At 41.5% G+C, this 72,089-nt stretch overlaps 2 protein-coding genes and 1 long non-coding RNA gene across 14 annotated transcripts; 1 reads left to right on the top strand and 2 right to left on the bottom strand.

Annotated features, from left to right (window-relative positions):
- Window positions 1–16,930: 16,930 nt before the first annotated feature.
- On the top strand, window positions 16,931–21,731 carry LOC111956835 (dynein light chain Tctex-type 5). The gene is made up of 2 exons (XM_023977498.3): window positions 16,931–17,060; window positions 17,823–21,731. Exon 2 carries the CDS (start codon window positions 17,835–17,837, stop codon window positions 18,543–18,545), a length of 711 nt encoding a protein of 236 aa, XP_023833266.1. The 5' UTR covers window positions 16,931–17,060; window positions 17,823–17,834; the 3' UTR covers window positions 18,546–21,731.
- LOC111956832 (serine/threonine-protein kinase PLK3) lies at window positions 21,579–29,414 on the bottom strand. Its single transcript, XM_023977495.2, has 15 exons — window positions 29,127–29,414; window positions 28,110–28,217; window positions 27,889–28,005; window positions 27,661–27,790; window positions 27,373–27,460; window positions 27,177–27,272; window positions 26,688–26,886; window positions 26,216–26,342; window positions 26,003–26,112; window positions 25,359–25,482; window positions 24,993–25,076; window positions 24,710–24,872; window positions 24,432–24,561; window positions 24,096–24,206; window positions 21,579–23,959 (listed from the first exon to the last, which is right to left on the bottom strand). Exons 1-15 carry the CDS (start codon window positions 29,304–29,306, stop codon window positions 23,765–23,767), a joined length of 1,962 nt encoding a protein of 653 aa, XP_023833263.1. The 5' UTR covers window positions 29,307–29,414; the 3' UTR covers window positions 21,579–23,764.
- A 5,136-nt stretch (window positions 29,415–34,550) lies between these two features.
- LOC111956839 (uncharacterized) lies at window positions 34,551–59,411 on the bottom strand. Of its 12 annotated transcripts, none has more exons than XR_002876321.2 (7): window positions 59,320–59,411; window positions 40,438–40,799; window positions 40,168–40,248; window positions 39,604–39,995; window positions 39,347–39,533; window positions 38,751–38,877; window positions 34,551–38,229 (listed from the first exon to the last, which is right to left on the bottom strand). It is a non-coding gene; the product is annotated as an uncharacterized lncRNA (long non-coding RNA). The 12 variants fall into 12 exon arrangements; XR_002876320.2 differs by having other exon boundaries at window positions 39,347–39,683; window positions 39,798–39,995; XR_011474620.1 differs by having other exon boundaries at window positions 39,798–39,995.
- Between the last annotated feature and the right edge of the window lie 12,678 nt (window positions 59,412–72,089).

Below are 72,089 nucleotides of genomic sequence, written 5' to 3'. Positions count from 1 at the left end.
GATTCCATATGTGTTATTCATATTTTGTATGTCTTCACCTTAATTCTACAATGTATAAAATAGTAAAAATAAAGAAAAAACCCTTGAATGAGTAGGTGTGTCCAAACGTTTGACTGGTACTGTATATCTGAATGTAAATGAATCATTACCTAGTGGATGAAAGTATTACTTTTTTTTTGTACTTTTGCCTGTGATTACTATGCAGACCATGTCTGAAGGAGGTGACATCATTGTGCTTTGTCACATCACTCTGCTCGGTATGGTGCTGCTGCAGAGAGAGAGAGAGCTCCATAACTACCTCACTGTTAGGATGATAACCTGATATTTTAAATATGAGAGAGAGAGAGAGAGAGGGAGAGAGCGAGAGGGGAGAGAGAGAGGAGAGAGAGAGAGAGAGAGAAGAGAGAGAGAGAGAGAGAGAGAGAGAGAGAGAGGAGAGAGAGAGAGAGAGAGAGAGAGGGAGAGAGAGAGAGAGAGAGAGAGAGAGAGAGAGAGAGAGAGAGAAAGAGGAAGGGAGGAGGGAGAGAGAGAGAGGGGGGAGAGAGAGGGAGAGAGAGAGAAGGACAGAGAGAGTGAGAGGAAAGGAAGAAAGAGAAGGAAGAGAGAGAGAGGAAAATAGAGAGGCTGTTCTGTTCCCTGCAGTTACATACACCATAGGAACTCTCCCTAGGGAAACTGCCTGGCTGGCTGACTGGAGGAAAGAGAACCTGTCACATTGTTTCCTTAATTTCTCTCTCTCTCTCTCTCTCTCTCTCTCTCTCTCTCTCTCTCTCTCTCTCTCTCTCTCTCTCTCTCTCTCTCTCTCTCTCTCTCTCTCTCTCTCTCTCCTCTCTCTCTCTCCTCTCTCTCTCTCTCTTCTCTCTCCTCTCTCCTCTCTCTCCTCCTCTCTCCGCCTCCTCCTCTCTCCTCTCTCCTCTCTTCCTTCCCTCTCTCTCTCTCTCTCTCTCTGTTATTTATTCTCCTCCCTTTCTTATCTGTCTCCCTCTCTCTCTGTGTCTCTCTCCCCCATCTCCTTTGCTACTCAGAGACAAAGGCTTCCACCACCAATCAAATGGATCTGTTATTCACAATCCCTCCTGCTGTGCTGCTTCCCTTCCCCTGACACAGTTCAAGTAGCTTTTATACAGCTCTCTGCTATTGAAAAGTCTAGTGGCTATCATGTGAAGCCTTATTGGGGACAACACAGCCTCAGTGAGACAGAGACCGTTAGTAGTATAGTCTATGGAGGTCTCCTCTGTGTGCTGTCATTTACACGTAACCCCATTGTAAACTAAGCTGTTTTTCAAATATACAAAATAAAAAGAAGGGAAAAATAATTAACGGCCTCTGGGTAAATAAGCATTTGTTCTTAACTGACTTGCCTAGTTCAATAAAGGTTAAATACAATTTTTATAAATTAAGGCCTCTGGGTAAAGGCCTCTGGGTGAAGGGGGCTATAGGCTAAGTCTAATCCAATGACAATGTTAGTGATCAGTTAGAAAAGGGTCCAGAGAACAAACGGTCATTGAATGATGTGCAGTGTAACTTAATTCTAGTCTAGGCTGGTAGATCCATAGTGTAAACGGGGATATGACGTGCAGGTCCAGAGGAAGCATCGATCGCCTGTCAGGAGGATATTGATTGGATGGTTTGCTCTGAAGGGCTATTTTCCCCTCTCATCCAGGCTTGGGGTTTTCATTTACAGTACAGTAAGGTACACAGTGGGTCTCCCTCTCTCTCTCTCTCTCTCTCTCTCTCTCTTTCTCTCTATGGCTGGCAGCCCGGCAAATTCTTAACAAATAAGACAGAGGCTGTTTCATGGCTATCCAATTGTTGTGAACATTAGTAAGATTTCAGACACATGACAACAAGACTGTTATGGTCTTGGGTAAACATTCCTTAAATGCCACACCTATGACATTGAACACCCGTCAGGGGCTCAGTATTGAGGCGATGCATGCACACAAAGCAACTGTGAGTTGTCTTATTCTGAATTTGATTTGGATGATATTGCTTGCWTTTTCCTGTGTAAAATGTCTGCCTAAATCTTTGAAACATGTCAAGTGTTTTCATGAAAGACCCAGCTGAATTAATCCCCTTGATCATTCGACGTAAGAGGCACAGACATTTTCAGTGGCTTCAATTATTATCTACTAAAATGTAGATGAGTGTATTTTAGAATTCTGTAAGCATGCAAAACAAGCCGTCTATGAATGCAAAAATGCTGCTTTGTGACTTCATATGAAACTATTTCAGGAATTGAAGGTCAATTAACTAATCTGAGAGCATTCATACACATGAATTGAACACATGAAAAGGCAATTTATTCTGTGTGCTAAAAGCAGGGCTTTGAAGTAAGAGAAGGTTAGGAGAACACACACGAAAGCCTGCTTCTTCTCTTTGCTAGCGTTGGATACCATGTGTCCCACTTGATAGGGAAAATCTGTGTGCCACTTTGTTGCTATATGAGTATTCAAAAAGTTAGTGGTATCTGGGTTATGGACAAGTCCATTAGTTCTACAGACTATGACAATGTGTCACCATACTGCGTCATACTGCAGTACTTTGCTTATACTTACTGGCAATTGCTTATGTACAGTATGGACATGCGTCACTTGTGGACTCTGTTGGTTATAGATCTATGTTGCTGTGTGATTGGAGGAACATACAGCTGGTGACCAAGCTATTGATGTCAAGGCAAACACATCAGAATTTCTTCCCTGCAAGTTTTCATGATGAAATGAAGAAATGAAGATAAACGGGGCATTAGGCCCACGTGTGTTACCTTGTTGTCCCAAAAGCCATTGACTTAACAATACTCACATCTCTCATTGATTACTTGCAAAACACCTGTCATGGCATATTTCAGATTCCTCCAAAATCCACAAACAACAGTTTGAAAAAACTGAACAAAAGGAAAGAAGAGAAGTCAGACACCATAAAAAAGTAAATAACAGCCATTAGTCTGTGATAGCCTACATGTGTTTGATTAAACTACTGTGTGGGTGTTTGCACTTCCAGGAGTGGAGAGGCAGTTGTGAGTCATCATACCTCGGTCATTACAAAACATTCCAACCACCGCACTTAAACTTTCTTTACCAGTACACTCTGACAATAAGAAAAAAGCATCAAGAGCTACCGTCCACCAGCAAAGTTATTGGTAACACTTTATTTGGATAATCAGTAGATGCTCTACAAACTATCAACATACATTTGAACTAACTATCTACTAACCCTAACCCTACTGTAGCTTTAACCCTAACCTTAACCTGTATCCTAACCCTAAACGTAACCCTCACCCTAACCCTAGACCTAACCCTAGCCCTAGCGCTAACCGTAACCTTAGCAAGCAGTTGCTTATCAACAGATAGTGTGACCAAGCTATTTTCCCAACTACAGTATATCTTGTAAATCACAAAGGCAGCCTCTGTGCCGCTCAGAAGGCCAACCCCCACCTGCCCGTAACTGCCTGAGAATAGCTGTGAGATGTTCACACCACCACGAGAGAGGTCAGCAGCCATAGAGAGCCTCAGAGTGTGTTATTTCACTTGGGAAGTAACCCTGGATCTGAAGCGTCTCACACTTCCAGACTGTAAACTCAGTGGGGTGTGGTGGGGGCAGCTCAGGGGTGTCTCTGAGGAAAACATTCTCTCCCTCCCGTGGTAAACATGTCTCACCCAGGTGATTACATTCCCACACTTCTCCTTCTCTGGAACATCATGGGAAACAGGCTTGTTTGAATGTGTTTCTGTACATAACACAGACAAAAACTGTGTAGACATATGTGTAGTGCTAGACAGACCTATCATAACATCACACAAGAGAGGAGGGGATTTTAGGTGACTAGAACATTTATGGTATGTAACACTGTACAACATAAACTGTGTTTGTGCAGAGCAAATACATGTTGTGGTGTATAGAGAAAAACAAGGGAACTATAATATCTCAATACAGTGGACTACAACATAAAGTACAAATGCCTACAGGAGCAACCAGGAGCAGAGGAAGCAGTCATCCTTAGCCTAGCCTAACTCTACATGCGTCACAGCCCCCCTCCTCCCTTGATTGGTTATACAACAATGATTACAGATGTCGACATCATCCTTTTACCTCATGAAGGGGTGGGAACCTGATTGCTCAGGTTGCTCATCACATACCTCACTGTACACACATCACACAGAGCAAGGTCAGGCCATTGTCTGTGATGACTCAGAGAGATGGATTGAATTGAAATGGATAGAAATATGGATTGATGCTTGGTGATGTCACTCACAAGGACAAGACCTAATTATAGGCCTGGATGTGTTTCCCATAGCAACACATCCTGTTCTACGTACAGGCTCCTCCCATGTGTGTGGGAGACTGAATAGATTGTCACACTAGGCCTTAATTGCACAGTGTGTGCAGCCAGCACAGCTATGCATATGAGTAGGTTGTAGTTTATTGTGGATTATTTGGGAAGCCTATAACAATGGTTGTAACTTCAATTAGGCTAAAGTTTGTAAAGCAAATATCTGGTGAGACTATAATTCTCTAAGAGTTCTCATATGGTTTCCCTTCCCTACATGGGTATCCTTCCCAAAGACGTTCAAGTTACAGGCTCATCACTTCAGGCCACCAAGCATTTTTCTGTCAAATCTATTGATCTTCTGGTGAAAGGCTTATCTGCAAGCCCAGGCATTAATCGTCATCGTCCACAACAGACATGTGACTGTCTCTCTGCTTTACATAGTCAAATAAAATCAATCATATCAAAATGTATTGGTCACATACACATATTTAGCAGATGTTTTTGCGGGTGTAGCAAAATGTTTGTGTTCCTAGCTCCAACAGTGCAGTAATATCTAACAATTCACAACAATGCACACAAATCTAAAAAGTAAAATAATGGAATTATTAAATATAGAAATATTAGGATGAGCAATGTTGGAGTACCATAGTATATATATATGTATATGTGATGGGATGTATAGACAATATGGACAGTATATGGATAGAATATGTAGTATATCTGAAGAATAGTATATGCACAGCAATAGTTAAATTGGATATGCCTTGACTAGAATGCAGTACTGTATATACATACTGTAAAATGGGTAAAACAATATCTAAACATTATTAAAGTGACAAGTGTTCCATGATTATGTACATAGGGCAGCAGCCTCTAAAGACGTCCTTATGCTTCCCAGCCGAAACAGTTTGGAAGAGTTTGTGCATATATTATGAGGACATTTTGTGATTTTTTTTTCCCGTTTTGGACTTGGGTGAGGATTTTTTCAGCTGTTCAGGCAAACAATATTTTTTCCCACACGCAAGTTGAAGATTGGAAGCCGAAGTCTATGCCCCTTCGTCGGTGATTGGTCAACTGTAGGGATTCTTCAATAAAGTCTTTGCAGTCATTCAACGATATACTCGTTTTCATGCAAATGTTTTAATTGAGAAATACTGTACCTAACTTCTTAGTTAGAAGTAAAATTGCACGACTAAGATCTCTTCAGCAAAAACGTAAAAATTTATGACAGATTTCTTGAGTTATGTAAGATTAATTTGAACTATTTTGAGGAAGTATATACTGACTAAGTCATCTCAAAATGAACAAACAGTACTTTTGCCGCTTTTTTCTCATTGTTCAAGCGAAGGTCTTTTAAGTGAGTATGCAAGCACACTCTTTCGGTTCGACTAGCCAAGTTCGGCTAGGCGCCAGCCAAACTGAAGCATGCTGACTCGTTAAGATGACAGTGACTAAAGTTTAGGGCATGGTACTGGGCGGAGGCCGGCTAGTGGTGACTGTTTAACAGTCTGATGGCTAGAGATAGAAGCTGTTTTTCAGTCTCTCGGTCCCTGCTTTGATGCACCTGTACTGACCTCGCCTTCAGGATGGTAATGATCCACGCATTCTCACATAATATCTCAGCCCTGCTGCCCAAGTGATTGAACATGTAGTGGAATGATTCCAGCACACAGGTTAATATACAACAGCTTGGACTTAGTAGAGCTGGCTGAGGAGTCTGGGTGGCTCATGACTGAAATGCCAGCTGTATGTGTAGTGAGAGTGTCTTTAGTCTGTGTCCCTAATGGCACCCTCCTTCCTATATAGTGCACTACATCTATGGGCCCTGGTCAAAAGGATTGCACTACACAGGAAATCTTATTTGGGATACAGACATAGAGGGATCTATTTTCGTTCCCAGCCCTAACGCCTGGTTCTGCCATTTATCCGTCTAACATTAGCTCACTTGCGCTTTTTGGCAATATTTGAGGTGTGTCCTTAAAAACTAGAGCAAAAGGGACAATTTCATGAAGCGATAATGGGAAGTTTTAAGACCCACAAAAGCAGAAAGAGAAGCGATTTATGATATCATGCTTCTGACCCGATCCTATTTTGAAATATTGTTTTGTTTAACTTGATTATAAACCAAACTTATAAGAAAGATTCACCATCCATTGGTTTATGGTGATAACATACATGGCTCGAATGCAATCCAATTTTGTCTGCTATTTCTGGAGAAGTGCAAATATGATCTTTAAGATGGTTCTAACATTTGCGAGCACAGCTTAGCTGAGTGGACATTAGGTTAGGTTTGTTAAAATAAAGCCCAGAGCGTGTGACCGGAAACTCAATGAGGATCTCTCTCCACAGGGATGACTTCCAATAACCTTGGGTGAGAGGGAGCTTTCTGACTAATCACTAGCTTGTGCTGGCACTGTGCAGTACTAAGAGAAATACAGAGAAAAGCACTCCGTGCTAAAAACAATATGCATAAGGATTAGAGGATGATCATGACCTATAGCATCACATTGAGTTTGAGTTCAAGTTTATTTTATTTTTACAGGGACAGTGCACATTAATCAACGTTTCAGTAAAAGTGCCGGTTTTAGCCAGACGGCTAATTTTCAATCGCAGTCCCTGGGCAGGTTAATATATTGTAATGTAAATACTGAGTAAATGTCTGCCAAATTAGGTCTGTATAGATAGTTAATACATTCAGGTACTATCAGGTGTAATTCCTGGATAGTTAAACTGACTATGTAATCTTCCTATTCAAGTGACCAAATCCATCTCCCCGTCATAATACCTAGAACACACTTTTACCTGTAGATTGTTTTTTGCTAGTTGTCTTTATGCAAGCAGTTTAATGAGACGATAGGTAGTTGGGTCACTAACTTAGGATCTTGCCAAGCTTCTTGTTAAAAGTAAACACATTTATACATGGAGCGCTTGAGGCTCGGACGTCTTCTAAATATACCATCCAATCAAGGAAATAAAGAAATTGAATGCAATCTTACCAATAGAGTTGKTACATGTCACAGCTGTTTTAAAGCTAGATAGTCATATGCCACGTCAAGTATTCCTACACACTATCAACTTGTATCAATATATAGTGCCTTCAGAAAGTATTCAGACCCCTTAACTTTTTCCACATTTTGTAAAGTTTTTTTACCCTCATCAATCTACACACAATACCCCATAATGTTAAAGCTGGCCATGCAGCCAGCTCCAGGAAGAGTCTTGGTGGTTCCAAACGTCTTCCATTTAAGAATGATGGAGGCCACTGTGTCCTTAGGGACCTTCAATGCTGCAGAAATGTTTTGGTACCCTTCCCCAGATCTGTGCCTCGACACTATCCTGTCTCGGAGCTCTACAGACAATTCCTTCGAACTCATGGCTTGGTTTTTGCTCTGACATGCACTGTCAACTGTGGGACCTTATATAGACAGGTTTGTGCCTTTCCAAATCATGTCCAATCAATTGAATTCACCACAGGTGGACTCCAATCAAGTTGTAGAAACATCTCAAGGATGATCAATGGAAACAGGATGCACCTGAGCTAAGTTTTTTGTGTCTCATAGCAAAGGGTGTGAATACCTATGTAAATAAGGTATTTTTGTTTTTTACATTTGCAAAAAAATTCAAAAAACCTGTTTTCACTTTGTTATTATGCGGTATTGTGTGTAGATTGCTGAGGATTTTTTAAAAATGTTATCCATTTTAGAATAAGGCTGTAACATAACAAAATGTGGAAAAAGTCAAGGGGTCTGAATACTTTCCGAATGCACTGTACATATCAAAATTGAGACACACTAGATTGGTACAGTACACATGCCAGAGGTGCAATAAAACCCACGGTGCAAAATTACCAGACAATGAGACAGTAAATACCAAACTTATCTCCACTCCCATAAAACATTGTAAACAGCAGGTATCTGTGTTTATCTTACCATAGTAGTTGAAACAACCGACCAGATTATGCAGGGGGAACGTAATGACTAGAGTTTCTGTTGCCCTTCGAAAGTGCTCTCTCTATATCCTGGTTTGACGATAAGGTCTCCCTAATTGCCCATTGTCTTGTGTTTTCGGGGAAGACATAATAATTTTATCCATAACAAATTACAGTAAGTGCATAAACCCACAGGTAGATTATGTCTGAACTGCCAAGAAAAGATGCTGGGGAGTTCTGGCTAGGGGAGGGGAGGTAGACCTGGGACAGCCCCAGTTAGGTGGATTGAAACACCCCTGACACCCCTGACCGTCTCATCACTAGAGAGACTACAGAGGCCCAGTTTGTACATGAGGAGGAGGACATCGTGGGGAGATCTACAGGATGAGAAACTGTATGGGTTTTCTGCTGCGTTAATTATACCTTGTTGTCCCCTCCCACAAATTCACCTTCTCTCTGATGTGTCAGCTGCATTTGTTATGTCTGGGTTATTCATCAAGTTCCTTCTCAAATTTCCCCAGTTCATTAAGTGACTAAGAAAATGCCCGTCACTAGACCGAAACTCGCCCCTGTGGGTAATGTCCTGTTTTCTTATCTAACTACCCTGTCGAAATGTACCTTTGTTATCAACCATGTGTTTTAAAATGTATTGTTGTATCCTGCTCAGTGCCTGTGGGTCATCAAGTAGATCAATGCAATACGGTTGGCATATATTACTAGATTAGTTGGCACACAGGCTTGAAATAACAAGTCCAAATAGTACTGTTGGCATATGCACACAGCTTATTATATATATATATATATATATATATATGGCACAATAAATATAAACCTGCCCTACATACAGTATCTGATCAATAGTCTCCTTGATAAGATTGGTTTTGGAGATAATTTGACACACCTTATCTAACAGTGTCTTCGATGAATAGGCCTAGTATAAGTGATTTATTCGTATCCATTAAAGTGGTGAGCTCTCCCACTCTCCCAGATCTCTGCATTATAACACCTTCCATCAAAATGGTGTCCTTGGACTTCTTCTTCTTCGTCTGGATCTCTAGTCTTACTGGAATGCCACGCAGTAACACACTGTCACTCAAGTTTTATTTGTGTTTAGTCTATCCATCAGACATCAGTCGTTTATCTTGATGATTTTTGGAAACTTCTTCTAGATCCAAAAGGCAAAAACCCCAAGACTCACAAGACTTTGTCTGTTTCTATAAACCCTGATGTAAGGTTAAGGGGGAAATACACGGGAGGAACTTCCCGGCTGTACTTTAAATAAAATGACATTCCCTTTATCGCTTCCCAAAATATAAAAGTTAGAGACAAATAAATCTGCCTGTTTCTCCCGAGCACAAATTACAGCCAGACACATAGTTGTAACGTGAACTCTTCTGATCTGGGCTGAACTTTGTTCAGCTGGGAAAGAGGGAGGGATGGAGTCTGTTGGAATGATCAACAGTGCAGTGAGTGTGGGAATTCCCCATTATCTAGCCTTCTGGAATCTCTCTCTGGTACTCACCACATGGCTGTTTGGGTTTTAGAGGAAGAAAGACGGAGAAAGAAGAAGAAAGAAAACAGCCTACTTTCACATTTAGCATCATGGTATTATTCTGAATTATACCACATTAGCCCATTTTGATGTAGAACCTGCAATTGTTCGAGTTGAGACGTCTTTTTCAGCTATTAGGTTCTTAGACAGACATGACTTTGAATTAGAGCCTAGTAAACGTTACAGCCTCTTGGGGATTTCCAATAAACGTAACAAGCCAAACAAAAAACAAAGGGTGGCTTTCAGATGAGAGACCCTCTACTCAACAGCCTTTGTCATAGTCAGTAACAGTCAGTCTAAGTGCTTCACCTGAAATAGTGCATAGGGTGCATCCCAAATGGCACCCTTTGCACCCTATGGGCCCTGGTCAAAAGTAGTGCAATGTATAGGGAAAAGGGTGCCATTTGATACACAAACTAGGCCGCTGGAGACATAATATCTGATTGTGAATGCTGTTCACATTTTTACACGAATCACACTCACAGCGATACACGTACTATCCAGATGCCATAAGACAGTAGCTGCCAGAGATAAGTAAAGATTCCCATAAATAATGCAGGCTTTCTGAAAGAGACAAACCCACCTAGTGTCCTAGAATACCTACCTGATTAAGTCATCAGACTATCGTGGGTGTGCAGTTGCTTGGAGATCATCAGGTTACATCCTGTTTACCAGGTACAGAGGAAGTCATGTACTGAGAGAAGGCTTATGACCTGCACCCATGGAAAACAAAGCAACAGTCTGAGGGATGCATTTGGTGCTGTACTTTCTATCACATGTTGCAATACTTTCCACCAGCCCTGCAATGCTCAGCCTCACTTTCACTGGCCGATGACGGTGGACGTAATAGAAATTCATAAATGCATAGACAAATAAAAGCAATTTTAGAGTTAACAATTCAACCTGATGCATTGTTTTTCTGTAGTTTTGAAATTATCAAGCGTCAGACAGACAGATGACAAATATCATATAGCTAAGTCATCCTCCAATACAGTATGTACAGTACTACAGTATATACCTTTATCAGCATATGTACAACACCATACAGTGTATCTGACAGTCTAGACCAACACTTGTTAATCAGGAAAAGCACTACTTTGAATACTTTTCTCTCGGATGACATAGACGATAAGACTTTCTGGAACAGCATGTCCACACCCTTAAATAATGTGGAGACACCTAGTGTGAAATGCTAATCTAATCCCCTAATGTCTTTTGGCAAATAGTTGCTGTTGCTGACACATCAAAATGCACAGACAAAAGAATGGAGGGGTAGAGTTTAAACCGTGCCTTGAATGCTCTACACACTATGAAGCAACTGATAGTGAAGATATAGTCAGTCAATGAAGCGATTGTTAACATATGTTAATTTCCATGTAAAAGGAGCCATGAGCACCAACATGTGAAGTTCATAGGAGCATGTCAAATTGGGTGTCAAATGAAAGCTAAGAGTTTCTATTTAAAAAAATATATATAAGGCATATAGATTTTCAACCATTTTCCATCCTAGAAATTAGGAATAAGAAAAGGCTTTGATTTCTTGTCAAACATATGGAAAGCATCTAACAGAAAAATTCTTAAAAGGTATAAAAAAATACATCAAAACACAATAACACTGAGGTAACCCCTTCTGTAAGTTTAAGAAACATTGCCTTGTGCCATGAAATTCCGTTACCATACTGGATGATCACAGAAGTAACAAGTAGAGATAGATTGTGAGGACAGATGCTGGGAGACGAGAAGCAAGTACAGGGAGTGAAGATTTAATAAATAACCGACATGAAACAAAACAAGGACAGCGTCTGGACAGGGGAAACCTAACAACATTAATGCAGACACGGGGAAGAAACTGAGGAAGTAACAGATTTAGCAGRGGTAATCAATAAAGTAATAGAGTCCAGGTGAGTCCCATGAAGCGCTGATGCGCCCTCGAGCACCAGACAGGGGGAGCGGGAGCGGGKGTAACGTAAATTGTAGATATATCAATTAGTTGTAGTGTTCTTATGTCTGTAGTGACACCTCTAGCACTGAGATGCAGTGCCTTTGATATTGCACCACTCGTGTGCATCCTCACCCACTGAGCACCGGTCGACACAGGATATCCATGAGGTAGTTGAAATTTGGTCAGTCCGCCCTGCCTTGATTGAAAGTACACAGATGTCGTTTTTCAGTCTGGTCCAGACCAGCCTTGATTTCAACGTACACAGATGTCTGGACTGGCCTTCATTTGGCCCAAACATAGACGTCCATGATTGGTTCAGGTTCATATTTATGTAGAATAATACCCAAATATACAGGAGGATATTGCACATTTTTATCTTTGTGTACATATTTAGGATACATCACCATGAAGAGAATGACATTCATATCCATAATTATGCATTTCTGTGTAGTACAAATCGGACCCATGACAAAATTCCATTACCGCAACTCTCTTACCAGGTGTAAATCCACATCACTTACCATAGTTCAATAACCAAAATAGATTTTTTCAAAGTCAAGGTATCATGTCATGGTTTGTTAAACTTTGAAATCAATGGTTTTTGTTTGGCATACATTATAAGAAAAAAGTCTCAAATTCCGTTACTGTGGAATTGCCCATATGTAACAATAGCGTGAATGTGGTCAATTTCACTCCAACCATCTTAAATTAGGTATTTTGGAGAGGACAGCTCACTAGACAGAGTATGCATCCCAATTGGCACCCTATTCCCTACATAGTGAACTACATTTGGGACGCACACCTACTAGAGCTGCTCTACTTCTCTGCTGACTCTTCTATGACAAATGAATGAAGTCATTCATTCCCATTTCCCTCCCTCACATGATGAGCTCCATGCCTTCAGAAGAAATCCACCATGTCTAAAACAAACATGGCCTCCATTAGTCTTCCACGAGGGGAAAAAAAGCATTCCATATCTTCCACTCTGACCCTCCTCTCCTCACAATGGCTGCTTATCTGCCTGGCCTCTCCCTGCCCAGCAGCAGCACCTCTGTTCAGAGGAAGCTAGTGTCAGTCAGTCCTCCATCACCCACCCACTCAGTCCAGACCAATTCCCAGCCACCCACATAGACCCTGCTTTTGTAAGGAAAGCACCGAACACCATAATAGAAGGTTTCCCAGAGCTTTCCCAGAGCTGCCATGTGGCTGGGAAAACACAAGTTAATAATTAGGAACATTCTCCGACCCCCAGACTCAAATGTCTGAATGCCTTTTTCCAAATGTTTTACTTCCTGGCGGGGTAGTTTTCATAGCCTTCTGTGGATGCTGTCATACTAGGAAGCCATTAGCAATCAGTAGACAGGGATAAATGAGGACAGGGCCGGAAGTAGAATAGTCAAAACAGAGGACTGATAGAATACTCTAGAACAGGTCCAGGATCAATTCGGGGGAAAAGTATAATCAGAGAGAAGTGAAGTTATTGGTAACTCACTCCACTCATGTCACTTCTTATAAGTTGCTCGGAATAAGGCGTCTGCTAAATAAATAAAAAGTAGAAACATTTTAATAAGGAGGGGGAAGGGGAGCTAGGTTTTCCTCTGTTGTTCTGATGAGTAACCTAAGAATGAGTAATCTGAGAAAGAAAAGGCAGAGCACATCCTGCTGTGTTCTTCCAGAGTGACGTTACTCTCCCTGTGTGATTCAGTCCTCGTGGGCCGCTGGAGTAGTTAATAGCACATCTATGACATCAGCCAGTGAATCCCAGGCCGACTCAGAATAAATTGATTGCATTCACTTGAGCTAAGCAGGGGTCACATATCGTCGAAATAACATTCGGACCAAGGCGCAGCGTGATATGGGTTCCACATCTTTTTATTTGTGAAACGCACAAAACAATTTWAAAAAAGCAAACGATACGTGAAGCTATGGAGTGCTCACAGGCAACTACACATAAATAAGATCCCACAAAACACAGTGGGGAAATTGCTGCCTAAATATGATCCCCAATCAGAGACAACGATAAACAGCTGCCTCTGATTGGGAACCATACCAGGCCATCATAGAAAAAAACAACCTAGATTACCCACCCTAGTCACACCTCGACCTAACCAACATAGAGAATAAAAAAGKCTCTCTATCGTCAGGGTGTGACAACATAAGGGGTAATATGGGAGTAACTAGGATGTGGAAAAGTGAATAAAGTTCCACCACCAACAAAAAACACAATTGAATCCCTGCTCAAGAGCATTTAATAAAAACAACATTCAGTTAGCATTCAACCCAACGCAACATATAGAAATACAAGGGAGGGCACAAATTTTATGTAAAGAACAATGCATATTCACAAATAAATCAGTTGGCATATAGACCAAATTCTAAACAAAATCCCCACATATCAAGAAACCATGAGACCGTGTGGGTTACAAACATGTCCCACAAACAGCTATGAGGTTATTTGGTTGATTCTTCCTGTCTCTAATAAACATTTAAAGTCTATATTTTCTTCCCTTTTTAACCTTTATCTGACCAGGTCGGTCAGTTCTGAACTAGTTGTCAGTTGATTACATCTCTTCTGCAAAGTTATAAATACAGGGTCATATGCAAATACAATCCATTGAACTTACTTCTGCAATATTGCATTTGACATTCAAATGTTCCTCCCTGAATGTACAGCAGAGCATGCCATGATATACAAAAGCACATACTCGGACTTCTGTATTGGAATGAAAGAAATACATAACATCAAGCTTTGAAAGAGCTTTGAAACAGATGCTTTGTTCTCCTAAGGGGACTAAGCAAATACTTACCAGAAATAGAATCTCTCCAATAAAGGCTCTCCAAACGGGCTCCCAGGTACCTCACCAAGCAGATTGTAATGATAGGGTACTCCCATATGTACACATGTGAGAGGATGGCAACCTGGCCAAAAATAGCACAGATGAATAGCTGCTGACATCCTTCAGCTTACTGCAGAAGGTCAAAATACAGGATGCAAACATCCAATCACTGTGGGTTGTCAACACACTTTAATGATGCCTATTGTATACATCAGAGGTCATGTAGAAGCCATAATTAAAAGAGATGAAATATGCATMATCTTAACTCAAGATGAGTAATTCAAGGCAACATAATTCTTCAGTTTCATAATGGATAAAAACTGTTGGTAGGTTTGGCTGCTATTACAGTTGTGCTTCATAGCCAGTTAGTGATTTCCTTCACATTTACCTTATATCAAAAGGGTAAGTTGTGCAACATGGAAATACGTTTATTTGTGTCAAGATGCAACAAGGTATGTCAGTATATAGAAACCTCATGTTCATCTTCCACAGTATTTAAAGGTACAATTCTGTGAAAAGGACCTTGTTATTAAAATGCAGAATTCATATCAATTCAAGTTACCTAAGTCTCTGGCAACAGCAATGTGCAGCTATGTTGAGTAACAGACAAAAGGTTATTGATTTTGATTCCCAAATGACCAATGTATGAATGAAAAGGTGGAAAGAACTGATCCATCAGGATTAAATTAAGGTTTCAAMCTCATTTCTGAACAATCTAAGGGTCTATTGTTAGTGACACAGGGCTGGCTGGTGATTCTATGTCATTACAGGCTGCTTGTTTACAGTCCTTTGTCAAATGGGCCATTGCAACGTATCAATATGGCTGAAGTGGTCAGAGCCAATACCTCTTATCTTCTAGCCTGGTTAAACCAGACTAGTACTACACATATCAGTTTGGATTACAGGCTACTTACATCCCACTCCATCAAATAGATTGCTCTTAAACTGTAACAAACTTTTTTTTYWWTTTTTTTTAAATGTCCCTCTTTTCATTCTAGGCAAAAGCAAACAAAACCCCACCTTAGAAAGTCTTCAACATCTAACAGAAAAGTTTGCGTAACTATAAACATATTTCCCTTCAAAGGAGAAGTCATCAACCTCCCATTTGTTTGTTCAACTCCAGAGTTATTGATCTCTATCAGCTTCCACCAACAGACATGCCCAGGCTTGCCGAGGTTACAGTTATAGCTCCATAACCACCTCACTGTTAGGATGATAACCTGATATTTTTAAATACGAAAGAGAAAGAGAGAGAGAGAGAAAGAGAGAAAGAGAGAGAGAGCAGAAACCCTCAATTTCCATCTGAAGATGATACTGTAAGACATAGCAAATCCCTGAATCATCCCGTCATCCCTTCAGGAGTCCTCAGAACTATTCTGTAGTCCTGAAAATAGGAAGGAGGTATATGCCTGGTACAGCACAGTATAGTACCTGCGACTGTGAGAAGATAGCATTGTTAATTAGGAAAATGAATTAGACGGTGCTCTGCTCATTAGTGCCTCTGCCCTTCTACTCTTCCTCTGACGTCAGAATGTTAAACACCCTAGGCACAAACAGATGGATTGCACAATTACTCTCATGCTTTGGGGATATTTTTGGTTAGAGGAAAACATTTTCTCATTTGCACTGTCGCATAATTCTGAATGCCCTGAAATTAAAAGCTAAAGCCACTTTGCAATGAAGCATTTGGAATGGCACATTTAGCTTTCTCTCTCTTCATGGGTGCCAGATGCCTTTTGATGACCACCCGCTAGTGCCCCAGTTCAGATGCTTGGATGTCTTTTAAGACTTGCAATCAAGAGAGAGATACTCCGGAGTTAGCTGGATTCCCAGTCCACAGCATACAAACTATCTTCCATTTGTCTCTGTTAATCTGTGTGTATTGCATCGCCATTGTGGCCAACCCAAATTATYTTATATGCATACATGCTTACATCTACATTCTTACATGCACATTTTGTGTTGTGTTTTATGAGTCCAAAGCCATGGTATTATAGGGAAGGACACCTGTCAATCATGCATGGAACTCAGAATCAAATCAGAATCTGCAACACCAACGCCATTGATAATATAGCAATGAATTACCCACATGAAATGACTGATCCTTTTCACTATTGAATTTGTTGACACTGTCATATTCATCCATTCGTATTTCAATTGCTTAATCGAATGATTCCAAAGACAGCAAACACAGACAAGCCCATTGATTCAGAAGGTCACTGTTCAGGTTGAAGAAAACAATTTGCCATGACAACAGCAGAGGACGTGGCAGTAAGCCAGAGACTGCACATCTCTCCCAGGGAATGATTGCTTAGCTCTCAGCCTGTTGTAGTTGCTGACCTGCACTGGCCTTCTAGCCAATAATTTACCCACAGTGGCTTGCTGAGAACCCAAACTAGTAAAACTCCTGTTGGTGGGTTGGCCAGTGTTCGCCTGATAACTTTCCTTAGCATGCAGAGGAGCGAGTGTCTGAGTCACAAAGCTTTTACCGGAGAGTTTATCATCATACAGCACTCCAGTGATTTTAAAAGGTAAGGTTATACTTATATTACTGTTGTTATTGGTTGTGGTCACAGTATTTTGTTATTTTTCGGGGTGTGCTAAAGCTACTGTTTGCAACTGGCTGCATGATTGACTCATTTGAAAAAGGGGAAGTTTGTAGGCAACATAATGGGATTGTATATAGTGTGACACACATGCAAAAGAACTCGTTTTTTAAGTAAACATAACTTCCCCATGACATCATACTGTGTGTCAAAATGATTTCCCTTTGGTTTGTTTAAAGAGCACATTTTCTAACCTACTATTGTATGCTTCAGCGCTTGTCCTTTGAATAGTTGACCTTAATCTCACATACATAGTTTTAAAGATGTTATTTAAAGTTACTGATAAGCACAAGTGGAAATTGTAAATTACGGTATTTTAGCCATCATGCTGATAGGAACTCTCATGAGGGTATTAGGGGTGGATGGAATTAGCAAAGGGGTTAAATTTAGGACATACAGTGACGTGAACCAAAATGCTGTGGATTATGCTCATTCAGAAAGAACTGGTGATATGGTGTTCTTTGTGTCTTATTTACATTTAATGTAAAGGCTATTTTTATTCTCCACATGCAGAAACGGAGATGTTTACTAATATGATAGACAAGACTTAGGGCAGCACTCTGAAAATCCATAGTTCAGGACAGATTGATTCCTCTGGCAAATAACAGTGATGCAAATGAATGTGATTAATTGAATGTACCGGCAAGCAACTGCATCCTTGTACAGTACAGTGCCCTCGACTTTCAGGTTTGGCTCGAAATGACGACCCAGCAGCCCCCTCTCTCCCAGGAGATTCTGGCTCAGTGTAACCAGCAGGCCATGGAACCATGGGGCTCCCGGAAGCTTCGCCAGAGCCGCCAAGGCTCCATCTCCACCCTCCGCAGCTCCCTGTCTAGGGACCAACAGCAGCAGCAGCATCCCCGGTACCCTCTTCTACTCCCGAGGGGCTTCCTCCCTATCGAGTCCTCATCCAGGAGCCCCAATATCAGCAACCCAAACTCCCCTTTCATACGCCGGGACTTGGTCGCCCTGACCAAGCGTTTTTCTTTTGGCGGTTGGCTTCAGGGCAGTCGGGCCAGTTTCTCTGGGTTGCCCCTCCATCAGCCTGTCCAGCTAGAGAACACCTATAAGACTGAACCAGAGAAGGGATGTCTTTTTAAAGCCAGTAAGGTCCAGAAGCTTGTGCAAGCCATGCTGGATAGTTATCTGGATGGGGCCAGCTATAACGCAGCCTCAGGCAGCCATCTCAGCCAGATTCTGTCAGACATGGTGAAGAGCAAAGTGAAAGAGATCAGTCCTCCGCGGTACAAGCTGGTGTGTCAGGTGGTGGTGGGGCAGAACAGGAACCAGGGTCTACGAGTGGCCAGTCGCTGTCTTTGGGACTCGCAACATGATGACTTTGCAGTTGCCATGTTCCAAAACCATTCTCTTTTCACGTTGGTCATAGTCCATGGAGTTTATTGTGAGTGAGTCATACGCACTGGCAACAACTATACTGAACAAAAATATAAATGCAACATGTAAAGTGATGGTCCCATGTTTCATGAGCTGAAACAAAAGCTCCCAGAAATATTCCATAGGTACAAAAAGTTTATTTCTCTCAAATTTTGTGCGCAGATTTGTTGACATCCTTGTGAGCATTTGCCAAGTTAATCCATCCACCTGATAGGTGTGGTATATCAAGAAGCAGATTAAAAAGCATGATTGTTACACAGGTGAACCTTGTGCTGGGGACAATAAAAGGCCACCAAAGTTTTGTCACGTCTCAAGTTGAGGGAGAGCGCAATTGGCATGCTGACTACAGGAATGTCCACCAGAACTGTTGCCAGATAATTTTATGTTTATTTCATAAGCCTCCAGAAACATTTTAAAGAAACTGTCAGAAATTGTCTCAGGGAAACTCATCTACGTGTTCGGTGTAGTAACCGACTCCAGTGGGCAAATGCTTACCTTCGATGGCCACTGGCATGCTAGRGAAGGGTGCTCTTCACCGATGAATCCTGGTTTCAACTGTACCGGGCAAATGGCAGTGTGTATGGCTTTGTGTGAGCGAGCAGTTTGCAGATGTCAACATTGTGAACAGTGTACCATGGTGGCGGTGGGGTTATGTTATGGGCAGGCATAAGCTACGGACAACGAACAAAATTGCATTTTATCAATGGCAATTTAAATGCACAGAGATACCATGACAAGATCGAGGCCCATTGTCGTGCCATTCATCTGCCATCACTTCATGATTCAGAATGATAATGCACTGTTCCATGTCGCAAGGATCTATTCACAATTCCTGGAAGCWGAAAATGTCTATTCTTCCACAGCCTCCATAATCACCAAACATGTCACCCATTGAGCATATTTGGGATGCTCTGGATTGACGTGTACAACGTGTTCCAGATCCCGCCAATATCCAGCAACTTTGCACAGCCATTGAAAAGGAACAGGACACCATTCCACAGGCCACAAACGGCCTGATCCACTCTATGCGAAGTAGATGTTTTGCGCTGCATGAGGCAAATGGTCACACCAGAAACTGACTGGTTTTCTGATCTGCACCCCTACTTTTATATTATTTTATTTTAAAGGTACAATTGAAGTCAGAAGTTTACATACACCTTAGCCAAATACATTTAAACTCAGTTTTTCACAATTCCTGAAATGTATTCCTAGTAAAAATTCTCTGTCTTAGGTCAGTTAGGATCACCACTTTATTTTAAGAATGTGAAATGTCAGAATAATAAAGAGAATGATTTATTTCAGCTTTTATTTTTTTCATCACATTCCCAGTGGGTCAGAAGTTTACATACACTCAATTAGTATTTGGTAGCATTGCCTTTAAATTGTTTAACTTGGGTCAAACGTTTCGGGCAGCCTTCCACAAGCTTCCCACAATAAGTTGGGTGAATTTTGGCCCATTCCTCCTGACAGAGCTGGTGTAACTGAGTCAGGTTTGTAGGCCTCTTTGCTCGCACGCACTTTTTCAGTTCTGCCCACAAATTTTCTATAGGATTGAGGTCAGGGCTTTGTGCTGGCTACTCTAATACCTTGACTTTGTTGTCCTTAAGCCATTTTGGCACAACTTTGGAAGTATGCTTAGGGTCATTGTCCATTTGGAAGACCCATTTGCTAGCAAGCTTTAACTTCCTGACTGATGTCTTGAGATGTTGCGTCAATATATCCACAYAATTTTCCTGCCTCATGATGCCATCTATTTTGTGAAGTGCACCAGTCCCTCCTGTGGCAAAGCACCCCCACAACATGATGCTGCCACACCCGTGCTTCACGGTTGGGATGGTGTTCTCTGGCTTGTAAGCCTAATTTTTCCTCCAAACATACGATTATGGCTAAACAGTTCTATTTTTGTTTCATCAGACCAGAGGACATTTCTCCAAAAAGTACGATCTTTGTCCCGATGTGCAATTGCAAACCGTAGTCTGGCTTTTTTATGGCAGTTTTGGAGCAGTGGCTTCTTCCTTGCTGAGCGGCCTTTCAGGTCATGTCTTACTGTGGATATACTGTGGATATAGATACTTTTGTACCTGTTTCCTTCAGCATCTTCACAAGGTCCTTTGCTGTTGTTCTGGAATTGATTTCCACTTTTCGCACCAAAGTACATTCTCTAGGAGACAGAACGAGTCTCCTTCCTGAGCGATATGATGGCTGCGTGGTGCCATGGTGTTTATACTTACGTACTATTGTTTGTACAGATGAACGTGGTACCTTCAGGTGTTTGGAAATTTCTCCCAAGGATGAACCAGACTTGTGGAGGTCCACATTTTTTCCCCCCTGAGGTTTTGGCTGATTTGATTCTCCCATGTCAAAGCACTGAGTTTGAAGGTAGGCCTTTAAATACATTCACAGGTACACTGCCAATTGACTCGAAATATGTGAATTAGCCTATCAGAAGCTGAAGCCATGACATTCTGGAATTTTCCAAGCTGTTTAAAGGCACAGTCAAATTAGTGTATGTAAACTTCTGACCCACTGGAATTATGATAGTAAGTGAAATAATCGGTCTAAACAATTGTTGGAAAAATTACTTGTCACGCACAAAGTAAATGTCCTAACCGACTTGCCAAACCTATAGTTCGTTTTAATGACTCCGACCTAGGTGTATGTGAACTTCCGACTTCAACTGTGTGACCAGATGCCTATCTGTATTTCCAGTCTTGAGCAAGTCGTAGATTAGGGCCTAATAATTCACAAGACAGATTCTCATTACTCAGTAAAATCTTTGAAATTTGTTACATTTATATTTTTGTTCAGCGTAGATCCAAATTGTTGCAAGTAGCTAGTCCACCTGGATGAACAGTGATAAAGTCCTAGTTCCTAGGGCCAGAATATGTCAACTCGTGTAAGGCCAAGACTAGTTTGAGAATGAATTTGTATTTCACCAACACCATTGCCAAATGTGCTTTTTGTACAAATGTTAAGCTCATGGGACAAAAAAGCTTAAACTGTTGTATTTTCAGATGGAAATCAGGCAATTGTCAGACTTCAAAATGGTCAATGTGATTACCATAAACTTTATTTTCCTCCATTCGCCCAAATACAGTACATAGTGATCATATCACATGTCAAGACCATAGAATTACACATTAATAAATAAAATAAATAGACAACATTTGTCAAAAAAATAAAGGTTCTTCTGAAATAGCAGATGCTTTCACAATGTTGTATTTTTGAAAAGACAATACCCGGAAGTAGTATAATACTTGCACTCAGGGGTCACAGTTTAAGGATACAACTCTTGGCAGAGAGGGCCGGCAAGGTAAACCAAAGAGGGATGAGTACAGTATGACAAAACGCCATTTTACATATTGATACAGGTTTATCATACCATTTTACCAAAAGCTTATACCAGGTAGTGAGACTAGCGCTTCATTTTAAGTTACCCAATTCCAGGTAAAAAAGTATTTGCCTCCATAGCCCATTTCCATTTACACCACAACCTGACATTCAAAAGGGCTGTTATTGCACAATACAGAATTCTCAAAAAGGCACTTTATCCCCTTTGCCAAACAGCAATGCAATTTTGCAAAGCCAATTTCAACTGGAGTGCACACATTCACTCCTGAACACACAAACTATATATTAGGGCGATTCCATGGCATCATAAGACAAAAAATATTTTTTATCTCAGATTGTGGCACTTCTCAGAGACCTCATTGGGGAAAAGATGTTTCACATTTGCAACTTCAGAAAATCCTGATGAAAGTTGCCATTTGTAGACCTATACACATGCCTCCTGTAAGACTTTATGATCCGTACATGATAGACACCTTGGTGTCGTTAASCTCCTTAGTGTGCACTAGCATGTCTAGATTTTGAAACATTTTCACGTTAAAAATATGTGTGAATCTCTCAAAGCACCCTTTATGATTTTGCTACTTTTAATACCATGTTTGGAACAAAATACACCACATAGATGTACATCAAATTTCCAGAGTGTGGTCCAGTAATTCTGAAGTTATCAATTTTATGAGCACCACCAAAACAGTGAATGGTGATTTGTTGAATGTGCAATCCTAAAAAGGAGGGTTGTGGTTGGTATAATGACCTATGTAATTTCCTTAAAAGTACAAGAGCCCACTGGAAGTGTGATTTGTTTGAAGAGTATTTGGTTCCAAACAATGTCTAAAAATAAGCCAAATCAAAACAGGTACTTTGAGATAATGCTAAATGTCAAACAATAAGTTATATATATTTTTCCAGAATCTAGAGATATTACATATTTTAGAGCACACTATAAGGAGAATAATGAAACGAAGACATTGTCTGTATCATGTACAGTTCACAGATCATAGGGTCTTACAAGAGGCATGTATAGGTCTAAACAGGCAACTCATTTTGTGAAACTTTTCATACAAACTTAAAAACATGTCAAATATACTTCTGCCCAATAAAGTTGTGATGTGAGAATTACCAGATCATGGCAAAAATATTTTGGGGCAATGCTGGTATGAGTTGCACATTAACCAGTTAAGGTTAAAAGAATGACCTTTTGGTATCTATAGGTAAAAACAGAACAAAAACGTAGCAACTTGTGGTAGAATGACTGCCAATCCAAAGAAATAAGAGATTGTGCAAATAGTGTCACTCATTGCCCTCCTTATGCCATCGTGTACCAATTAGTGAAGTTCAATTATCATAAAAAAGGCAAGTGAAGTCAAAGCATGAAAAGCAGAAAAGCCCCTTTTCACAGCTTTTCAACCATAATAGGGCTGGTCACTAGGCAGCTTGTGATTCCAGCCTGCCATTTTCAGAATCAGGTCTGAGCATCTACTCAGAGAACAGGGTCAGGTTGTTTGTGCGCATGAAGTGAGTCAAGCCAGTAGTGTGTTACTGTTGTCAGGCTTCATTCTAAAAGAATAACTGAAAAAGATAGATGTGCACCATAGTCCAAAGAGGCCAGACACTAGCCGAAGATAGGAGACTCCCTGAATTAACAACAGAGCCTCCGAGTTATTTGCTCCCAGTGGAAGCAGAAAGCAGCGGGTTGATTGGCTGAGGCTTGTGGACAGAGCCAGGCGTTACGGCACTGGGTTGAAGTTTTCCCTAGGTACAGATCCAGGATCAGCTTCCCCTCCCCCAATTCTAACCTTCACCATCATGGGGAATTCAAAACTGMCCCTAGATCAGCATTTAGGGGGAAACTTCACCTTACTCTGGAGCTGTGAGGCAGGGGTCCATTATGAATCAGCGTGGTGTTCGAGCAGCTGGACCACGTAACGCATGCGGTGCCGTAGCTCGGCAGAACAGCCCATCTCTGACAGCATGCTCAGGAGGTAGGTGTAGGACACACGCTCTCGGCTGATGTAGGTCAGTAGGTAGGAGCCAGAGGATTTGCACAGGATGATCTTGGTGTGGTCAGTGTAGAAATTCACCTGTGAGAAAAGGATGGTAAATGCACAATAAGACAAAGGGAATTTTGTACAATATAATTACAGTGAGTGGTGAATAACAGAGTGCTGCAGTTAAATTGTGCTACGCAAAGCACAGAAGTGTAGCAGTAAGTCTTACCTGCAGGGTACCGTTGTTGAAGAGCATCACCAGAGCATGGTCGGTCTTCACCCACTGCAGAAGGAGCGGTGGCTGGGAGGGAGGCTGGTCTTCACAGTGGAGGTCTCCACCCTGGAAAAGAGAAAACATTACATTAAAATACCACTTAGATCAGCAAACTGCAAGCTGATACTTTAATAAGATACAATGACTGTCCGAGTTTCAAATGGCAACCAACTCACCATGAAATGCACTACTTTTGACCAGGGCTCATAGTTCTTTGGTCAAAAGTAGAGCACTAATGAAACCGGGTACCATTTGGGAGGCAACCTATAACTTCCTTGTCCAATGCCTTACCTCCATGAGGTTCTGTTCCATGTAGTTGGCCATAAGCTCCACAATCTGCTTCTGGCTGCAGAGCTGCTCTGGTAAAGCACTGGCCTGGAAGGTGAAGTGTTTGTTGTTGGTCATGCAGTAGTGCACAGTCCTATGGAGAAGACAATGGCGATACATTAGACAAGGGTTTGAAACAATCAAAAGGCTACAAAACAAGCACAATTCGGGATTGTTCAAAGCATTAAAATAAGGCTAATAACTGCTTGAATATTATTAAATTAATTGAAAAGGGCTCTTACTTGCGCTGATCACACAGACTCAAGTGTGTCCCCTCGTTGAAGAGCACACCAATGTCTTGATTTGAGAGCTGGTAGCCAAAGCCATATTTATTGGAATAATCAACCCATTTTGTGACCCAGATAAAGGATTTGGGTCTGGAGAGACAAGGTGGATTTCTTGTAGCTGGAGAGGAAAATATACTTTTTTAGAAAAGGCTCGTTAAGAGAATTTCAGCATAATCAAGCCATTTAAATTCCATTTAAACACACTGAATACTAGCTTGCAGAGGGGCTGAAAGCTCACCTGCAGGCATGGCAGACAAACAGCTGTTGAGGACATTCATGGCTGACTCAGCGATAGCAGCAGGGGTAACGCCGTCTTCACACGCTGGAGAGAGATGGGAGAGGGTGAGGTTTAATTATACACCACCAACAGTCTGACTCAACCACTTATCAGGTCCATGAGCTCAAAAATGAAACGATCATTGCATTCAAGCCACTTAAAAAGATCAATTTGGATACACCAAAAAGACAAGGCTGTTTCACAGTAATTGAATAGTATAGGTATGGAAAAGGCCTTGACCTTAAAATAATCTATATTTAAAGCATTGATCATGTTCATTAAAACTGCTCATTGATTGTAAATCAAACAGCCAGAGTAGCGACTTACGTTCTGTGCTGCTGGCCACCGTGCCTTTAAAGGAGCCTGATACTGCGGACTTCCTGGACTCTTCCTCAGCTGGAGTATCCAGCGGACCAGAGCTGACTTGCTGGCCTACTGTGGGAGTGGGAGGCTGAAAAAGGAAACAGCTTTCTTGAGCATAAGGAAACAGACTGGCTTTCCTCCCTTTCAAGAGTTTTAAATCTGACCCAAAAAGCAAAGAATGGCGCATGAATTAAATGCAGTTGTACTGAATCACAGCACCGCTAGGGAAACAGATGTCAGGGGGCTGTGAGAACAAGGATTAGCAGTGTGCATATACTGCTGCACATTAATTCTATTCCACAGGCTTGGTTATTTTTTTAAAGACGTGGTCAAGCCATCCCCCAGGCTTTCCATATGTTTTCTGGCTAAAATGTGATTCTGCTAACTACAGTAGAAAACTATTCTGAGAGATTTACTACTATTGCAACCCCATAACAGTCCCCGGCTGAGCTTGATCCTTAGCTAATGCATCTCAGCTAACAAGAGGAAGTGCAAAATGGCTGCATACTTAAAGTAATTAAACATGTCTAGCCTATGCTATAAACTATCTAGCCTACAGAAAAAAACTTTTGCTGTACCATGTGTTGTCATGTGAGAATAATACATACCTCATTGGCTCCAACTGTTTTATAGCTTATCTGGCGACTAATGGAGCATTTGACGATGCCAGACACAAGCTTGGAGATGCTCTCCCGCTCTTCACAATGGCTGTTATCCACTATAAAACAAACACATGTTCAATTAAACCCTGATTCTAGGGTTAATCCTGGGGTTAGGCTGCAGSCTTTTGAAGGTCAGTCATGACTTGCCACAATGCTTACCTTTGGATTTTCTCTTGCCAAAAAGACTCTTGGCCATCTTGGTGAAAAACTTCTTGGCAGGGCTGGGCAGGTTGAGCTCTGGCACTGTCACACAGCTGCTGGGAGGCAGCTTGTCTGGGGTGAAAGCCTATAAGAGGGAGAGAAGAGGTTTAGGACAGGGAAAATGCAAGGTCGGCACTTCAAAAATCAAACACTTAGCACAATGAATACTGACATCCTGTCGAGATCTCTTCAGTCAGTGTCCATGTGCTATTATTCAGTGTTGCTCTTTAGAAAGTACACTTTATAGCCAAGGCTGAGGCCTTCAATTGTACCCAAATGTCATCTCAAGATCAAGAAGCATAAACCAATTGGAAAGTCACTCAAAATACAAATCAAGGCAGATTAGACTAAAAATGTAATCCAATGAGTAAAAAGCTATAGGAATTGGTGCTGAAAATTCTAGCCTAATTCCAGGGCATGGGTGACATACTTTTGTGAAGAATTGGTGGTTGAGGATTTGGTCCAGTGTGAGGCGGTCGCTGGGGTTCTTCTGCAGAATGCCAGAGATGAGTTTCTGAGCAGCAGGAGACAGGGTTGAGGGCAGGTTGTATTTCACTTCCTTGATACACTTGTACGTCTCCTTTAGATCAAGGGTTTCAAAGGGAGGGTTCCCGCACATCAGCGTGTACCTGGTTAAAGACAAGACTAATCCGTAAGTCTCCCAAATGCCAATTGAGTTCAAGTGTTGACATAGCTTAATTTGAGTAACGTTTTACAAGCGTAAACTAGCTTAGCAACGGCCTACCTCATAACKCTAAAACAACTTTTTGCATATGTGAAATTCTGTACATCCTTTAAATGTTTAAGCACTAAGTATGAGCTGTAGCGCCACTGTAGATCAAAGCCAACATTAAGTATGCACCAAGTCAAATACAACGTAGCTCAGACACCACAAAAACACAATTTTAAGTATACTTACATTACACAACCTAGTGACCAGATGTCAGACTCTGTTCCATGGCCCTGCCTGTTCAACACCTCGGGTGCAAGGTAGTTAGGTGTTCCACATATAGTTCTGAGGAGAAACAGGTTTGCATTAGAGGTGTTCACCTCAGATTGGCTGGGAAGGAAAAAAGAATATTCCGGCATAGGACATATTCCATCAGTTGACTTACTTCTTCCTCTGCTCAACTGTTTCCAACTTTGCTGCCAGCCCGAAGTCCCCTAACCGCAACTCCATGTTCTCATTCACAAAGAAATTCCCTGCAAGAGCAACATTTGTCAAGTTCATTTTCCCCTTAGGCCTCCCATGAGGAATAGGCACACACCTGAAATGGTTTGTCATGAAACTACAACCAAATAGGAAATTCTAAATATACTATTGACATTTTCTAATTGGCTGAACTGAATAAGAGATGGTGGTAAAATAATAAAAATGACATTTGACAAATCACTCTAAATACCTAATTTGAGATCCCTGTGAAGGATGCCCCTATTGTGAAGGTACTTCATCCCAGATATGATCTGCCGGAGGTAATACCGCACTTCTGGGTCTGTCAGTGTGTGTCTTGCTTTCCAAATGTGTGCCAGGGACTGCGAAGACAAGGTGAGAATTCTGTCAGTACCCAGTGAGCACCCTTCAGAATTCCTGCACAAGCTGTACCATAACAGAAAGCAGCAGCACCACTCACCTTTCTACTGCAGAGTTCAAGGAAAATATAGATGTTGTCTTGGTCTTCAAAATGATGGGAGAACTTGACCACATGTTTGTGATGAAGGGTTTTGTGAAGCTCGATTTCATTTGTTATCTGACAGAAAAATTATGAAACTGTTAACCATTAAATAAGTAGGAATAGAGACCACTCTTTGGAAAAAAGTTAATCTGTAGATCTACATTCAAATGTTTCCTTACCTTATCTCTCTGATGAGGTTTTGACACCCTGCTCTGTGGTATCACCTTTACAGCATACATTTTCTTGTTAGAAAGGTCTGTCATTTCATAGCATCGTGCAAAGCCACCCTTAGAAGAAAAAYCATAGACACGACAAATCAGCATCAGCATTTAATTTCTAGCCATAAAATAACATTAATGGGGTTTTCACAATGATGTTGGTTTTGCTGCCTTTCAACACTAGGCTGCCTGTTTGTATTGCCTATCCAATGACGTATGTTCCAAACATATACCTCGTACAGAATTGTGACGCTTTCCTTTCATCAGATACATTCGATTTTTTATTAGTACCTGTGTTAAACACATGATTTAATTTATAATTAAATGAAATTATTATATTTAGGGTAATGCAACATCACACAAGCATTTACAATGATTTGTTTCTCACATGCAGCAGCACAGACTGAGGCAACGATGTTTAGACAGTGACACCGCGCTTGTGTTGATACATTAAGAATATATACACATTCTATCAACAAATGACTGAACAGTAACAAGTAGGGCGTTAGAATGTATTATTACACTGGCAAAATAATGTAGTCTATCCTCATGACGGGTGGTATTTGAACGGTGGCTGGTTTTACGATTAGCCAATGTGCCAATTTCCACCACCTCAGTCGCAAAAGATAATACATTAACATCGATATTTGGGCTAGTAGACTAGATTAATGCACATGAGGGGCGCATCTCGCTAGACTCGTCGTGAGAGAGAAAGACTAGGAGGCTAGGATAAAGTTTGTCATATCCAACGCCGCACGAGGTAATTATCCCGCAACATTCACATGTGACTAACGTGTAGCTTTGTAGAACATGCGACCTAACTGAACAAATCATGTCAATGAATGAAAACTGACAATGCCGCGTCTGTTACAATCTCTTTTTCTTTAGACTACTACCATCAGACCACATTGTCACCAGAATTGTGTAGAAATAATTGAATTCGGTGAGATACATAATCCATAGAGCAAATTGAATTACCTTTCCCAGAAGTTTTCCTTTACTGTAAGATTTTCCTGTCTTGGAATCTGTCACCACCTGGGCGAGTTCTGGTTTGATTTGTTCGGATTTAGTCCTGTTCGGTTTAGTAGGAGGAATAACTTCACGTTCTGGACAAGGTTTGAATAGATTCGGATTCATCGTGAGACATGGGGTATCCATTCTTCCAAAATAAATATTTTCCAACAAGCCTCGGATTCAACAATTGAGCCTTTCAGCGGAGTCGTGTCCTCAAATCCAACTCGTATCCATCTGACATGACCGCGCAGAAAATTCTTCAACTATATAAACTATCCCTGACGTCACGGAGGGCGGGTGAATAGGTGGTGCATTACTGAAATGAACCAATCCTATTTGCTCGAAATACTTTTCAATCAAAGATGATTTGAATGATTCATGTGCTTAAATGTGCTTTTCATATGTGCGTGAAATACTGAATGAATGAACATTGCATCCAGTCACGTGACTGTATTGATTCAACTGCTGTTGAATGAGGGGATTTTGTTTTAGGCATGGAGGTTTTGAACCACTCTTTAAATATTTTAAAATTGTATTATCAGAGAAACACATAACTCTATCAAAGCACATTACACTTATGCTCTATCAACATGATATTCTATATACCAAGATGAAATAAATATGTATTCATTTATTGTCTTATTAGTAGGATTTTGTCTTAGAAATTGTAATATGTAACCTGTATTTTGGAAATTAAATTACTGTAATAAATGTTTCTTTAAGACAACAACAATCAATAAACAGCATTTTATCATATTGACTTTAGTGCCATTATCACGAGGCTGAACATGAGGCTGCCAATTCATTTCACGTCTGACAGTGAAAGGAAGTGGTTCGAGATGCCACCTGGTGGAGTAAACATTGAATGGTTTCAGCATGAACTACAAGTGAAAACTGTATCCATCTGACATGCGCAGCTGCCGTTTCCTTCATATAAAGCCATTTTCTTTCAGTAGGGATAGGGATTAGGGAATCATCTCACCAGTGCCTGTTCAACAAATAGCCATTGGCAAATAATCAGTGGCTGGGCGACTACAGTATTTGGAAACACCTAGGATAATCCGTAGAAAGAGGAGGAAGGGAAGCGCTACTAAGGTACACAATAGTACATTTTGGTAGATAGAAGGTGCTCTTTGGCAAAGGGGGTAAATTGGTCATCAAAAAGAAAGGAGGACCAAGGCACTCTTCATATAATTAATTAAAATGCCTTTATTAGTATGGCATGTTCAATAGAAAGAAAGTTTTTACCGACTCGTTTCGGYTGCATGGCCTTCGTCAGGGAGTACAAAAAAAGAAGAATACAATGTCCTCTTTTGAACGGCTTTTAGCCCTAATTGGAAGAGGGAGTGGTTACAAAATTGATTAGACACACCTAGTAAGCAATACTATACACATTAAAAGGTGAAATACTGTAGCTATGTTATCATAAAAATACAACTCCAAGCTAGAAGTATCAGAACCCCTAGAAAGGTAGTTCTAACCTTAAATATTACTGGAAGAAGTGTCAAGAATAAGAAAGCAATATATTCCATAGTACACTAGAACACAGCAAACATGAACAACAACAGTCTAAACATAGCTGAGGGCAATTTAGCAAAATGTCCACTAGATGACAGCAAATGGACCTATCACGACCCTACAGGAAGGGTGAGAAATCCATATCTTCATTTAAACCAGGGTATTTAGTGGCCTGTAGTTTGTAAATCCAAAAGCTTTCCCTTTGGTTTAACTGTTTAAAACTGTCCCCTTTTCTTATAGAGGCCGGAATATGATCAATACCCATAGCTTGTAGGGAGGCAGGGTTGCCATGGTGTAAGGACTTGTAGTGCCTTGCCATGGGGTAGTCTTCATTGCCTACCCGTATGGCATGCTTGTGTTCTGCTAAGCGGTCTTGAAGGTGTCTCTTTGTCCGTCCAATGTAGAACACCTTGCACTGTGGACATTCCACTCTATAGATGACATGAGTGGTTTTGCAGTTAATGAAATGCTTGACGTAATACTCCATTTTGGAAGCTGTGTCAACAAAATACTGCTTCTGTACAATATTTCTGCAATGGTTGCAATGGTTACATTTAAAATAGCCCTTGGGTTTGTGGTCAAGCCAAGTTTTTTTGAGAGTCACCCGGAAGATAACTGTGGACTAATTTGTCATTTAGGGTAGGACATCTCTTAAAGCTTATGACTGGTGGTTCAGGAAAGACTTGGCGTAGTAGCGTATCACTTTGGATGATTCCCCAATTATTTTTAATGATTCTTTTAATGTTCTCTGCTTCAGTGCTGTATTTTGTAACAAAATACACTCTCTCTGATGTATCACGAGGCACTCCTCTTCGTAACAAGTTCTCTCTGTCAAGTAATCCAGCTCTTATACCTGCATCTTTCAGGACCTGAACGCTGTAGCCCCGATTCAAGAAGCGATTCTCCAATTCAGCAGATTTGACACTGTAGTCTGTTTCCTGATCGCAAATTCTRCGGACTCTTTGGAATTGTCCATATGGAATATTCTCTTTTAGCCTTTTGGGGTGAAAGCTGTCTGCCYTCAGAATGGTATTCCCATCTGTAGGCTTCCTAAAGATTGATGTGTGCAAACAACCTTTGTCATTTTTACTAATGTCGAGGTCCAAAAAATGAATGTTATCCTTGCTGTAYTCCATAGTTAGTTTGATGTTAGGGTTAATGCTGTTAAGGTATTGGTGGAAGGAAATAAGTTCATCTTCTGAGCCGGACCAAAACAGGCAAACATCATCAATATAGCGTCCCCACCATATAATCCGGTCAAAGAAATGGTTATTAGAAGGATCCAAAATGAAGTAATTTTCCCATTTACCCAAGTTCAAACCAGCATAGGAAGGGCTGTAGCAAGCTCCCATGGCACATCATTTGACCTGTTTAAAAATATGATCCTGAAAGATAAAGATGTTATGATTAAGAGTCCATTCAGTCAGTGAGACAATGAATTCTGTAGGAGGCATCTCAGTTTCAGGTCGGGGACTCAAGAAATGGTGCATAGCTGCCAAACCTTGTTCATGTTCAATGGTGGTGTATAGAGACTCCACATCCATGGTGACTAAAAAGGAAGCTGTACCTATATTGTTCAAWTCCTTAATTTTGTTCAACACATCTGTGGTATCTTGAAGATAGGCTGGGAGTGATGTCAGAAAAGGCTTAATAAAGTAGTCAATGTACTTAGAGATGGGTTCYGTCAGACTTTCATTACCACTAATGACTGGTCTGCCTGGGGGATTTACAAGATTTTTGTGGACTTTTGGAAGAAGGTAAAAAGAAGCCATACGCGGACTGCCATTGAAAATAAATTTGAACTCATTGTCTGAAATGTAGCCATTCTCCTTAGGTTCTGTGAGGATCCCTTTCAATTCAGTTTTTAGGTCCTCTGTAGGGTTGAAGGTAAGAGATTGGTAGAATTCATCATTGTCTAATTGACGTTAGGCTTCTGTCACATATTTGTCTTTACTCCACACTACTGTAGCACCACCTTTGTCTGCTTTTCTAACCACAATCTGTTCATTTTTGGACAATGATTCAACTGCATCCCTCTCTGTCTTAGAAAGATTACGTCGTGTTTGGTTGGAGTCAATTTTACCCTTAAACAGATTCTCCACATCAAAATTCACTTTCTTGGCAAATGTATTTAGTGTGGCATTCTGGACGATGGGACAAAAAGTGGACTTGAGCTTAAAAGTTGTTTTTGAGGGAACAGAAACTGCCTGACCTGAGACACTGGCGTCTGTAGTTGGAGAGATGTTTGTACCAGGCCTTCAGATGTAGATTCCTGTAGAAACGAAATAGGTCAATCTTTGTATTAAATTCATTAGTTGAATATGTGGGCACTAAGGACAGTCCTTTAGACAAGACCCTTATGCAATCATTAGAAAAGGGTTCTCCAGAAATGTTGATCACAGCCTTGTTCTGGTCCTGCTCCGTGTGGTTGGATAGTCTTGATTTCTTCCTCCCCCTCCGTGTTGGCCTCTTCCGCGTCCTCTCCCTCTCTTGTTGAGGAACCTGCGTGACTCCTCTTCCTGATCTAAAAAATCTTGAGAGGAGCTGGCCTCTGAGCGTCTGGGGTGATCCTCATCGTCACTGCTTGTAAAGTTGAAAGAAATAGATCTAGGCTTCCTTCTCTGCAGATGTGATTCTGAATTCTTGCGTGTTGGTTTTCTCCAGGCAAAGACCTTGCCATCTCTATAGTCTACTTCATCTCATCTAAATTTTCTTAGCTTGTCTTGCTTCAATGTCAGAGTGAATGTGTCTACTTTCTCTTTCAAGATCTCATCACATTGTGCTTTGTTAGAATTGTCACTGTGTTCTGTGATTTTCCTTTTTACTTCTTCAATTTCTGTTTGGACTACTTGTCTGTCCTTTTTAGATTCTTCTATTAGAAGTAGCATTAGGTCAAAAGAACTCTTGTTGAGAATAGCCTCCCATTTATCTCTAAATTCAGTTTTACCTTGTGCTCCATTAGCTGGAAACTTCATAATACGGAGGCCTCTGGGGATTAGGCCTTTCCTCCAATAGTCAGACAAGGTGATAGAATTGAGGTCAAGTTTGGTATCTTTCTCCATAAGGTGTTGCAAGTCTCTGTAAGCCTTGTTTAAGTCCATTCCAGTATTCTCTGTGGCTGTCATCTCATCTAGCAATGAGGTTGTGGTAATAATCCTTTGGCCCTCTTCATGTACTCCCTGACGAAGGCCATGCAGCCGAAACGCGTCGGTTTAAAAAAAACTTTGTTTCTATTGAACATGCCATACTATTAAAGGCATTTAAATTCATTATATGAAGAGTGCCTTGGTCCTCCTTTCTTTTTGATGACCTAGGATAATCCTTTCTCAGTTTGACATGTTGAGAAGCTGTGTTCAAAACAGAATGTTTGGCAACTGGAAAGCTGATCCCTTGTTTTAGGGATAAAATACATTTTGATTCATAAAATGTTGCTCTTTTTAATAAAGATCCAGCTAATAATTGGCCCCTCAGTAAACCCCCCTGTAATTTGAACAACAGCAATCCCCTTTTCATGTAAATGTCTCTGGGGTTTGCATCTTGATCACTTAGCTTGCATTACAGAACCAGACCATGGAAGGCTACTAAAAACAATTCTTAAATTATATATATATTTTAATTTAACCATTATTTAACTAGGCAAGTCAGTTATGAACAAATTCTTATTTACAATGATAACCCACTGTTCCCCGGTAGGCCAACTGCCTTGTTCAGAGGCAAAACGACAGATTTTTACCTTGTCAGCTCAGGGATTTGATCCAGCAACCTTTCGGTTACTAGTCCAATGCTCTAACCACTAGGCTACCTGCTACCCCAACCAGGGACCATTCGTGTCTAAGGCGAACGTGATAACCACTACACTACGGAAACACGTTAGAGTGGATAACTGACATTTTATTCTGAAATGTATATGTACATGAGTGCAACAATTTGACATTTTCACAAATATACTTTGATCTACCTAATAAAGTTAGACTTTTAACAGTTATTACTTTTTGGAATGATTTGAACAGGAAGGAACATCTCTGCAAACTTTCATTTTCAGTCAGTTCAAGGACTTTTAAGAGGGCAATGGAATGCAAAGTCATCAATGTACGAAAATAAAAAACTAAGGAAGGACTGGAAGGTTTTTAGGGTGTGGATCAGGTTCAAAACATGTCCATATTGCCCATGTCTCCATCTCCTTTGGCTTTCTTGTCTTGGGATTCAGACCAGGCCTTGTTGATGCTGTGCTTCATCTCATCAAAATTGTTGATAGTCATTTGATGGTTCTTCCCATCCAAATATTTTACAAGTAAAACGAAATACTTGTAATAGGAAACAATGAAGACACATTATACAAATTTAAACTTGGGCAGTGTTGATGAAGAGATGAAAGGGGATTGAAACATTTATCATTGTAACACGACAAAAGCATAGCCCTATCTCTCTAAAGTGACCTTCACATTTTCTGGTGCAATGTGTACTCGGTTGATGTACATTTAGATTTATATCTGCATTTACAAAACGCAGCAAGATGTTTCTTATGCTCTTTATATTTTTTCCTGCGTGGAAAAACTAAGAATTCTGCGTTAGGGCGACCCCTAAGTTCAACTTGCTAGTTATCTAAGTAAGTAGCTAAATTAATATTGTGTTCGAGAAGTCAAAGCCCTTTGGATGAGTTATCTGGACAGACGCCACTGCAGCTTGATTTCCTTCCGTTTTTTCTCCTCTCCATTCTGGTCCATCTGCTCCTCCTCCCTATCTTCTCTGAGCAGGCAGGCCCAGTTGCCCTAGCAACTCCAGACATGTAACAGTTTAGTGTGAATCCATTTTAACTGCACCCAACAAAGGATTTAATGTTCTCTAGCACACAACCCCAACACAGAAGACCAGGACAGGTAAGTATGCTCAAGGTAAGTTTTAGTTTCAATTCATGGGTTAAAATGGATTGGACCCCGTTTCCCCACCTCCCACAGCAGACTGTACGATTTCCAAGACTGTGTCCACAAAATAGACCCTCCCCCTTACTCCCTCAGGTAAATATCAAGCATGCAAAAGTGACACACTGCGAAATACTCTGATATGGCACTGCAAACAATATGGTGAAAGGCACTACAATCTCACTCTGGTGCGGCACACAATATGGGACCCACCCTTGGCCCTGCTCTACTCTGCCAACCCCTCAAATTACTTTCTACTGCTATGGGAYGAAATAGGGAGGGGGAAAGACAAGAGGGTGGCAGAACCAGATCCTCACAAAAATTGAAATATAAACATCTGTCTGGTGATACCCAGATCTGCACAACTCCCTGTCCTGGAGCGCGCATGGTCTGAGTCTCTGGCTTGGCTATATCACCGATGGCCCCATCTCCGATGCTGAGGGAGACAGACSGCAGGGAAACCTGCCGACAATAGTGGCTTCCAGTAGTGTGGCAAAATGGCCCAGAGAGAAAGAGTAGTGTAAGGTGTACACAGGAAGAATCACATCCCTTAGTTGGCTGAGCTAAAGCTCCTAGATGTGCGTTGTACCAATGCCTCTCTCGGTCCTCTGCTCCCCACAGCCCCAGTTCGTCGTCAGCACAGCTGCCCACTTCCTCACTTGAATTCACCACTAAGACTCTTCGTCCTGCAGACACTGGTCCAGTGTGCTCACAGCAAACACCTAAGACATGGACACTTGCATAAGGGCCCAATCCCCCCAGAGACATTCTCTACTCAACTCCAAGCATCGAACACCACAAAACACAGGGCTTTAAAGGAAATGACAGCCAATCCCCACACGTGCGTCTGATCACACAAGCTCCTACACCCCCCCGACCCCAACATACACACTTTCTCTGTAGTTTCTGTGTAGGTCTGCCTGTATAAGGTGCCTGTCCTTAGCTGCCATAAGGCACATTTTATTTATTTAACCAGATAGGCCAGTTGAGAACAAGTTCTCATTTACAACTGCGACCTGGTCAAGATAAAGCAAAGCAGTGCAACAAAAACACAGTTACACATTGTTTGTTTATCCTTAGTCAATAACACAATAGAAAAATGTATACAGTTTGTGCAAATGAAGTAAGGAGGTAAGGCAATAAATAAGCCAAATAGTGGCAAAGTAATTACAATTTAGCAATTTACACTGGAGTGATATGTGCAGATGAGGATGTGCAAGTAGAAATACTGGTGTGCAAGAGAGCAGAAAACAAAAACAAATATAGGGATGAGGTAGGTAGTTGGTTGGATGGGCTATTTACAGATGGGCTGTGTACAGATGGGCTGTGTAGATATGAGGGAGATATAAGTCTCCAACTTCAGTGATTTTTGCAATTCCTTCCAGTCATTGGCAGCAGAGAACTGGAAGGAAAGGCGGCCAAAGGAGGTGTTGGCTTTGGGGATGACCAGTGAAATATACCTGCTCGAGCGCGTGCTACGGGTGGGTGTTGCTATGGTGACCAGTGAGCTGAGATAAGGCGGAGCTTTACCTAGCATAGACTTATAGATGACCTGGAGCCAGTGGGTTTGGCAACGAATATGTAGCAAGGACTAGCCAACGAGAGCATACAGGTCGCAGTGGTGGGTAGTATATGGGGCTTTGGTGACAAAAACGGATGGCACTGTGATAGACTACATCCAGTTTGCTGAGTAGTGTTGGAGGCTATTTTGTAAATGACATCGCCGAAGTCGAGGATCGGTTGGAAGATCAGTTTTACGAGGGTATGTTTGGCCGCATGAGTGAAGGAGGCTTTGTTGCAAAATAGGAAGCCAGTTTTAGATTTCATTTTTGATTGGAGATGCTTAATAGGAGTCTGGAAGGAGCGTTTACAGTCTAGCCAGACACTCTGAATGTGGACAACTATAAATACCTAAGTCAGAACCGTCCAGAGTAGTGATGCTAGTCGGTCGGGTGGGTGTTCGTTTTACTAGCATTTAAGAGCAGTTGGAGGCCACGGAAGGAGTGTTGTATGGCATTGAAGCTTGTTTTGGAGGTTTGTTAACAGTGTCCAAAGAAGGGCCAGATGTATACAGAATGGTGTCGTCTGCGTAGAGGTGGATCAAAGAATCACCCGCAGCAAGAGCGACATCGTTGATATATACAGAGAAAAGAGTCGCCCTGAGAATTTAACCCTGTGGCACCCCCATAGACTGCCAGAGGTCCGGACAACAGTCCCTCAGAGTTCAGTGTGTCAAATCGATCTGTGAAGTAGCTAGTGAACCAGGCGAGGCAGTCATTAGTGAAACCAAGGCTGTTGACGATAAAAATACGGTGATTGACAGAGTCATAAGCCTTGGCCAGGTCGATGAAGTTGGCTGCACAGTACAGTCTTTTATCGATGGCGGTTATGATATCGTTTAGGACCTTGTGCAGCATCACTGCACGCTGAATGGCCCAGAGCAGACTATCCCCCAAACGTTTGGACACCTGGGACCAGACTGGATGGTCTTGCTGGAGAACAACCATGTACTCCAGTCTTAGGGGGAATTGAGGTGACTTGTTCCCTCCATTGTAGGAGTTGATCTGCTTTTTTACTCTCCGATGTCCACCTGACTTTTCTGGAGAGCTGCACAGCAATAGTTTGTGCATCTGAAAAACAATTGAAAGAAATGGTCATGAGAATCTTGAAGTTTGATAGAAATCTTTCATATAGTTCAAAACACCTGTGTGAATGACAATTAGATAACAACAGCAGTGATATGCCAGGGAGTGATGCAGTGTTCAACAAGACTGAATTGGCTGCAGTACCTGCATACTTTCAGACCAGGCCACAATAGAAAGAGCACTTCAGGACCAGCCTAGTCTGCAGACTTTCCAAAATTGCTGCAGTGTTGAGACCAGCATTCAATCCGGTCAGAAGACTTAATGTTGAATGGATTAAGCAGGTGAGGGGGGCATTCAGTCTTTGGGATATGTAGTGGAACGTGGCAGCAGGTGGTGATGATAAGAGTATAAAGTAACAGGGAGTAGCTATGCAGATCTAGTGGATTGTGGGACCAGGATACACAGTAGGGTATACGAACGTGTCAGTCATGACTGGTAGGGCTAAGCCAGACAAAGGGCTGTTTAGAGATGGGATAAAACCTTTGGTCAGAGATGTAACTACTTACGCGACTCGATGTTGCTCTGCCAGAGTTTCCACGTCTCTCTCCTGCCAGGTAAGGGACAACGTCCTCTTGTCTGTGAGGGTTTCCTTTATCTTACGGGTCCAAACTTCCACGTCCGACAGTGTGCTGCCTACGACATAATCACAGGCCTAATTAAATCTATTGCAGAACAAAATAAAACCACAGTGCCAGTTTTGCGCTGACTTCTACATGTGCAATGCCCACAAACTAGACAAACATGTCTTATGGAAAATGTTGGGAGTTTGACTAAAATATTGAATTGTCAGTGAAACCACAGCCCTTTTTACATCAGCAGTTGTGAAACAGCATCAAAGTGCTTTACAGAAATCCAGCCTAAAACCCCAAAGAGCAAGGAATGCAGAGGTAGAAGCACAATACAAGCGGTTCATGGTGTGCATGCTTGTCAGACTGATGAATAATCAGAACAGGAAACATTCATAGATGACCAGCAAGGCCAGGTAAAGACCATAATGGCTATAAAGGGTGTAAACACTTCAAGACTCTAGGATCAGATGGCTTTCATGTTTTAGGAAGTCAAGGTTTATGGGTGGGGTGGGTTGGGTTGTGAGGGCTAGTACCTTGCTGTTCACCTTCCCACAAATGGACCAGACTACACTCAATCATAGGACTGACAGAAGAGAAGTCTTCAGTCTATATTTGAAGGTTGAGAGTCTGATTCTCTCACACCGGCAAACCATTCCATAAAGAGGAGCTCTGTAGGAGAAAGCCTTGCCTCCAGCTACTGAAGCCCTGCTTCCAATTCATCTGATTGAATAAGCAGAAAAGGATCATTACATATAAACAAAAATGATGAGCAAAACGCATGGAATCTAACCTGGAATGCTGTCTAGTGCCACAACAACTCATCCTTTGCCTCAGTTTCCTCCTTCTGCTGACAGAGTTGTATTGCCGTTGCTATAACACATGAAGGTGAACATACATTTCATAGATTGTTTCAAATAGATCAGCATGTTCTTCGCAAAATTATATTAAAAGAATCCTGAACAATGTGTCATCGCAATACTTAACTGATTTCCTGTTATACATTGATACCTTGCTTCTCCCAGACCATGTAATAGAGGGCATCGGTGAGGGTGTCAACACGATGAGATGGTGTCATCTCTTTTGTGGTCTTTCAAATTTTCCAAGGTGGTAGAACAACAACCTCTCCATCTGTTCTCTGTCAGCAAGCGCACAACCAGTCACATACCTGGTACYATCAGTGACCTSACATTTAAAGTAAAATCAGAAGCCATAATTACAATGGGAGAAGATAATTAATTAAGGGACTAGGACAAATTACAACTAGCTGTTTCTTAACACTGTTTGGGCAACTGTCTGCAACTACAAAGAAGTGGTGTTTAACAGAATAAATTATAAAAAATGTTTTATTCATTACCTGACAGTTAGCATTATGAGCATAGGGTTGAAAAGCTGGCACTGCAAATGTGGTGTCCACAATCAGATCGGGACTGTTTTTCTAAATGGAAAAATAATTTAGTGTAGGAGCAGGTCTTTTGTGAATTTTTGTGTAAAACATTACTTATGATTACAAAGCAGGTATGAAGCAATCAGTTTCAAGCCATTCATAAAACCGTATCATGTAATTCATGAATCTCTTACTACAGGCTGGTGGTTAAATATTCAATACATTAATGTATTGTTATACCTGACATAGATTGACCTATCAATTCTTCCTGTAAATGAGGCTTCAGCTGGAAAGCAATGTCATAGTGAAGAAACGTTGTGATGTTTGGTCCCTGCATTGCTTTCAGGTCCCCAGTAGGAACACAGCATTTGCAAGCCTGAAATGACAGTTCAACATCAGTCATCATAGCCAATGTCATACATAAATAAAATACATCAGCTATACATCTGAAGCATCCAACCATCCACAAACTTCTCTCATCTCTTCAGGTTCAGGAACTTCAGCGGATGCTTGTGCCTGCACGCCATTCCAAACACACCAGTTACGTCCACTTTCTGGATTTTGGATCGCAGCACATCCTCGGCTTGAAATCCTGGGCACCCCTGTAAAATGAAGTGAACAAGCATGAGTAAACAACGTCCTCCATATTCACTAAGTAGTTCATTTGTATTTATTAGGGATCCCCATTAGCTGCTGCTCCTGGGGTCTAGTAAAATTAAGGTGTTTACACAATTTTAAAAACATCACAAATTTGACAACACATTGCGTGCCCTCAGGCCCCTACTCCACCACGACCACATATCTACAGTAGAAAATCTGTGTGTACGTTATCGTGTATGCATGTGTCTGTGCCTATGTGTTGCTTCACAGTCCCCGCTGTTCCATAAGGTGTATTTTTATGTGTTTTTAAAATCAAATTTTACTGTTTGCATCAGTAACTTGATGTTGAATAGAGTTCCATGTAGTCATGGCTCTATGTAGTACTGTGTCCCTCCCATAGTCTGTACTGGACTTGGGGACTGTGAATAGATTTCTTGTGGAATGTCTTGTGGTGTATGCATGGGTGTCAGAGCTGTGAGGCAGTAGTTCAAACAGACAGCTCGGTGCATTCAACATGTCAATACCTCTCATAAATACAAGTAGTGATGAAGTCACTCTCCTCCACTTTGAGCAAGGAGAGATTGACATGCATATGATTCATATTATCTTTCTGTGTACATCCAAGGGCAAGCCGTGCTGCCCTGTTCTGAGTCAATTGCAATTTTCCTAAACCCATTTTTGTGGCACTTGAACACTCGACCAGGTGCGACAAAACTAGGGCCTGTAGGATCTGCTTGGTTGATAAGTGCTGCTCTACCTTCTTAACAGCACTTTATTATGGACAGACTTCTCCCCATCTTAGCTACTCTTGTATCAATATGTTTTGACCATGACAATTTACAATCCAAAGATATTCCAAGCAGTTTAGTCACATCAACTTGCTTAATTTCCACATTATTACAAGATTTAGTTGGGGTTTAGAGTTTAGTGAATGATGTGTCCAAAATGCAATGCTTTTAGAAATATTTAGGACTAACTTATTCCTTGCTACCCACTCTGAAACTAACTGCAGCTCTTTGTTAAGTGTTGCAGTCATACTCAAAGCCAGTGGCATGTCATTAGTAAAGGTTGAAAAAAGTAATGGGCCTTGACAGCTGTCCTGGGGAATTCCTGATTCTACCTGGATTATGTTGAGGCTTCCATTAAAGAACACCCTCTGTAGCCATAATATAGCAGGGGGTGTAAAGCCATAACACATAMGTTTTTTTCAGCAGCAGACTATGATGGATAATGTCAAAAGCCGCACTGAAGTCAAACAGCCCCCACAACATTTGATCAATTTCTCTTAGCCAATCATTAGTCATTTGTGTAAGTGCTGTGCATGTTGAATGTACTTCCCTATAATCATGTTGAAAGTTTGTTTACTGTAAAATAGCATTGTATCTGGTCAAATTTTTTCTCTCAAGTTTACTAAGGGTTGGTAACAGGCTGGTCGGCTATTTGAGCCAGTAAAGGAGGCTTTACTATTCTTTGATAGCGGCATGACTTGCTTCCCTCCAAGCCTGGGGGCGCACAATTTCTAGTAGGTTTAAATTGAAAATATGTCAAATAGGAGTGGCAATATCGTCCTCTATTATCCATAGTAATTTCCCATCCAAGTTGTCAGACCCCGGTGGCTCGTCCTCTTCCACACTTTATGGAATTCAAAAGTACAATGCTTGTCTTTCATAATTTGGTCAGATATACTTGGATGTGTAGTGTCAGCGTTTGTTGCTTCCATGTCATGCCTAAGTTTACTAAATTTGCAACAGTTGGCCAATCGGTTGTGCAGCCAGACTTATTCACAATACCTTTTGCCTCATCCCTCAACCATAATTTTTTTTCAATTCCTCATCAATCCATGTGGATTTAACAGTTTGTACAGTCATTTTCTTAAATAGGTACATGCTTATTAGTAACTGGAATAAACAATTTCATAAATGTGTCAAGTGCAGTGTTTGTTTGCTCCTCATTACACACCACAGAACATCAACATTTCTTTACATCAACATTGGAATCACTACAAAATGCACTATATTAGGCCCAGAACTTTGGTTTTCCTAGATATGGCTACTTTGTGATCACCACATCCGATGGATCTGGATACTGCTTTCAAGCTAATTTCTGTAGCGTTAGTAAAGATATGATCAACACATGTTGTTGATTTCATTCCTGTGCTGTTTGTAACTACCCTGGTAGGTTGACTGATAACCTGAACAAGGTTGCAGTTTGGTTAGAGTTTGAAGTATTTTCTTGAGTGGGCAGCTTGATGAAAGCCAGTTAATATTTACAATCACCCTGAAAATATGCCTCTGTTGATATCACATTATCAAGCATTTCACACATTTTTTTATTTCACCTTTATTTAACCAGGTAGGCTAGTTGAGAACAAGTTCTCATTTGCAACTGCGACCTGGCCAAGATAAAGCATAGCAGTGTGAACAGACAACACAGAGTTACACATGGAGTAATTATCCATTATCCAGATACTGACTGTTAGCACTTGGTGGTCTATAGCAGCTGCCCACCAGAATGGGCTTTAGGTGAGGCAGATGAACCTGTAGCCATATTACTTCAACAGTATTTAACATGAGATTCTCTAATCTTTACAGGAATGTGGTTCTGAATAAAAACAGCAACACCACCATTTCTATATTTTCTGTAAATGTTATAACCTTGTATTGCTACCACTTTATCAAAGGTATTATCTAAGTGAGTTTCAGAGATAGAATATGAATGTCAAATGTTACTATGAGATATGCTCATGTTATTTATGTTAGTGCAGGGTGAGCTGCACACAGTGGGATTCCTCCTAGGGCACACCGCCTCAGTACTAACAGTATAAATCTGGTTCACAGGCACTTGATTACTGCATACAATAGCTGTAGGATCAGCAGAGGAATACAGGGAAGTTAGAGGGAAATAAATGAAGTTACTTACATTGTGTCTACCAACGCCCCTGGTGTAATGTACTTTTGTGGAAGCATTATGACAACTGCGTCAAAATGGTAGGGATTAGTCAAGTTGGGCTTGGGTCATTGATAAGTCATTGTCTCAACACAGCCTTATAATGCTGTGAAAGCATAGAGGAAAGCAAATTATTTGGGTGGATCCCATCCTTATAAAACGTGTTTTGTTTATCGAAATTGTCAACAAAAGTTACTCATTGAGCTGCAATAATCACGTATTCATGTAATCTGTTAAACTTTTTGGACAGAATAGTCCAACGCTAGAGACATATCAACAAGGATAAATGGGTTCTCCTGATTTCAAATCAAACCATTTAACTTCTCCAGCATTAGCCCAGCTGTTGGTTATACACAAACAAGTCACTCAGAAGAGGGCAAGTGAAACTAACCGATTGTGAGATACAATTCCTTTAAAACGATGATGCAAATAATTCATTATCCACAATTATTAGGGATACAGGGAATGGACATTTGCAAGGGTACCTCTTAAGGATCGGACCCTTTAAAAAAATATATTTAGCTAAAAATGACATACCCAAATCTAACTGCCTGTAGCTCAGGACCTGAAGCAAGGATATGAATATTTATGATACCAATTGAAAGGAAACACTAACATTTGTGGAAATGTGAAATGTAGGAGAATATAACACATTAGATCTGGTAAAAGATAATACAAAGGGAAAAAAAGCATTTATTTTGTTTTCATCTTTGAAATGCAAGAAAGGCCACAATGTATTATTCCAGTTTAGGCACAATTTAGATTTTGGCCACTAGATAGAAGCAGTGTATGTTCAAAGTGTTAGACTAATCCAATGAACCATTGCATTTCTGTTCAAAATGTTGTATTAAGTCTGCCCAAATGTGCCTAATTGGTTTATTAATACATGTTCGAGTTAATAACTGTAAACTCTCCTCAAACAATAGCATGATATTCTTTCACTGTAAATTAGACAGTACAGTTAAATTCTTGTAGATCTAAGCTTTCTGTCCATATCAGATGTGTCGGTCCTGGAAAATGTTCTCGTTACCTTCAACCTCATGCTAATCACATTAGTGCACTTTAGCTCAACCGTCCCGCGGGGGCACACACTTCCTCTAGAGGTTAAACCCTTTCGCTCTTTGGGAAGCATAGGTCCTTTACGCAGTTGTTTCTTCATGAATGTATCTGTAAATCGGTAGTATTCACTAAATGGATGATTGGTCCACCTAGCTTTACGAGAGCCCCATTATCCAGCGTGTGGTGGATCCAGACAGGCCTTCATGGCAACCGTAGCGCACCCACAAACTTTGACCTGTCTACGAATCCCATAGTTCAGCTGTTTCTGCCTCCCACATCTTGGATGAGGGGTTAGGTTTTTCAGAGGTTTGCAGTGGTATTGCTGCATAACATTACTACTGTTTGGCAAGGCAATGATAGAAGATCTATAAAAAAGACAACTGAGGTGGATCCAGATATCTCCCCTAAACAATTATGAACAACATTCAATTCAAAATATGACAACAAATAAAAATCTTAGCTTACTGAGACTTTACAGTTGTTCCTTAAATTGTTATCATTGAAATATCTGTGGACAGAGAGGAAAACTCAAATAAGTGGATTTGGCTATTTCAGCCACACCTGTTGCTGACAGGTGTATATATAAAAAAAAAAAAAAAAAAATCGAGCACACAGCCATGCAATATCCATAGACAAACATTGGCAGTAGAATGGCCATACTGAAGAGCTCAATGACTGTCATAGGGTGCCACCTTTCGAATAAGTCAGTTCGTCACATTTCTGCCCTGCTAGAGCTGTCCCGGTCAACTGTAAGTGCTCTTATTGTGAAGTGGAAATGTCAAGGAGCAACAACAGCTCAGCTGCGAAGTGGTAGGCCACACATGCTCACAGAATGGGACCACCGAGTTCTGAAGCAGGTTAAAATAATCTGTCCTCGGTTGCAACATTCACTATAGAGTTCCAAACGGCCTCTGGAAGCAACGTCAGCACAATAACTGTTTGTCGGGAGCTTCATGAAATGGGTTTCCATGGCCGAGCAACCTCACACAAGCCTAAGATCACCAATTGCAATGTCAAGCGTCGGCTGGAGTGGTGTAAAGCTCGCCGCTATTGTACTCTGGAGCAGTGGAAACGCATTCTCTAGAGTGAAGAATTACGCGTCATCATCTGGCAGTCCGACGGACAAATCTGGGTTTGGCGGATGCCAGGAAAATGCTACTTGTCCCAATGCATAGTGCCAACTGTAAAGTTTGGTGGAGGAGGAATAATGGTCTGGGGCTGTTTTTCATTGTTCGGGCTAGTACCATTAGTTACAGTCAAGGGAAATCTTAACKCTACAGCATACAATGACATTGTAGACAATTCTGTGCTTCAACTTTGTGGCAACAGGTTCAGGAAGGCCCTTTCCTATTTCAGGATGACAATGCCCCCGTGCACAAAGTGAGCTCCATACAGAAATGGTTTGTCGAGATAGGTGTGGAAGAACATGATTGGCCTGAACTACATATTAATGCCGATGATTTTGGAGTAAGATGTTCATACTTTTGGTCATGTAGTGTGTATATAGTGACTTTGGAAAGTATTCAGACCTCGACTTCACACATTTTGTTATGTTACAGCCTTATTCTAAAATGAATTAAATCGTCCGTCCCCCCCTCAATCCACACACAATACCCCATAATGACAAAGTAAAAATAGTTTTGAAACTTTTGATAATTTATAAAGAAAATGGAATATCATATTCACAAATGTATTCAGACCCTTTACTAAGTACATTGTTGAAGCACCTTTGGATGTTGATTTTTGCTCCGGTCTGGACCAAATCTGAACCAATCATAGACATCTATATTTGGTTCAGATTTGGTCCGGTCCGGCCTTAATTTGAACTTCCACAAACATCCGGCCTATATTTGGGSCAAACATAGAAGTTCAGATTTGGTCTGGACCGGCCTCGATTTAGCTCAAACATAGACGTCCATGTTTCACAAGTCTGGCCAGCACAGTAGAGCACAGTACACAGTAGGATTGGGCGTTAACCAGATATCCACCTTCATACCGTGCCTGTGCCATCCGTGGATATGTTATTTCCGTGCTCACATGGGGTGCCATTTTTTGCCCAAATGTAAATAAAGCCCCAAAAATGTAAATTACCAGAATGATGACAAAATGCTAACAAGTTTAAAGGAAGTTATTTGTAAGTCGCTCTGGATAAGAGCGTCTGCTAAATGACTTAAATGTAAATGTTATAGCGGATGCTAGGTAAATGCTAACGAGCACATGCAAACATTCCCGTGTGGCTCAGTTGGTAGAGCATGGCGCTTGCAACGCCAGGGTTGTGGGTTCATTCCCCACGGGGGGACCAGGATGAATATGTATGAACGTTCCAATTTGTAAGTCGCTCTGGATAAGAGCGCCTGCTAAATGACTTAAATGTAAATGTACTAGGACACAACCCAGCTCATAAGGTTATGCAACTATGTCAAAATGCAGTTTGCAGTACACACAAAACAAATATTAGGCAGCAGGGATCTAAATCAAGGAGGGGATTATCTCTGTTGCTGTTACCAAGAAGCTTGATCTTGCAAGATAACATTAGACACTTATCTGACATTAGCAAGTTAACAAAACCCAGCTGGAAATGATTTATTTGGATAGTTAACTTAATAGTTATAGGATTTATAGCTAGCAAACAGTGAATTTCATACAAGTGTAACTTCATCACCTCACTTAAGTTGTGCTGCAGGAGTGACTCCCCTTACGAAGCACACATATATCTTGTTGTGCTCCTTTGTAAACAAACACGTGACTGGCTCAAACCGCTGTTTTGGGCTAACTAGTACCGGTAAGCTTCATAAAGAAAGATTATTTAAACAGGCGAAATGATGAACGCGATCTGCTTTATTACCTAGTGCACAAGTTGACTGCAGGTATTTATTTCAAAAGCACTAATATTCAAACTAAGCCCCCCCCCAAAAAATGCACTTACCAGAATGCTGGCAAAAAGTACTAAGGAAGCCTTACAGACAACACTAACTAAATACTAACGAGTGCATTGTGAACATTTTGTACAGTTTCTGACCTAAACTCTACAAGTAGCTCAAAATCGCTACTGACAGTTTGTTGCACGCACAAAACAAATATTAGCCAGCAAGGCTCTTGATCCAGGAGGGGATGCTCTGCTGTTACCAAGCATATGCTTGGTTTTGGAAGAAATAAAAAGTAGTGCAGTGTTTCCGCTGCAGTCATAAAAATAAATAAAGAATTACATGAAACAATATTTCTGTGGAGGCACACTTTAAATGCTAGAACAGTCCACATTTAATTTGTCTGCATACAAAACTTGTCATGAATTTGCTAAAAGTCTAAAAACATGTTTTCACTTTGTCGTTATGGGGTATTGCCTGAAAAAAAACAATTTAATACATTTTGAATTCCGGCTGTAACACAAAATGGGGAATTAGTCAAGCGGTATGAATACTTTTTGAAGGCACTTAATGCATGTTGTTTGGGACATAATTCTTCAAATCAAATTTTATTTGTCACACGCGCCAAATACATAAGGTGTAGACTTTACAGTGAAATGCTTACTTAAAAGCCCTTAACCAACAATGCAGTTAAGAAAAATACCAAAAGAAAATAAGAAATAAAAGTAACAAATAATTAAAGCAGTAAAATAACAATAGCGAAGCTATATACAGGGGTACCTGTACAGCGTCAATGTGCAGGGGCACCAGTGTCGAGGTAATTGAGGAAATATGTACATGTAGGTAGAGTTATTAAAGTGACTATGCATAGATGTAAGTCGCTCTGGATAAGAGCGTCTGCTAAATGACTTAAATGTAAATGTAATGTAAAAGAGAGTAGCAGCAGCGTAAAAGAGGGGGRRGRGRGGGGGGGCAATGCAAATAGTCTGGGTAGGCATTTGATTAGATGTTCAGGAGTCTTATGGCTTGGGGGTAGAAGCTGTTGAGAAGCCTCTTGGACCTAGACTTTGTGCTTCGGTACCGTTTGCCATGCGGTTGCAGAGAGCACAGTCTATGACTAGTGTGGCTGGAGTCTGACAATTTTTAGGGCCTTCCTCTGACACCGCCTGGTATAGAGGTCCTGGAAAGCAGGAAGCTAGGCCCCGGTGATGTACTGGGCCTTACGCACTACCCTCTGTAGTGCCTTGCGGTCAGAGGCCGAGCAGTTGTCATATTAGGCAGGACTCTTTAAATCTGCGTATTCCCCCAAAGCTCAGCTGTCCTGAGTCTGCACAACTGCCAGGACCTAGGATCAAGAGAGACTCAAGTGTTTTAGTACTATATCTCTTGACACAATGATGAAAATAATCATGGCCTCTAAACCTTCAAGCTGCATACTGGACCCTATTCCAACTAAACTACTGAAAGAGCTGCTTCCTGTGCTTGGCCCTCCTATGTTGAACATATTAAACGGCTCTCTATCTACCGGATGTGTACCAAACTCACTAAAAGTGGCAGTAATAAAGCCTCTTGAAAAAGCCCAACCTTGACCCAGAAAATATTTTAAAAAACTATCGGCCTATATCGAATCTTCCATTCCTCTCAAATTTTTGGAAAAGCTGTTGCGCAGCAACTCACTGCCTTCCTGAAGACAAACAATGTATACGAAACGCTTCATTCTGGTTTTAGACCCCATCATGGCACTGAGACTGCACTTGTGAAGGTGGTAAATTACCTTTTAATGGCGTCAGACCGAGACTCTGCATCTGTCCTCGTGCTCCTAGACCTTAGTGCTGCCTTTGATACCATCGATCACCACATTCTTTTGGAGAGATTGGAAACCCAAATTGGTCTACACGGACAAGTTCTGGCCTGGTTTAGATCTYATCTGTCGGAAAGATATCAGTTTGTCTCTGAATGGTTTGTCCTCTGACAAATCAACTGTACATTTCGGTGTTTCTCAAGGTTCCGTTTTAGGACCACTATTGTTTTCACTATATATTTTACCTCTTGGGGATGTCATTCGAAAACATGTTAACTCACTGCTATGCGGATGACACACAGCTGTACATTTCAATGAAACATGGTGAAGCCCCAGAATTGCCCTCGCTAGAAGCCTGTGTTTCAGACATAAGTGGATGGCTGAAAACGTTCTACTTTTAAACTCGGACAAAACAGAGATGCTTGTTCTAGGTCCCAAGAAACAAWGAGATCTTCTGTTGAATCTGCCTCTAACCCTATTACAGGGGCTGAGTCACTGGCTTACTGGTGCTCTTTCATGCCGTCCCTAGGAGGGGTGCGTCACTTGAGGGGGTTGAGTCACTGACGTGATCTTCCTGTCTGGGTTGGCGCCCCCCCTTGAGTTGTGCCGTGGCGGAGATCTTTGTGGGCTATACTCGGCCTTGTCTCAGGATGGTAAGTTGGTGGTTGAAGATATCCTTCTAGTGGTGTGGGGGCTGTGCTTTGGTAAAGTGGGTGGGGTTATATCCTTCCTGTTTGGCCCTGTCCGGGGGTATCATCGGATGGGGCCACAGTGTCTCCTGACCCCTCCTGTCTCAGCCTCCAGTATTTATGCTGCAGTAGTTTGTGTCGGGGGGCTAGGGTCAGTTTGTTATATCTGGAGTACTTCTCCTGTCTTATCCGGTGTCTTTCTCTCTTTCGGAGGACCTGAGCCCTAGGACCATGCCTCAGGACTACCTGGCATGATGACTCCTTGCTGTCCCCAGTCCACCTGGCCGTGCTGCTGCTCCAGTTTCAACTGTTCTRCCTGCGGCTATGGAACCCTGACCTGTTCACCGGACGTGCTACCTGTCCCAGACCTGCTGTTTTCAACTCTCTAGAGACCGCAGGAGCGGTAGAGATACTCTTATTGATCGGCTATGAAAAGCCAACTGACATTTACTCCTGAGGTGCTGACTTGCTGCACCCTCGACAACTACTGTGATTATTATTATTTGACCATGCTGGTCATTTATGAACATCTTGGCCATGTTCTGTTATAATCTCCACCCGGCACAGCCAAAAGAGGACTGGGCACCCCTCATAGCCTGGTTCCTCTCTAGGTTTCGGCCTTTCTAGGGAGTTTTTCCTAGCCACCGTGCTTCTACACCTGCATTGCTTGCTGTTTGGGGCTTTAGGCTGGGTTTCTGTACAGCACTTTGAGATATCAGCTGATGTAAGAAAGGCTATATAAATACATTTGATTTTGATTTGATGCAACCCATCAGGATACTCTCGATGGTGCAGCTGTGGAAGCTTTTGAGGATCTGAGGACCCATGCCAAATCTTTTCAGTCTCCTGATGGGGAATAGGTTTTGTCGTAACCTCTTCACGACTGTCTTGGTGTGCTTGGACCATGTTCGTTTGTTGGTGATGTGGACGCCAAGGAACTTGAAGCTCTCAACATGCTCCACTACAGCCCCGTAGATGAGAATGGGGGCGTGCTCGGTCCTCGTTTTCCTGTAGTCCACAATCATCTCCTTTGTCTTGATCACATTGAGGGAGAGGTTGTTGTCCTGGCACCATACGGCCAGGTCTCTGACCTCCCTCATCGTTGTCGGTGATCAGGCCTACCACTTGTGTCGTCGGCAAACTTAATGGTGTTGGAGTCATGCCTGGCCGTGCAGTCATGCGTGAACAGGGAGTACAGGAGGGGACTGAGCACGCACTCCTGAGGGGCCCCTGTATTGAGGATCAGCATGGCGGATGTGTTGTTACCGACCCTTACCACCTGGGGGCAGCCCGTCAGGAAGTCCAGGATCCAGTTGCAGAGGGAAGTGTTTAGTCCCAGGGTCCTTAGCTTAGCGATGAGCTTTGAGGGCAATATGGTGTTGAACGCGGAGCTGTAGTCAATGAATAGTGTTCTCACATGGGTGTTCCTTTTGTCTTGGTTTGAAAGGGCAGTGTGGAGTGCAATAGAGATGGCTACAGACGTGAGTGCTCTGGGTCGGTAGTCATTTAGGCAGGTAACCTTAGTGTTCTTGGGCACAGGGACTATGGTGGTCTGCTTAAAACATGTTGGTATTACAGACTCGGACAGGGAGAGGTTGAAAATGTCAGTGAAGACACTTGCCAGTTGGTCAGCGCATGCTCGCAGTACACGTCCTGGTAATCAGTCTGGCCCTGCGGCCTTGTGAATGTTGATATGTTTAAAAGGTCTTACATCGGCTGCAGAGAGCATGATCACACAGTCATCCAGAACTGCTGATGTTCTCATGCATGTTTCAGTGTTACTTGCCTCGAAGCGAGCATAGAAGTTATTTAGCTCGTCTGGTAGGCTCGTGTCACTGGGCAGCTCTCGGCTGTGCTTCCCTTTGTTGTCTAATAGTTTTCAAGCCCTGCCACATCCGACAAGCATCAGAGCCAGTGTAGTATGATTCGATCTTAGTCCTGTATTTATGCTTTGCCTGTTTGATGGTTCTTCGAAGGGCATAGCGKAATTTCTTATAAGCCTCCGGGTTAGAGTCCCGTTCCTTGAAAGCAGCAGCTCTACCCTTTTAGCTTAGTGCGAATGTTGCCWGTAATACATGGCTTCTGGTTGGTGTATGAACGTACAGTCACTGTGGGGACGACGTCAGTGACTGTACGTACAGTAGATGCTAATTAGATAAAAATATTTGCCTACTTTTGGGATCTAGCTAATGATTAACCCAATAGGGTAAATGCAGATTGGCAACCCCATTCTTCAGCCTATTTATTTATAGCCACTATGCTGCATCAGTTGGGCTACAGGTGATAATGCTTATTGCTAATAATATTCCTGATAATATGGACCATGCATAGACTATTTGCATGGTCCAACATGTTGAAATAATATAAATAAATAATTTTACCATGTTATTGAGCTCATCTCTGGAGGAGGAAATTATATTTTAGATGGTGTCAGTATTACTTTCATACATTTTGAGTAGACTGTCCTTTTAAAGTCACTAGATCTGAGTTTCTCAGTGATTATAGATGAAAAAAATACCACGGGCCCCCAAAACCGCTACAAATTCTTCCAGAGGGAACACCGGGATAGTATACTGTATTGTACTCTACTTTATTCTAATGTACTCTACTGAATTTAACTCCACTATGCTCTAATACATTAAACTACTGTACCATATACTGTAATGTACTCTGTCCTGTACCACACCGTACTGTACTGGGTTTGAGTTTATTCTTGCTCACAGATAAAACTGAAGAAATGCTCGAATTTACATTTCTACTAATTGCTATACACTTATTTAAAATATATAATATGATATAAATACAATATTGAACAATTGAAACAGGACATTTGATGGAAATTTAAATATTAAAAGGTGATTAAAAAATATATAATTTTTGGGAGAACCATTTAAKAGCTAAAGTTATTAAACAGTCTGATAGCAGTGGGTAGAGTGGCGGTTCGTACAGACAGTTATACAGGGAAGTTCGTGGCTGTTTCTCAGGTGCCTGGTGGTGGAGTTAACTCTTTTTGGAGGGAGCAGTTCATTCAGTGGATGGTCAAGAGTGTGCATGTCCTTCACCAGATGCACTGCAGCCTGCTCTCGGCTGCTCTGCAGTGAGGGGAGCTGTGGTTGGACTGCTCAACCTCTGGAGATGATCCTCAAGACCCTCAACTGCACCCTGTCTTGTTGGGCCTGCTGCTTTTTACTGCATCCAACTAACAGCACTCCACCGTATTCCAGACAAGGCCTCACCAATGTAGTATAGACCAGATCTTCAGTGGGTAGGCCATTTCTGGCAAGAACAGTCAAAAAGTGCAGGTGTTATGAGGCCTTCCTCACTGACTACTCCCCATGTGTGTCACCACTGAGGTTAGAGGCTAGATGAAAACCAAGATACTTAGCTGTTACCAATGGTACTTCCTGTCCTCCTATGATCAGTGGTGCAGGTTGTGGATGGGCTCTAGAAAAACATATCTGAATTTCCATAGACTTTGTCCCATTCAGGAGCATGTTGTTGGATGTGGTCCACTCTTCCAGCTGTTTTGCCTCCAAGCCCATGGAAATTCCTCTTTGATGCTGGTTAATGGTATGGCTCGGGACAGCCCTACATCGTCTGAATATCCCGTGTCCAGAGTAGAGGTCGACCGATTAATTGGCATGGCTGATTAATTAGGGCCGATTTCAAGTTTTCATAACAATCGGTATTTTTGGACGCCGATTACATTGCACTCCACGAGGAGACTGCGTGGCAGGCTGACCACCTGTTACGCAAGTGCAGCAAGGAGCCAAGGTAAGTTGCTAGCATTAAACTTATCTTATAAAAAACAATCTTAACATAATCACTAGTTAACTACACATGGTTGATGATATTACTCGTTTATCTAGCTTGTCCTGCGTTGCAAATAATCAATGTGGTGCCTGTTAATTTATCATCGAATCACAGCCTACTTCACCAAACGGGTGATGATTTAACAAGCGCATTCACGAAAAAAAGCACTGTCGTTGCACCAATGTACCTTACCATAAACATCAATGCCTTTCTTAAAATCAATACACAAGTATATATTTTTTAAACCTGCATATTTAGTTATAAGACATTTTAGCAGGCAATATTAACTAGGGAAATTGTGTCACTTCTCTTGCGTTCTGTGCAAGCAGAGCCAGGGTATATGCAGCAGTTTGGGGCRCCTGGCTCGTTGCGAACTGTGTGAAGACCATTTCTTCCTAACAAAGACCGTAATTAATCTGCCAGATTTTTACATAATTATGACATAACATTGAAGGTTGTGCAACGTAACAGCAATATTTAGACTTATGGATGCCTCCCATTCGATAAAATACGTAACGGTTCCGTATTTCACTGAAAGAATAAACGTTTTGTTTTTTCGAAATGAGAGTTTCCGGATTTGACCATATTAATGAACAAAGGCTCGTATTTCTGTGTGTTTATTATATTATAATTAAGTCTATGATTTGATAGAGAAGTCTTAGCGGTGATAGGCAGCAGCAGGCTCGTAAGTATTCATAAGTAAACAGCACTTTCCTGCGTTTGCCAGCAGCACTTCGCAATGCTTGAAGCATAGCGCCGTTGATGACTTCAAGCCTATCAACTCCCGAGATTAGGCAGGCAATACTATAGTGCCTATAAGAACATCAAATAGTAAAAAGGTATATGAAATACAAATGGTAGAGAGAAATAGTCCTATAATTCCTATAATAACTACAACCTAAATCTTATCTGGGAATATTGAAGACTCATGTTAAAAGGAACCACTAGCTTTCATTTGTTCTCATTTAGGTATGGGACACACATTGACAATCTTCCAGGCAGCAGGAACAGTCCCTGCTGTAGGTGTTATTATCCATGTACAAGAACATTTTGAAGATAAATACACAATGCAGAGGATGAGAGTTTGAGAGGATGAGAGGACTAAAACCTAGAGGATTAACGATCAATAGGAGTTGGTTTTCAGTTCAACATCTGTGGGATGTCAGTCATGAACTCAGAGCGACGTGGGCCACGTTTTCATTGGTCGGTACAATGAGTCTGGAGTGGGATACTTGTTATTTGGCCATTGGCCAAGTTTTCCTGCAAGGACTTCTGATTGGTCAGCCCCAGGCAAGGGTGGGGGGTTATAAGTGGCATCCTGTCCTTTGTTCTGGAGGAAAAGCTGAGGACAGGGAGACTGAACATCTGACTCCCAGCATAACATCTTGATTTGTCCTCTCTGAATAAACACATTTTTCTCCCCCTGATTTGCTTTAGCAATTTATGTTATTATTCAATAACACAAACTTTAACACATGTGTGTGATGACAGAGGCTAGATCTTCTGCATGCTCTTTCAGTAGCCAGGCTGGAATGACACCAGAACCACACTCTTTACATGGGGCGAGTCTGGTCAGAGCTTGCTTTCTGGCCAATGCTGCACAGCTCAACCTGCCTTGTAGGCATGGGCAGGGGGAGATGGCAAGAGGTGCTTGTCCATGCCTCAGCAAAGAAGGCATTAAAAACAACCTGTATTCTCCCTACTGATGTTCTCTTTTGTCCCAGTCCTTTGTTAATGTAGTCCCACCATTCCTTAGGGCTTTTCTTCTTTAGGTCCTGGATTTCAGTTATGTAGTAGTTCGTCGTTGCTTCTTTGATAAGCGTTTGCACTGTGTTTCTGTATTTTTCTCCATTTCATTGTTTTACCCCATCTGTTGAAAATCTGTCTTTTCCTGATGGCGGCCTTTATACGTTCAGTCATCCAGGGCTTGTCCATTGTTGTGTTCTTATTTCTTATTTGGCATGCATACATCAAGTGCAGTTTGAATGCAGGAGTTGAACATCTCCATTTTTGCATCAATGCTCTCAGCCTCATATGGCAGACCAGTCAGTACTTTCTGTTCTGGGTTACCAGATGCCCTTTTTTCCGGTGCACCTCGCTTCTCCCTTCTGATGTGTTTGGGGAGAACAGCAGACATTTGTTATCACTGGATCTGAGAGGAGCATGTACAGCGAGGGTGTTATAGAGATTCTTCATATCTGTAATGATCAGATCTAGGATGGAGTCCCCTCTGGTCTTGTCTTTGACCACTTGTTTCATGTCTGGCTGGGAGTTTGTCAGCATCTTCTATGTTCTACTGTACTAAACTGTGCCGTAACGTTCAAACCTGTGAAACATAGCCTAGACGTCTATGAATCGTTCAGACTTGGATCTGGTCCACACCGAACAWATGTGTTTGGGGGCAGAGCCAAACATTTTGGTCATTCAGCAGACGCTCTTATCCAGAGTGATTTACCGCCAGTGCATTCAACTAAGTTAAATAAACAACAACATATCACAGTCATAGCAAATAAAAAGCTTCTGTAACCGTTACTCATTTGTAAGAAGAAAAAAATCTAAATATATATTTTTTAAATCAATAGTTACATATTGGGATATTATTTGACGATATATACCGTTTTGACAATATCATTATGTTATTTTTGTGCTAGTTGGCTGTACCTGCACCAAAGCTTCAGTATTTTTCGAATCGCAATACGCCTAAATATAGAATCGCAATACATATCGTGTCGGCACTTAAGTATCGTGATAATATAGTATCGTAAGGTCCCTGGCAATTCCCAGCCCTATTACTCAGAATGCTATTGAAGTTGATTCTGTATATTGAACTACTTTGAACATAATCGCTGCCAGTTTTAAAGCGTTTGGAAAATGTAACATAAGTGCATGTGATAGATGGGCACAATAAATATTTTGTTGCAATCTACAGCTGGCTCATCATTCCTACTAAGAGGAATGAACAATTATGATATATACTACCGTTCAAAAGTTTGGGGTCACTAAGAAATCCTTGTTCTTGAAAGAAAAGCAAATTTTGTCCATTAAAATAACATCAAATTGATCAGAAATAGTGTAGACGTTCATTTTGTAAATGACTATTGCAGATTGATTTTTAAATGTAACATCTACATAGGCCCATTATCAGCAACCATCACTCCTGTGTTCCAATGGCACGTTGTGTTAGCTGATCCAAGTTTATCATTTTAAAAAGGCTAGCATCCCAGTCGCCTCTTCACTGTTGACGTTGAGACTGGTGTTTTGGGGGAACTATTTAATGAAGCTGCTAGTTGAGGACTTGTGAGGCATCTGTTTCTAAAACTAGACACTAATGTACTTGTCCTCTTGCTCAGTTGTGCATCAGGGCCTCCCACTCCTCTTTCTATTCTTGTTAGGGCCAGTTTGCGCTGTTCTGTGAAGGGAGTAGTATACAGCGTTGAATGAGATCTTCAGTTTCTTAGCAATTTCTCGCATGGAATAGCCTTCATTTCTCAGAATAGACTGACAAGTTTCAGAAGAAAGTTTTGTTTCTGGCCATTTTGAGCCTGTAATCGAACCCACAAATGCTGATGCTCCAGATACTCAACTAGTCTAAGGCCAGTTTTCAATTGATCAATTAGCTAATCCAAGTATCATTTTTAAAAGGCTAACACAACGTGCCATTGGAACACAGGAGTGATGGTTGCTGACAATGGGTCTCTGTACACCTATGTAGATATTCCATTTTTAAAAATCTGCCTTTTCCAGCTACAATAGTAATTTACAACATTAACAATGTCTACACTGTATTTCTGATCAATTTGATGTTATTTTAAAAACAAGGACATTTCTAAGTGACCCCAACTTTTGAACGGTAGTGTAATTGAGAATGTACACCTTCCTAATATTGAGTTGCACCCCTTGGCCAACAGAACAGCCTCAATTTGTAGGGGCATGAAAGCGTTCCACAAGGATGCGGGCCCATATTTACTCCAATGCTTCCCACAGTTGTGTGGTGGACCATTCTTGATACACATGGAAAACTGTTGAGCGTGTAAATCCCAGAAGAGTTGCAGTTCTTGACAGACAAACCGGTGTGCCTGGCACCTACTACCATACCGTTCTGCCTGCGGCTATGGAACCCTGACCTGTTCACCGGACATGCTACTTTGTCCCGGACCTGCTGTTTTCGACTCTCTACCGCACCTGCTGTCTCTGAATGATTGGCTATGAAAAGCCAACTGACATTTACTCCTGAGGTGCTGACCTGTTGCACCCTCTACAACCACTGTGAATATTATTATTTGACCCTGCTGGTCATCTATGAACATCTTGGCTATGTACTGTTATCTCCACCCAGCACAGCCAGAAGAGGACTGGCCAACCCTCAGAGCCTGGTTCCGCTAGGTTTCTTCAGAGGTTCCTGCCTTTCTGGAGAGTTTTTCCTAGCCACTGTGCTTCTACAGTACATCTGCATTGCTTGCTGTTTGGGGTTTTAGGCTGGGTTTCTGTATAACACTTTGTGACATCGGCTGATGTAAAAAGGGCTTTATAAATACATTTGATTGATACCCCATGAAAAAGGCACTTAAATGTTGTTTTTCCCATGGCACACATACACAATCCATGTCTATTTTCTCAGGGCTTAAAAATCCCACTTTAACCGGTTTCCTCCCCTTCATCTACTCTGAAGCAGATTTAACAAGTGACATTATGGAATCATAGCTTTCACCTGGGTTCATCTGGTTAGTATGTCATGGAAAGAGCAGGTGTTCCTAATATTTAGTACACTCAGTGTATAGCAGTTTACATTTGGCCATAGAATCATAACCGAAAGTTACATATTTTCAATGTCTGTAAATTAGGTAGTTACATATTTTAAATATCTAGAAGAGACATGTTTACTTTACATTCGTTCATTAAAATAAAACTGATTTAAACTTCTGGAAAATACGCATGACATCTGTATAAGACGTATTTTCGACGTACGGACAATACATATTCTAACCTTTCATTCAGCACCTGAAATGTACGGGATGTCAACGTCTGGAAAATACGTATTTTCATTTAGCTTACTGGGATCTTTACTTTGGTGAGTTACTAAAGTAGATTGAAGCCAGTCAGTCACTTAACACATTTGGGGGAACAAACACATTTTCTAGGAAAGGATAAATTGAAATCCGCAGAGGCAACTCGCTAACGTTAGTTGTTGTCGTGCGATGGAAGAGAGCTAACGTTAGCCTTTCGTTAACATGCTAGCTAGCAACTCCTGTCTCTTGCTTCTCTTTCAGGCTATAAAGTCCATAATTGAAAGTCACAATAACACAGACATCTCACCCTGGACAAAAACATTAACAATAATTCAACGACATACCTGTTCAGGTGCACAAAACGAGGATTGAAAAACATTTACCCCCGCAAATGCAGTTCTACAGGCCGTCGCCATCTTGAAAATGACGTCTTTTTCTGTAGTGCTCGAAATGATTTGCACAATTACTAGCACCTTGCGACTAGGCGGGAGTTGGCTTGACAGTAATTTTCACTTGCCTGAACTTGATCAGGTCAGGTTCAGTGCAAATGCAATAAATTACACATCTCTAATTTTAATACATTAAAATTAGACGTTCATGACTCAAGTATGTTTACAAGTATCTCAGTGTCTAGAGAGAGAGGCACTATGCAGAACCCCATTTTCACCTAAGGATGGCAGTATTTGTTCATGGTGATGAAGTAATTTTGATGTCTCAGTCTGAATAATCTTAGGATGTAATCAGAAAGCATCTTCGATGTATTTGAGCGGTTGAGAAAACACACACACTCAAAGACTAGTCAAATCACTAAAGCTGAAAATCAAAACAGCTGCTTCTACACACACATCCATCCTCTGAATACAGGGGATGTTTTTGCCCCATCTTGTTAAATGATATGTTTATAGAGCATCACAAGCCAAATGATTGTTTGTAAAACCCCCAGGAAACATCTCACTAGACCACAACCCAATGAAAACCTTTCAGGCTAATTCTTAGGAGTTTCAAACCACAGTGCTCTGTAGTGCTTTGTTTCACATCACATTGGTTAAGAGGACAGCGAACATAAAACAATAGAAGTGGATTCTTTCATAATTTCCCACAATACCATTCATCGTAAGTAACCGCTTGAAGATGCGTTCCTGGATAAATACTAACAGATGCTAAATTGCAAACGTGCTCACAATAAAGGGACACACTATGGAGCTAAGTCTCTTTTAATGAGATACCCTCACATATTCAATATTTATTCCCTTTGTTTCATTTTGTCTTAGTCTTTTAAAAGGCCAGAAGTAAAATGCTGCACAATTCACTACCATCTACTATCATTCGACATTGACCAAATGAGTGTTAGAGCTTGCACTCTAGTTCAACACGAATACCTTCCTCACTGATATTGAACAAAGCAGAATGATTTAGGTGTAAACAAGATGCAAACATTAAACCTCCGGTCTACCTTTAGGAGCATCTCAGGATAGAAGGGTAAAATGTGGTGTTTATACCACATTGTTTATATTTCTATGTTTTAACAATAGGGCAGTTTGACAGCTGGTGTTCAAAATCTAGCCTCATGCTGGTATTGCTGGATATTATCTGCAAGTATAACTTCGTACCTTTGCCTTAATAAGGATTGAGTAGAATATCATTATGATATTTAAAGTAGTCTATCAAACAGGACCTATCCTCCTGTGACTGAGAATGTATCTTTAAGACAACAACGAAATGCCCATCTACCTGGGTGGGCATTGTAAGATTTGACATCCCTGTACACAGTGTGAGACAGCACAAACTACAATCAGCTGCAGAGTACAGACCACACAGAGTCGCCCTGCAGCTAGAATGTTGCTAGCACATCGTTTTTACATACTTAATTATTTATCATCATTGTCAACTTCCTGTAATAGCCACTTAGAGAATCTGTAACAGGCATACTTGAATAGGATTTTTATTATTATTATTWTTTTTTTTAGAAMTGACACATTTCTTTATACCCCACAGTTAAACAAGTGACTCTTATTTTCTACAGGATGTCGTAAAGCTCGTACCAGGGATGAATGCAAACTTCAGACCTAGCTACTATACACATTAAAGAGGACCATTAATACTATCCAAATGTCTCTGAAAGACTGCAAAATGAAATAAACAGTGCAGACCTATTTTGGAGTTTTGATAAATCATTGACAAAGCAACCATTCATAAACAGTGAAACAAATCTAACAATTTGTCCACCTACTTTAACATCCGTGTGTCACACCCTGACCTTAGAGAGCCTTGTTTATTCTATTTGGTTAGGTCAGGGTGTGACTTGGGTGGGCAAATCTATGTTTCTATTTCTTTGTTGGCCTAGTATGGTTCCCAATCAGAGGCAGCTGTTTATCGTTGTCTGATTGGGGAGCATACTTAGGCAGCCCTTTTCTCACCTTAGATTGTGGGATCTTGTTTTTGTACTGTTCCTTTCCAGCTCTACAGAACTTTACGTTCGTTTTTGTATTTTTTTGGTGTCATCAATAAAAGAAAGATGTACGCCTACCGCGCTGCACCTTGGTCTCATTCCAACGACGGACGTAACACCGTGGACGGACAAACATGACATAAAATCAAACCAACCATTTAATGGCAGAACCAATGCCTTCAGAAACTATTCACACCTGTCACGCTCGTCTGATGAAGAAGGAGTGGACCAAAGTGCAGCGTTGTACGTGTTCATGATATTTATTTAAATCTGAACACTAGAACAAAAATAACAAAGCAAGAAACGAACAGTTCTGTAAGGTAACTAAAACTATACAGAAAACAACTACCCACAACCCSAGGTGGGAAAAAAGGCTACCTAAGTATGATTCTCAATCAGAGACAACGATTGACAGCTGCCTCTGATTGAGAACCACACCTGGCCAAACACAAAGAAATAGAAATAAAGAAACTAGAATGCCCACCCTAGTCTAACCAAAATAGAGAATAAAAGCCTCTCTATGGCCAGGGCGTGACAACACCCCTTGAATTATTCCACATTTTGTTGATTTACAGCCTGAATTTAAAATTGATTCAATTGAGATGTTTTGTCACTGGCCTACACAAAATACCACATAATGTAAATTTTTACAAATTCATAAATAATGTCAGTAAGTATTCAACCGCTTTGTTTTGGCAAGCCTAAATAAGTTCAGGAGTAAAGCTGTGCTTAACAAGTCACATAATAAGTTGCATGGACTCACTCTGTGGGCAATAATAGTGTTTAACATGATTTTGAATGACTACCTTATCGCTGTACTTTACATATATAATTATCTGTAAGGTCCTTCAGTCGAGCAGTGAATTTCAAACACAGATTCAACCACAAAGACCAGGGAGGTTTTCCAATGCCTCACAAAGAAGGGCACCTATTGGTAGATGGGTAAAAAAAGAAAAAGCAGACATTGAATATCGCTTTGAGCATGGTGAAGTTATTCATTACACTTTGGATGGTTTATCAATACACCCAGTCACTACAAAGATACAGGTGTCCTTCCTAACACCATTGCCAGGGTGAAAGGAAACATCTCAGGGATTTCACCATGAGGCCAATGGTGACTTTAAAACAGTTACAGAGTTAATGGCTGTGATAGGAGAAAACTGAGGATGGACCATCAATATTGTACTCTACAATACTACAATACAATACTAACCTCTACAATACTAACTTAATTGACAGAGTGAAAAGAAGGAAGCAAGTACAGAGTAAAAATATTCCAAAACATGCATCCTGTTTGCAACAAGGCACTCAAGTAATACTGCATAAAATGTGGGAAAGCAATTCACTTTTTGTCCTGAATACAAAGTACCACTCTCCATATTTACAAACATAGTGGTGGCTGCATCATGTTATGGGTATGCTTGTAATCGTTAAGGACTGGGGAGTTTTTCAGGATAAAAAATAAACGTAATGGCACTAAGCACAGGCAAAATCCTTGAGGAAAATTTGGTTCAGTCTGCTTTCCACCAGACACTGGGAGATTAATTCACCTTTCAGCAGGACAATAACCTAAAATACAAGGCCAAATCTACACTGGAGTTGGTTACCAAGAAGACAGTATATGTTCCTGAGTGCCCGAGTTACAATTTTAACTTAAATCTATTTGAAAATCAATGGCAAGACCTGAAAATGGTTGTCTAGAAATGATCAACAACCAATTGGACAGAGCTTGAAGAATTATTTAAAGAATAATGGCCAAATGTTGCACAATCTAGGTGTGGAAAGCTCTTAGAGACTTACCCAGAAAGACTCACAGCTGTAATGTCTAAAAACATATTTTCCCTTTGTCATTTTGGTGTATCGTGTGTAGATGGGTGAGATTTTTATTAGATTTKATCAATTTTGAATTCAGGCTGTAACATAACAAAATGTGGACTAAGTCAACGGGTATGAATACTTTCTGAAGACACCTCTACGTGTTTTTAAATTAGGGTGTTCAATAGCCATTTATACTGCATGTGTATTAAGCCTAAGGTCTGCCTTGGGGGCCGTGATTGATAGGAGACATCATGACATGGGATCTGGAACTTTTTTTGGGCGAAGTAAAATGGTTTAGTTCTGTTCAGATTAAGCTGGAGGTGTTAGGAAGAGGTGTTAGGTTATAGTCATGCTTTATGGAGGCTACTGGTAATACACTTTTTTTGTTTCATTGACAGATTTTCAATTGAATTTTTGTCCATGTTGAATCGTTTGTTTAGCTCTTCACCTCACATCTACAGCCATCAGTCAAATAAAGTTTTGTCCTTCTCATACCACAACTGTTTTTGACCATTAAAGAGGATATAAAGACATTTTAGGGAGCTGTAAGCTAAACAGCCAAGCATCACAATAAAACACAGGCTACTCCGTATTCCCACTGACTGTAACTGTTAATAAAAAAAGAGAACAAAGCTACTTTTATTTGGTTTGATCCTAAATGCCAAACAAAATGATAAGGGGATCATAACGTTTCTGAATAGTTTCAGAGCAGCGTCTGTTAAGTCACTTAGGGTGGGACCACCAGGACTAAAAGGAAGTGAGATCCCTAAAGCTCAGGCAAGAAACTCTAAATCCAAATATCAGGTGTATTAGGGTACTATTTTGAGGTGACTTGTATTTCTTAAAAGCTCTGTCTGTTAAAACATCAAAACGAAAGTCTTGAAACTAGGTTAGAGGCCACTATACACACTGTCACTGATCTAAAACTTTCAAATTGGCGTCCTCCATAGGATACAGGTAAGGAGATTCTGCGTAGTTCTTATTAACTAAAGGGGCTCATGTACACTGAGTGCACAAAACATTAGGAACACCTTCCTAATATTGAATTGCACCCCCCTTTCCCCCTCAGAACGGCCTCAATTCGTCAGGGCATGGACTCTACAAGGTGTCGAAAGTGTTCCACAGGGATGCTGGCCCATGTTGACTTCAATGCTTCCCGCAGTTGTGTCAAGTTGACTAGTTGTCCTTTGGGGCCATTCTTGATGCACACGGGAAACTTTTGAGTGTGAAAAACCCAGCAGCGTTGCAGCTCTTGACACACTCAAACCGGTGCGCCTGGCACCTACTACCATACCCTGTTCAAAGGCACCTAAATATTTTGTCTTGCCCATTCACCCTCTGAATGGGATACATACACGATCCATGTCTCAAGGCTTAAACATCCTTCTTCAACCTGTCTCCTCTCCACTTAAGAAGTGACATCAATAAGGGATCATAGCTTTCACCTGGATTCACCTAGTCAGTCTATGTCATGGAAAGAGCAGGTGTTCTTAATGTTTTGTACACTCATTGTATATCCTCATGGTAAATCCATGTGCCCTATGGATTCAGCCAAGCTGAATGTCCAACAAAAGGCTCTCTCAGTAAAGTAACCCCCCCCTCCCCCGCCCAGTATTTACACAGCAGCCAACTCTATCTGCTGATTCCAACCACCTGAATAGCAGCTAGGGGAAGACAGCAACAACAACGATAAAATCAATTTCACATGGGTTAAATCAAATACAGTACACGTACAGTAAGAGGAGAATGTGTAAAATGAGGGGGGGGGGGGGGGGGGGGGAGTATAGAGGAAATGAAGTGAGATTCTGCCACTGAAATGAACATTCCTTTGACAAAGGCTGTGAATAACAAAAAAGGAACTTGRGAATATTTTCATGAAATTCAAACCGCGACTGACTGGGACTCATCAATGTAGAAAACTGGCATTAGAACAACCAACTAAATGGAACACAGCAGCCTTTTGTAGTGTACTCTTCTACACCCACAAGTACATTGAAACCATACTTACATATTGACAGTTAATGAAAGTCCCTCTCCGTGGAATACATGCCTTTCCGTCATGTTACTCTTCAGGGTTATGGAGGTTATGCTTAGTGGGCCTGTTATCGGCTCTGTTCACCCACTAAAGGAGTTTAATAATGTCAGACCAGGGCTACTGCCAGTAGGAGAATGCATGGGGGGAATCATGGCATCTGCAACTCATTCACACTGGTCCAATGAGCTACTATAAAGTAGTACCTAAATCCAATGGATTACTTCAACATCAGAAGTATGTAGTTGATTTTATACGAGAGTGAAAACAGTCAAACTCAAAACAACAAACCTAACTGCAGCCCTGGCTATAATGTTACCTGAAAGAATACAWCTCCCTATGCTATCAGCTCATGATTAGGGGCCAACAGTTTGAAAACTWGTAACCCTTATCATGAATACAATAAAACATTTCAAAACATTCCTAAGGTAGTATAGAAAAATCAAAAAGACAAATGGAGCCTGTGTGAGTGTTTTTGGTTGAATGGAATGCAAGTGGAGGCTGCTGAGGGAAGAACGGCTCATAATAAATCAAATCAAATTGTATTAGTCACGTGCGCCGAATACAACAGGTGTAGACCTTACAGTGAAATGCTTACTTACGAGCCCCTAACCAACAATGCAGTTAAAAAAAATATATGAGTAAGAATAATAAATAAAAGTAACGAGTAATTAAAGAGCAGCAATAAAATAACAACAGCGAGAGTATACACAGGGGGGAACCAGTACAGAGTCAATGTAAGGGGGCACTGGTTAGTTGAGGTAATATGTACATGTAGGTAGATTTTTTAAAGTGACTATGCCTAGATGATAACAACAGAGAGTAGCAGCAGTGTTAAAGAGAGGGAAGGGGGGGTAGCAATTTAATTAGATGTTCCAGAGTCTTATGGCTTGGGGGTAGAAGCTGTTTTGAAGCCTCTTGGACCTAGACTTGGAGCTCCGGTACCGCTTGCCATGCGGTAGTAGGGAGAACAGTCTATGACTAGGGTGGCTGGCGACTTTGACAATTTTTATAGCCTTCCTCTGACACCGCCTGGTGTAGAGGTCCTGGATGGCAGGAAGCTTGGCCCCAGTGATGTACTGGGCCGTACGCACTACCCTCTGTAGTGCCTTGCAGTTGAAGGCCGAGCAGTTGCCATACCAGGCAGTGATGCAACCAGTCAGGATGCTCTCGATGGTGCAGCTGTAGAAACTTTTAAGGATCTGAGGACCCATACCAAATCTTTCAGTCTCCTGATGGGGAATAGGTTTTGTCGTAACCTCTTCAAGACTGTCTTGGTGTGCTTGGACCATGTTAGTTTGTTGGTGATGTGGACACCAAGGAACTTGAAGCTATCAACCTGCTCCACTACAGCCCCGTCGATGATAATGGGGGCATGCTCGGTCCTCATTTTCCTGTAGTCCACAATCATCTCCTTTGTCTTGATCAAGTTGAGGGAGAGGTTGTTGTTCTGGCACCACACAGCCAGGTCTCTGACATCCTCCCTATAGGCTGTCTCATCATTGTCGGTGATCAGGCCTACCACTGTTGTGTCATCAGCAAACTTAATGATGGTGTTSGAGCCGTGCCTGGCCGTGCAGTCATGAGTGAACAGGGAGTACAGGAGGGGACTGAGCACACACGCCTGAGGGGCCCCTGTGCTGAGGATCAGCATGGCGGATGTGTTGTTACCTACCCATACCACCTGGGGGCGGCCCATCAGGAAGTCCAGGATCCAGTTGCAGCGGGAGGTGTTTAGTCCCAGGGTCCTTAGCTCAGCGATGAGCTTTGAGGGCACTATGGTGTTGAACGCTGAGCTGTAATCAATGAATAGCATTCTCACATAGGTGTTTATTTTGTCCAGGTGGGAAAGGGCAGTGTGGAGTGCATCATCTGTGGATCTGTTAGGGCGGTATGAAAATTGGAGTGGGTCTAGGGTTTCTGGGATAATGGTGTTGATGACCAGCCTTTCAAAGCACTTCATGGCTACAGACRTGAGTGCTACGTGTCGGTAGTCATTTAGGCAGGTTACCTTAGTGTTCTTGGGCACAGGGACTATGGTGGTCTGCTTAAAACATGATGGTATTACTCGGACAGAGAGAGGTTGAAAATGTCAGTGAAGACCCTTGCCAGTTAGTCAGCGCATGCTTGCAGTACACGTCCTGGTAATCCGTCTGGCCCTGCGGCCTTGTGATTGTTGACCTGTTTAAAAGTCTTACTCACATCGGCTGCGGAGACCGTGATAACATAGTCTTCCGGAACAGCTGGTGCTTTCATGCATGTTTCAGTGTTATTTGCCTCGAAGCGAGCATAGAAGTAGTTTAGCTCGTCTGGTAGGCTCGTGTCACTGGGCAGCTCTCGGCTGTGCTTCCCTTTGTAGTCTGTAATAATTTGCAAGCCCTGCCACATCCGACGAGCATCAGAGCCGGTGTAGTACGATTCGATCTTAGTCCTGTATTTATGCTTTGGCTGTTTGATGGTTTGTCTGAGGGCATAGCGGGATTTCTTATAAGCTTCYGGGTTAGAGTAGCGCTCCTTGAAAGTGGCAGCTCTAGTCTTTAGCTTAGTGCGGATGTTGCCTGTAATCCATGGCTTCTGGTTGGGGTATGTACGTGGTCACTGTAGGGACGACGTCATCGATGCACTTATTAATAAAGCCAATGACTGATGTGGTGTACTCCTCAATGGCATCAGTGGAATCCCGGAACATATTCCAGTCTGTGCTAGCAAAACAGTCCTGTAGCTTAGCATCTGCTTCATCTGACCACTTTTTTATTGATCGAGTCACTGGTGCTTCCTGCTTTAATTTTTGTATGTAAGCAGGATTCAGGAGGATAGAATTATTGTCAGATTTTCCAAATGGAGGGCGAGAGAGAGCTTTGTATGCATCTCTGTGTGTGGAGTAAAGGTGGTCCAGAGTTTTTTCCCCTCTGATTGCACATTTAACATTCTGATAGAAAATTGGTAAGATGGATTTAAGTTTCCCTGCATTAAAGTGCCCGGCTACTCGGTGCGCCGCCTCTGGATGAGACTTTTCCTGTTTGCTTATGGTGGAGTTCAGCTCATTCACTGCGGTCTTAGTGCCAGCATCAGTCTGTAGTGGTATGTAGACAGCAACGAAAAATACAGATGAAAACTCTCTAGGTAGATAGTGTGGTCTACAGCTTATCATGAGATACTCTACCTCAGGTGAGCAAAACCTTGAGACTTCCTTAGATATTGTGCACCAGCTATTATTTAACAAAAATACATAGTCCGCCGCCCCTTGTCTTACCAGACGCCGCAGTTCTGTCCTGCCGATACAGCGTATAACCAGCCAGCTGTATGTTGATTATGTAGTTGTTCAGCCACGAAGCATAAGATATTACAGTWTTGAATGTCCCATTGGTAGTTTAATCTTCTGCGTAGGTCATCGATTTTATTTTCCAATGATTGCACGTTTGCAATGGAAGGAAGTGGGGGTTTATTTGATTGTCTATGAATTCTCAGAAGGCAGCCCGTTCTCTGGCCCCTTTTTACCTGCCGTCTCTTCATGCAAATGACAGGGATCTGGGCCTGTTCACGGGAAAGCAGTATATCATTCACGTCGGGCTTGTCGGACTTGTTAAAGGAAAAAAGGACTCTGCCAGTCTGTGGTGAGTAATCACAGTACTGATGTTCAGAAGTTATTTTCGGTCATAAGAGAGGGTAGCAGCAACATTATGATCAAAATAAAAAATAAAAAAAAGTTACAAACAAGGCAAAGAAACAAACAAAAAAACACAATCGGTAAGGAATACATTGTTCTCCGGTGCCATCTTCCAGCATATCCATTGCAGATAGTTTGGTGCAGGCTGCTGAGGGGAGGACGGCTCATAATAATGGTTGGAATGGAGTACATGGAATAGTATCAACCGCATGGAAACCACGTTTGATACCATTCCATTGACTCCATTCCAGACATTATTTTGAGCCGTCCTCCCCTCAGCAGCCTCCACTATCTGCAATGGAGACGCTGTAAGTCGAGAAGCAGGTGCAGGTGGTGAGTTTAATAATATAATGAACATGGACCGATACAAAACAAGAGTAGCGTCTGGACATAAAACACAATCACTACTGCTTGGGGAATGAACCAAAGGGAGTGACAGATATAAGGGGAGGTAATCAGTGAAGTGATGAAGTCCAGGTGAGTCTCATTATGAGTCGCAGGTGCGCGTAACGATGGTGCCAGGGTGCGTAATGATGGTTGTCAGAGCCAGTGATTAGTAAACCGGCGACTTCGAGCGCCGGGGAGCGGGAGTTGACGTGAAACTATTATTGTCAAAACATTCTAATTTTACTGGGCATGCTGAGTCCCTCGCTGAGATTAAGACTCATTAACAAGAATGAAGCTCAGTTTATGTCATGTTAACAGTTTTGGTGCATTACTGAACAAAATAAACCCTTCCACACAACCTCCAACAGCTGATTTAAGGTTTTGTCCCAAATGACACCCTAATCCCTATGTAGTGCTGGTCAAAAGTAGAACTGGCCAAAAGTTTTGTGGTCAAAGTAGTGTGCTATAAAGGGAATAGGGTACCATTTTGGATGAATCATAAGAGTAGCAACTGCTATTTGTAGTAGTTGGTCAGTCATTGAGAGCTGAATGCACCAACACAGAAATCTGTCAGCGTTGTTTTACAGAGGAGGTGATCCAATATTAGACAATGCTATATAATACTACGGGCTATGAAAACTTGATGAGACATTCAATGGAATGTCCCAATGTTATTTCTTACCTCAGAGGAAGAGTTAATTGCCTCTAATGGCTCTCATCGCGTACCATCCGGTTGTTCGTTGCAAAGCATGGTTCCAAAAGGGTAATTTTTATTTATTATCTGATCAAAGTCATTTCTGCATGCCAGGGTCCCGGTTGAAGTTTCCCCGGTACAGATCTAGGATCAGCTCCTCCTCCCTCAATCCTGAACGTAACCATTAGTGGGGGAAATGGCAACGAGCACTCTGCAGGCAGGCTGCCCTCCAAAGGGATGGCGCGACACAGACAGAACATGCATCCTGCTACCTCCGTTACAAATAGACTGTGTGATTCTTCTTGCTCTGGACTCCAGAGAAGTGACATGACATATACCTAGTTGATATTAGCTGCTAACATGAAACACCGTTTTTTGGGGGTTGGATATAGTAATGGTAGGATACAGTATTTCTTTCAATCTTCTATTTTTACTGTTATTGTTTTGGTGACCGTACAGCATTTATTCCTGTTCAAAATAGTTTTGCAAAATACTTTATACATTAGCTTGTGCTGCTCTCCCCTCTTCTTGTATTAACCGTTCAAAAAGTCTGTGACTGCGTCTGCAGGATATTTTTTGTGGAGGTGCCCTTTTTTTTGTTTGAGCACATGCCCGCCAAAAGGTCTGTGCACAGCCCGGCCTATGTCATAGCAATGTGATACCATATACAGTTGAAGTTGGAAGTTTACATACACCTTATCCAAATACATTTAAACTCAGTTTTTCAAATCCAAGTAAAAATTCCCTGTCTTAGGTCAGTTAGATCACCACTTAATTTCCTCACATTCCCCAGTGGGTCAGAAGTTTACATACACTCAATTAGTATTTGGTAGCATTGCCTTTAAATTGTTTAACATGGGTCAAACGTTTCGGGTAGCCTTCCACAAGCTTCCCACAATAAGTCCTCCTGACAGAGCTGGTGTAACTGAGTCAGGTTTGTAGGCCTCCTTGCTCGCACATGCTTTTTCAGTTCTGCCCACAAATGTTCTATAGGATTGAGATCTGGGCTTTGTGATGGCCACTCCAATACCTTGACTTTGTTGTCCCTAAGTCATTTTGCCACAACTTTGGAAGTATGCTTGGGGTCATTGTCCATTTGGAAGACCCATTTGCGACCAAGCTTTAACTTCCTGACTGATGTCTTGAGATGTTGCTTCAATATATCCACATCATTTTCCTGCCTCATGATGCAATCTATTTTGTGAAGTGCACCAGTCCCTCCTGCAGCAAAGCACCCCCACAACATGATGCTGCCACCCCCGGGCTTCACGGTTGGGATGGTGTTCTTCGGCTTGCAAGCCTCCCCCTTTTTCCTCCAAACATAACGATGGTCATTATGGCCAAACAGTTCTATTTTTTTGTTCATCAGACCAGAGGACATTTCTCCAAAAAGTACAATCTTTGTCCCCATGTGAGTTTCAAACCGTAGTCTGGCTTTTTTATGGCCGTTTTGGAGCAGTGGCTTCTTCCTTGCTGAGCGGAATGTCGATATAGGACTCGTTTTACTGTGGATATAGATACTTTTGTACCTGTTTCCTCCAGCATTTCACAAGGTCCTTTGCTGTTGTTCTGGGATTGATTTGCACTTTTTGCACCAAAGTAGGTTCATCTCTAGGAGACAGAACGCATCTCCTTCCTGAGCGGTATGACGACTGCGTGGTCCTATGGTGTTTATACTTGCGTGCTATTGTTTGTACAGATGAACGTGGTACCTTCAGGCATTCGAAATTGCTCCCAAGGATGAACCAGACTTGTGGAGGTCTACAATTTTTTTTCTGAGGTCTTGGCTGATTTATTTTGATTTTCCCATGATGTCAAGCAAAGAGGCAATGAGTTTGAAGGTAGGCCTTGAAATACATCCACAGGTACACCTCCAGTTGACTCAAATGATGTCAATTAGCCTATCAGAAGCTTCTAAAGCCATGACATAATTTTCTGGAATTTTCCAAGCTGTTTAAAGGCACAGTCAACTTAGTGTGTGTAAACTTCTGACCCACTGGAATTGTGATACAGGGAGTGCTAAGTGAAATAATGGACAAAGTATATGTCCTAACTGACTTGCCAAAA

Source organism: Salvelinus sp. IW2-2015, linkage group LG32, assembly GCF_002910315.2.
Source record: "Salvelinus sp. IW2-2015 linkage group LG32, ASM291031v2, whole genome shotgun sequence".
Classification (NCBI taxonomy): domain Eukaryota; kingdom Metazoa; phylum Chordata; class Actinopteri; order Salmoniformes; family Salmonidae; genus Salvelinus; species Salvelinus sp. IW2-2015.
The sequence above is the reverse complement of the archived record's forward strand: the minus strand, read 5'-3'. Positions and strand labels throughout refer to the sequence as shown.

Bases quoted from the DNA above. Each gene is read 5' to 3' on its own strand.
- LOC111956835 (XM_023977498.3), top strand. From the start codon at position 17,835: ATGACGACCCAGCAGCCCCCTCTCTCCCAGGAGATTCTGGCTCAGTGT.
- LOC111956832 (XM_023977495.2), bottom strand. From the start codon at position 29,306: ATGGATACCCCATGTCTCACGATGAATCCGAATCTATTCAAACCTTGT. The intron at 27,791-27,888 runs GTGAGTGGTGCT...TTGTCTTCGCAG, and splicing joins TTGAACTCTGCAGTAGAAAG to TCCCTGGCACACATTTGGAA. The intron at 27,461-27,660 runs GTATTTAGAGTG...TTGCTCTTGCAG, and splicing joins TCACAGGGATCTCAAATTAG to GGAATTTCTTTGTGAATGAG.